The sequence below is a fragment of the Mirounga angustirostris genome, unplaced genomic scaffold, assembly GCF_029215605.1.
Source record: "Mirounga angustirostris isolate CCGP_5_RB_7025 unplaced genomic scaffold, mMirAng1.0.hap1 SCAF_15, whole genome shotgun sequence".
Taxonomy (NCBI): domain Eukaryota; kingdom Metazoa; phylum Chordata; class Mammalia; order Carnivora; family Phocidae; genus Mirounga; species Mirounga angustirostris.
In genome coordinates, this window is record NW_026991723.1 from 4,644,660 (window position 1) to 4,716,748 (window position 72,089).

The window sequence follows — 72,089 nt, forward strand, 5'->3', positions numbered from 1 at the left end:
CTGTCCAGAGCCCCACATTTCCTCAGTTGGCACCTAGCTGTAGCTAGGGAGGGGAGCAGTCACTTGGCTTTTCCCACCCCTGTGGGCACCCGTGCCGAGTGAAAATGGTCCCCAAATGGCTTCCGCGCGGCCTGCCCCAGCCAGGTCACGGACAGGGCCCTCCAGAACCTTCTCACTGGTTCTCAGAGAAATGTGTGCCCTGCCTCAGATTTGAGAGGAGTTTTCGCTCAGCATTCCGCCTCAGTTTTATACAATTTTGTTATTCCTAGCATGTATTTTTTTTGTGGTGTATATAACTGGATGTTGGTCACTGTGTAGTTTTAATAGGAAGACTTTAGTTTTGTTTTTTTGTTGAAAATGCTGATGTTCCCAAGGGCTGAAGTTAAATGCTGTGTGTTGTTTCCACCATCTTTCCAGGAGCTTCTGTCGTTTTTAAAACATAGCAATGAACATCTAGATGTTGAAATGCTGACACAGAAAATATTATGAAAAGAGCTGAAAAGTTGCTATCATGACTTGCTAATGACAACAACAGCTCAGGCTTCTGTGCTTAGTGGCCCAGGCTCAACCAGTAGGAACCCAGAGAATTCCAGACACTGTACACTGACGAAAGGCACTAAGACATTTAACTAGTATTTTCTAAACACAGACACCAAGAATACCACCCTACAAATGCAGAAAAGTTAAAATCAAGAGACTGTTCTGTTGAATATATTACACATGCAAATAGACTGATTATCAGGAATGCAGGTTTATTTCATTAAAAAATAAAGCAGAAAGATTCACCCCAAAGAGAGTACCTTGCAGCAGCAGTCACAAGGCACGGATGTATGAAGTGCCTCAAGCAAAACAGAAACTGAACATTAAAAAAATACGTTATTTAAAAAGACGCTGAAGACCATTTGTTAATAGGAACATAGACTATAAAAATGGCATTCTTATACATTTTTTAAACAATTTTATTCCTTTACCTTTACTAAGACAGGAAACAATGGTGTAATGTTTACGCACTACCTTGTGGCACCCAGCACAAACATTTACACCACCGAACCTGGTTTGCTAAAGGAAAAAAAGATAGCTAAAGTACAGCTTAAAAACTTTATTTTTAGTGCGTTCACATTTTTAGATATTTGAAATCCACAGCTAAAAGGAAAAGTAATTTTCCTTAGCTTAGAAAAAGACTGTAGTTATATATCCTTAGGCAAACCACTCCACAAAAAAGGAATACATTCAAGATATTCTAAAATATCAAGGACATGATTTCTAGTCTAGGAACATCACAGTAACCCTCTTCCTAAAACAGATCACAAGTCAACACATAATAAATGTGAAGGTCAATTATATTAAAATAAAGTAGTATTTGATTTAAATTATTGATCACTTGGGAAATACAATGAGTACTCATTCTCCGGTTAGGTATGTTAAGATTAGCTATCAGAAATGGTGTAACATCAATATTTAGTGTGTATAAAAATTTTAGGATTCAAATATATTACAATGAAAAGTTTATCATAATCGCACAAAAAGTGTTTCCTTATATACTAGCCACCACTGAGCTGCACAGGACGAAGGCTGAAAAAGATGCGGTTGAATTAGACCCTTGACAACAGGTTTTGTGTCCTAGACGGTGAGGTGTTCCTCCAAGCTCTAATGCTGCAGAGACGTTATTCTAGGAAACGTTAAGGATTGCCTGCACGCTCTTTACTATCGGAGGGAGAGAAGATGAACCGGAGCTCCATTTTTAAACAACAAAAAAAGAATGTAAAATACTAGTATAATAAAACATTTAAACAGTACTAAATAGCACAATTTAAATACCAGTTATATGCTGTCATTAGTTTTCTTCTTAAAAAAATCAGTTCCTGGGCTTTCAGATGTGTTTTCTTTTTGAAAATAACCAGCATCCTCCCCGTGGCCGGGCGCCACGTCCACGCCCACGTCCACGCCCGGGGCCACCCCTCCAGGTACCCGCAGGACTCTCCCAGGTCACAAGGCGGCGACGCAGAGGCCTGTGCGTGTGCTGCGGGGCGGCTGCCCGCCTGGCCCTAGGACCCGGCCCAGAGCAGCACAGCCTGGGCCGCCTCCTCGATTGTGTGCGCGGCTCTCTCCAGTTCTTCGTCTGTTTGCTCCACTGTGACCACAACCCTAATGCTGAGAAATAACGACACAGAAAATCGTCAAAGGAGAGTCTAGGGCACCTGTTTTGTCAGTCAAGTTCTACTGGCACACGGCCCCACTCATTAGTGGGCCTACTGTCTACAGCCACTTCCTCACTGCTCAGCCGAGTCAAGTGTGCCCACGGACTGGCCAGTTACAGAAGTCTGCCACTCCTGGCCCGACTGCTGGTGCATCTAGTCAGGGAAGCTCGTGGTGGGGCTCTGCCTGGGGGTGCCGGGAATCCCGCCCTTTACATCATCTACTGCTCTGAGCACCACCAGGCCCGAAGCTGGAATTCAGTACATCTCAAATCAAGGAGAGTCTGCGTGCCCGTGCTCACTTACAGTTCAGTAAGTCATGCAGAAGTTCTGTAATAGTTGAGGCAAGGCAGACATTTTTAAGTTTTCAGGAAACCGAAGACCAAAACTATCAGTTTGACAGGGCACTTCTGCCTCTTCTCCCCCACTTACTTCCCTCTGCAAACATCTGTATCATCCACTGGACACCTGCACTGAGCTGTGCTGTGCTGGGCAGGGAGCCCCGAGGGTACAAAGCAAGTGTGGCCCCTGTTCTGAAACACAGGCTCACGGCTTTGCCTGGGTGCAATCAGACATGAGAGGGCAGGATCTTCAGGGCACCTCCGAGCTGCTGCCAATGGTCTTCCAGAATCCCAGTCTGGCCCTCCGTGTCTGCACAGTGCTCGGGACTCCAGAGTCTTCCCGGACCCCCCGGGCTTTCCCCATTCTCCAGGGCCCTCTCACTTGTCCCTCTCAAGCTAGTGCTCTGGCCCCCCAGACCCACTTGAGGGTCTCCATACCACCGCACACCCTGCTAGAAGGTGGTACCGACAAGTCTGTCTGACATACTTGATCTTTTGGGTTTGGCTTGAGCATCACCTACTCTTAGAAGCCTGAGTCCCTTCCAGGTCAGAATGAATCATGCCCTCCTCCTCTGACCTCACCGACCTTGTGCTATGACCCTGAGCCCTTCGTGCTCTGGGTGTCTACCTCCTTCGACTATACTTGAAGTGCCAATGAATGAGCACCAATTTTAAATCAAGAGTCCAAGTGCTCTCCCATGTACGGCTTCTTGAACCTCTCTAGATCTTCCCCACTGTTGCTTTGTTTTTCCCTGGGTGGTTTATATGTGTTTGCCAGGTGAAGTACCACACAGCGCTCCAGCCAGCAGTGGGGTCAACACCACCGTCTGGATGTGCCCCCCCACAGGACGGCCCTCACGGCGGACGTGGCTGGCACAGCGCATGCAGCTTAGGGTCGTGGTAGACCTCTGCGGAGCAGAACTTCGGCTGTCCCAGCTCAGACCTGGGGTCTCACACACTTCTTTGAGTTAACTGGGAGGGTACAGTGAGTCCTGGGGGGTTGCTTTACAGTTAAAAATTAAAAAATGGCCAGTGTAAGAACAGAAAACAGATGATGTACTATAGTATACATTCTTCCTTATCCTGTGATAGTCTTTCAAACATTTTCAGAACAGAATACAGTTTATAGAGTTCTGAAAGTAGGAAAAACAAGTCAGGTCACAGTTTAACGTCCACCAACCTTGGAGGAGGGAGGCACTTCTCTTCCTTCTCCAGGTAGCGTGCCTGGGTTAATGCAATGCTTCTGTCCATGCACTGTATGAAGAAGAGGGACACGTTTGCAAGCTGGGCTGCGGACACTGTGCTCATTACAACAGGAAGGTACTCTGAAATGCTATCCTTAACCACAGCATTCATTCATTTTTCCAGTTACAACTGTGAGAAGGCAAAACAGCAATACCGGGACCCCGTCCTGAGCAGCCCCAAGCGACATGACTGCCCTGCGGTGGCGCCCTCCACTCTGGACCGCCCAGGGCACCGCCGTGAGCCATGTGGCTGTCCAGCACTGTGCGACAGGGCTAGTGCCACCGAGACTCAACTTTTAATTTTACTCAATTTAAATAGCCACAGGAAGCTAGGAATTTCCATTTTAAACAAAGCAGAAGAAGGACATGGGGAAATCGTCCCAGCAAAGCCCCCGGAATGAACCAAAAGTTGGACTTAATAGTAACACCAGGTGAATGGTTTCAGAGACAAACTGGTCACACTTCAAATATGAGCCATTCCTCTGATTTCCGTGGGCTCCCTTCGAGCAGGTGCTACCAGGCCAGAAGTCTGGTGTCACCCATTTTTTGCATAGCTTTCTCATACCTTAACCACTTGGCAATTTTTTTTAAAAGTTCAAACACGCTCTATCAAAATAAAGAGAGTATGAAAATCAGATTGAAGTCACGGTTGATCAGGGTTTCTTCTGGGTGATGAAAATGTTCTGGAATGAGGTGGTGTACAGCCTTGTGAGTGTACTCCAAACCACTCAGCTGTATTATTTTAAAAGGGTGAATTTTCTGGTCTGTGCATTATATTTAAAAATGCATCAGTCAGAGCCAGGGGACTGATAAAGGAAGGAGCAAGCACCCCCAGGGCTGGGCAGTGAGGGTGTCTGCCCGAAGAGGGGCCCCGCTGTGCGCTGCTGCATGCCCGACGGAAACCACCAGCAGGCAACACGGCAGCCTCCCACTCACGCTCCATCTGCAGTATACTCGGAGGAGGTAACTCCTGAACACATCTGGACTGGCTCTGTTCCTAGCCCTGGTTAGCTAAGGAACATTATAAACCATCGCTCAGTTTGTAAAAACAGTGTCTTGTCAAGCAACTCAACGAGCACTTGGCAAGAGCTCTGCGTTGTGCAAAGCTCATGTGACGGTCTGCACCACAGCTGTCTCCTCTCTCTCCAGTACTGACCGGGCAGTGCAGCAGAGCTCGAGACGAGGACGCAAACACACTGCAGGACTGCTCTTCTGTGCACAAAGGCGGTTTCCAGACTGTATTTCGTCCCTCCCCCGAGGCCCTGCTCCCTGATTCATGAGGGATCTCATGAGGAGGTCTTGGAGAGGCCCAGCCTCGGGCTGGGGCCTCAGACGGAGTCTGGCATCCGTGAGTTGTGCAGACTCTCGCCTTCTCTTCCGTTCTGAGGACAAGACGCACAAGTGTGGCCCGCGTATCCCATGCTTCTCTCGCCTGCCCTCGGCAGTGTCTCTGGCACAAGCAGAAGGAAGACCCCACTGCTGTTCTCTCTAAAGAACCGAGGGGGCTCTCACGTGGAACGGGCGTGGAGCCGGTCCAGAGCGCCATCCCGAGGGGGGCCGGCGGGGGCTGGGGTGACGGGGCTTGCGGCTCCGAGAGGATGGCCTGCAGCCGTCGGTGTCAGGCACCCCGCTGGGCAACCCGCTTAGCGCACGAGCTCAGCGGTCACACGAAGCCAGTGTGACAGCTCTTACTGCCGCGTCCGTTTAGCTTGCATCTAACTTATAAACTGGTTTGGTGCCACATAACCCCGAGGATGCTGGACTTTGTTTACGTCCGCACAGACTCACGGGACCTCAGAGTACAAGTGCCGAGGTGGTAAAAGGTGCCTCTGGGATGTTTCTTCCCTTGAGAGGGAGTCTGTCTTTCTCACGCTTGCAGAGCTGTACCCAGGGGACACCTGTGGCACCTCTGCACTCAGAAGGCGACAGTCACTGCAGCCTGACTGCTCATAATCCCACACATTTCCTTACTTAGGAATCTCAGATTCTGCGTTTGGTTTTGTTTTATGAGATGACCGACTCCAGAAGGCCACAAACCGCACGAAGCTCTCCACGATCCACCCTTCACACTGTGGGACGCAGGACAGCTAAAGCAAGCTGGGACGCAGAGGGTGGCGTCACCCTTGGTCTCCACAGAGCAGTGATGTGACCAGGGAGAGAGGCCTGGCCCCCTGGCCACAGCAGGGCAAAGGCTCACGGCAGAGGACAGCCATCACCCTGACGCCCGGTGGCAGGGCCTCGGAGCAGAGGCCCCTGGAAGGAACCATCAGGACGAGCAGCACAGGGAGGCAGAACAAAGCCTGCTTCCATTCTCAAATGCATGCTAGCTGCACTGAAGAGTCAGGTAAAGGCAGGGCCACCCCAGCACGCTCGCTCAAGGGGCTGCACGGCCACTTCCGTTCCTCTGTGAGGAGGAGGGGTTGCTGCATGGAGGCAAGGGAGCGGGGCCGGGCTCCAGGAAACCAGCTCTACTGAGCACAGAAGGGCAAGCAGTCTTCCCCGGAGAGGCATTTCTCAGTTAATAACTAAGTTACAATTACTAGTAAAATCACTTTCAGGAGATAAAGATATTTAAGTCAACCTCCAAATCAGGCCTGGTAAAGGAGTGGTCTTTCTTCCTTTCTGGTTACAAGAGTATTTTGACCTGTCTCTGAGCTATGTTGGGGTTTCAGTCCAGACAGCTGTCCAGTGCTCTGTGGGACTGTGACCCATAACGCCACCCCACCTACATGTATGAAAGCCTGGCTTTGGACACTAAGCGAATGGGTTTTCTGGAAAGCTAATCATTTAGACATTTAAACACTGCGTGGGGTCAAGGCGGAAGAACTACATACTTACATGATTTACAATCTCCTGAAGTAGTTTAACGTCTTCTTCTCGAGACCCAGTGCTGTCTGTTAGCTGCAGGTGAAATGCTGGGGAAAGGGACTCCCCCACCACTTTTAACCCAGAGATGCTGAAAGCAAACACACACGCAAGCGTAAGTCCCTTCCAGGTGCAAAGATATCCCACATCTAAGTAATCGTACAAAGTCGGCCTTAATGACTGGAACAGAAGCTCGTGGCTTTTCCAGGGAAGCATCACGTGGTGGCTCCAGTCCCGACAGACACAGCTGAACTCCACGCTCGGGCAGGGCTCGCTAGTCCAGGATGCGCCTACAAGGCCGCTCTGTGGGTGTGGCCGCAAGGCAGGTCCGCGTCCTAACGGACACCTCTGGCTCACACCTGCAGGCCGCTCCCTCCTCTCTGCCCGCACTTCCCCTCCTCATCTGCCCCTCTCCCTGTGCTCTGCAGCTGGCCAGTAAGCCAGATCCCAGCCTGAGGACCGCCTCCTGGGGCCTCCCTCCCAAACCACTCTTCGAGGGAAGTAGTAGTTTCCTACTACTGTTTCCTTCATGACTACTTACTATTGATAATGTTCCCTTGTTTATTATCTCAGTCTTTAGCTGTATCTTGTCTTTCATAAATTATAGGGATGAATTCTGATATTAAAAACATTGCATTTTGACCACCAGAAGTGTGTTTAGATTGTATAGTTCCCTTCTTATTTGCATGTTTTCTGTTAAGTTTTACTTGAATCATGACTATTTTCATCTTTCTTAGGATTTAACAGCACAGACATCTGCAGCTTCTCAGGGAGGGAGAGAGATTTCTTTAGGGGTAAAATCCTGTATTTTCAAATGATTATTACAGATGTCAAGAGAACTGCAGGTCAGGTTCACTTAAAGTTCATTTTTATCCAATACTAATAATAGTTCGATTTTTGACTCATCTCCTAGGCTATAAATGGTGATACATGACCATCTGAAATTGAGCGAAACATTTTTAAATTTTTTAAAATTAAAAAAAAAAGCTTTTATTTATTTGAGAGAGAGAAAGAGTGCACACACGAACAGGGGGAGTGGCGGGCAGAGGGAGAAGCAGACTCCCCGCTGAGCAGGGAGTCCAACATGGGGCTCAACCCCAGGACCCTGGGATCATGACCTGAGCTGAAGGCAGACGCTTAACCAACTGAGCCACCCAGGCACCCCTGAGCTAAACATTTCAGACTGCCCCTGTTTAGCTAGCTTCACTTGGAAAGATTTGCTTTTCCCTTAGAATGAAATTAGCACATAAAGCACTTTGTAGCACATTTGATTCCTTAAGCACATTTAGGACTCACCAAGCTTTACTGAATGACTACTGTGTGTCAAGCATCATGTGAGGTGCCAGAAGCCAATTGCACCTGCCTTTCAAACCACCAGTGAGCACTGTAATTTATGTCTCCTTTCCTTAAATGTAATGTATCCTACTAGGACCTCTCAATAAACCAGGCTGCAGAACAGCACAGGAAAAAATAATGCAATCAAATAGGGTTTTACTCCAGAATACAATAAGTTAACACCAGAAAAATTATAGCAATGTAATTCAGCATAAGACTAATCTATGATTTTTAAAACGCCTCCAAATCTAGGAATAATTTGATAAATACCACCTACAGAAAACTTACAGTATGCTATTTCATACTTAATGAAGAAATGTTTTTATACTGTGAATGACAGATACACCACTACTGTGACAAAAGATGTCAAGAGCATGTTAGTGACCTACACCAATGCAATAAGAGAGGAAAAATTACTAAGATGTTTAAGAATCTGGAAGGAAGAAAAAACCATTATTCAGATAATAGGACTTTTATACAAATCATCATAAACAGAATGAAACAAACCACTAGAAGGAGTTTGGAAGGACTGCTGGATATGAGATCATGAGGACAAAGTGCAAACTCCAGAGAAGACTAGCTACTAGGAGAAGTGGCAACTGGCTAGCAGCTGGAGGAGAAGGTGGGGTCTTCGAGGGAAAGAAGCAGTTGAGACAAGAGGGTGGAGTGTACTCAATGCTAATCAAATGACTCCAGAGAGGGTGACAAAAGAGAGGAGACAGCCAAAGGCGCTGGGCCCTTGAGGGGGAAGAGCTATGATGGCAGGAGGCATATATTCAGCTGTAACCTGAGGGAAGACTGGTTCAGACGCCTGTGTGTGTACAGATTTGTGAGGGAGGATGTGGGAGTCCGAGTCACAGCAATGAAGCCAGGCTGTTTGTTAACAGTGGGTGGAGTGCAGACAGGGGGCTGGGGACCCAGGAGGGGAAAAAGGTGGGAAAGAGTGGGTGAGGTGGAGGGCTGGGCTTACAAGATGAACACCATAATACCACTAGACAGAATGAAGGGCACCTGAGGTTGGTGTTCCTAAATTTACAGTGACTCCAACATGCTGTACTGTGTTGGCATATTAATATTTTATAAACCAAAGTAACTGGGACCAACACAAATAACGTCTCCTAACCATAAATCATGCAAGAAGAACTTCTGTTACTATCATGTAGACACACCCAGAACTTTAATTATCTGGAACAGCTGTGATCTGCTCATTTATTCACTGTCCTTGTCCTTTACAGAAGCTTCGAGTTTCCACATCTGTCGATAGGTAGGACTTTCATGATTGAAAAGACATATTTCCACCTTAAGCAAGGCAAAAGGAAATGCCTCGGGCAACGTGAGATCGTTTTCTGTAAGACCAGGAATCTGCCTGAAGCTGTCACCAACCGAATTTTTTCTCCATTCCAGAGGAATCTTATAGAGCTACTCTTGTGTAGTTAAGACAAACACAAGTAGAAACTCGAAAGGTTCATTTCAATTTCGCCTGTTTTTCTTAATTTAAAATAAAACTTAGTAATTTTCTGAAGAGTATGGCCAGTATGAACCCACTGTCACCTAATTCCATAACATATAATGATATATCATTTTATCTGTACAGATGTGGAGAGATTCTCCCATGTTTACCCGAAGTTATTTCTGGTGGTTGCATGTTTGGTGGTTATTTTCATCTTTGTACTGTATGTACTGCTATATTTTTAGTGAGCTTGTATTCTTTTTAGAAAAACAGTCATGATTCTTCAACCACAAAATGGATGTTCTGGCTTCAAGCCCACAGACAAATCTGACTGAATGGGGTTTCTCCTTTCTTAGTTGTAATTTAGTCAAACTGATCCAAGCCTATTAAATATACTCAAAACCAAAGAGGTGACATTCAAAATTTTTCACTAGTTGTTTAAATGTGGTACAGATAAACTTTAAGTTGGTTGAAAATATGTAAAACTTACCCTTGTAAAGCTTTATGAATTCGTTCGCACTTTTCCTTCAACACTAAAAAAATACCTGTATGAAAAGAAATGCACTTGATAGTATATCTGGAAGATCTGCTATTACTAATCTAAAAATATTTTTAAAAGATTTTTAAAGTTCAAGTTCATCAATTTAAATGTTGTAAATACTCCTACAGACTATTAGCACACAGACAGGAACACTTCCAAAGGCCTAAGCCCTGGTCTTCGGCACACATGTCCTGGCAGCTCCTCACCCACCTTCAGCAGAATCTGGGGTGAGGTTTTCCACAACAAAACAATGGCTCTTGCTCTCATCAGGTTCTACAAATAATCTGGCTAATAAAAGGGTATAAATATATTACTTATTTCTGGACCCTTAACAATTTGGTAAAAGACACTGTAGTATGTTTACTACCTTTCCCTTGATATTTTCACTTTATTCATGGAAAATTAAAAAAACTAAAACATCTAATAAGCAAGAGGCAGGAGTGCCAGGTCTTCTCACAAGCAAGCATACGAATGTGCACCCAGAAACATTCACATTTCCTGATTCTCTGAATTAAAACCGTTAAGAATTTAGAAATTTTAAAAACTCTAAATTTAGACATACCAAGTAAGGCTTGCTTTTCATTTCTGTTTTAGGCTTTGTGAGGAGTGCTATAACAGCCAAAAGGCACATTTGAAATTTAGTCAAATTGGCCCATAAAGGAAGCTTTAACGGTTGGTAACCGGGTTTGGCTTTAGTACCAACTCATCAGTCAAAGGCTGAAGGAAAAAAACCGGGTAAGCTACAAATTATATGTACCGAGAATTAGCAGCACACTTCAGCTAACTCCTCCAATGACAACTAGCCCAGAGCTGACTCCTCCTCCCGGCACTGCCGCCCATCCTGGGAGCCAGCCCCACTTTGGCTCTGGCTTGTCTCCTGGGAGGACAGAAGCTCTCCACTGAATTCCTGAGGCAGGACGATGTCTTCACTGTCATTCTCCCTATAAACGCCAGGTAATGTCACTCAGAGGCACAGCTCTGTGTGGTCAACACTTTCCCTCCAGCTAATTACGCCAAAAGAACGCCAGCAGCCTGGCTGACGTCACCGCGATGCCTGGTGTCCTGGGTTCAGAAGATTATACCTGGATTCTCCTCCATGATGTTGAGAGCCTCAATGGCAGCGGCAGCCAACAGCGGGGGTAACGAAGCTGAAAAGCAGTACCCCTGGCCGGAAAGTCTCTAAGAAGAAATGAACAAGTTAAAGATACAAATACGCTTCTTTTTTTTTGGCGTAAAAACCTAAAGGCACCAGATCTGCAACACCTCCAAACAGTGTGTACAAATGGTAAGGTGGTAATATCCGCAAGTGTATACAAGTCATACTTGTAACACAAATAAGGCTTTTTAATTTTTTTTTTAAATTTTTATTTTTTTTAAAGATTTTATTTATTTGACAGAGAGACACAGCAAGAGAGGGAACACAAGCAGAGGGAGCGGGAGAGGGAGAAGCAGGCTCCCCGCGGAGCAGGGAGCCCGATGCGGGACTCGATCCCAGGACCCCGGGATCATGACCCGAGCTGAAGGCAGACGCTTAATGACTGAGCCACCCAGGCGCCCCTAAGGCTTTTTTAAAAGGGAGATAATTTCAATTGTAAATATTCTGAGTGATTCTACTAACAAATCGACTATTTTTTTTTTTAAAGATTTTATTTATTTATTTGAGAGAGAGAGAATGAGAGAGAGAGCACATGAGAGGGAGGAGGGTCAGAGGGAGAAGCAGACTCCCTGCCGAGCAGGGAGCCCGATGCGGGACTCGATCCTGGGACTCCAGGATCATGACCTGAGCCGAAGGCAGTCGCTCAACCAACTGAGCCACCCAGGCACCCAACAAATCGACTTTTAAATAAAAATTGTGGTAAACTAGGTCAGAATGAAATTCTGTGATTGGAAGTTACATGCTGAGTAACTGCTTAGCATGACCAGTGGAACAACTGGTTTCAGTTTCTGCTTTTGTTTTTCAAAATGAACCCACCTGATGGTCAATCACAAAAGATCGGCCACAGCAGAAACCTCCAATAGAAGCGAGGGAATTCTCCATGTTGGCACTAATAAGATCAATGTCATCAATCTGCAAAAAAGTGGGACAGTAGTAGTTATTCCTCAATTTAAAAGAAAAAATAAAAACCCATGTCAAGCCTGCAGACAAAATTTCAGTCCTGATCACGTCAACATCTCCATTCAAACACACTACGTACATGCCAAGTGAAGGTAAACCATACAAAATTTATTGCTACAAGGACAGATGTGTCGAAGTGCACCTCTGAAAGGGTCTCACTTTACACTTTTTGGCCATTTCATCATGCACACACAATTTACTCACAGCGGTAGGAGAGAGAGAAATTAAAAGAAAATGAAATCCGGGGCGCCTGGGTGGCTCAGTCATTAAGCGTCTGCCTTCGGCTCAGGTCATGATCCCAGGGTCCTGGGATCGAGCCCCATGTCGGGCTCCCTGCTCAGCGAAGAGCCTGCTTCTCCCTCCCCCTCTGCCTGCCTCTCTGCCTACTTGTTCTCTCTATCTCTCTGTCAAATAAATAAATAAAATCTTTAAAAAAAAAAAAATGAAATCCAAAACTGCTTCATACCAAAAATATTCAGAGGTACAAAATAAGATCATTTCCTTGCTTAAACAGTGTCCAGCTGGCCTTCCCCCAGAAGGTACTTGAGAGAAATACAAACAAATCTATCAGAGTTTTGAGCATTTCATCCCTACATTCAATTTACCTTTCAACTTTTCAAAAATAAAATCAATTACTGTGTACCCGTGGGCTTCTGAGTCCCGCCCATCTTCTCAACTCAGTGCTCCGCTGACCCTCACCTTGTGCACCAGCACTGGCTCCGGCTCCGGCTCCGGCTCCAGCACCAAGTGCATGCTGGGCACACAGCAGCCATTCAAAATCACTCACTGATGGCCGCGATGACAACTGGTCCAAGCACAGCTGGGGGTTTCTAAACGGTCCACAGACCCAACAAGGAAATCTGTGTACTCTTTTTTAAAAAAACCTTTCATTATGAAAAATCTCAGTCATATACAAAAGTAGAGAGAATAGAGTGAACAATTCTCATCACCAGATTCAGTAATTATCTGTTCACAGACAACCCATTACCTTGTATAGCTCCCTGCTGCCCTCATTATTTCTTTGGAGCAAATCCCAGACTTCATATGGTTTCATCTATAAGTATTTCAGTGTGCATTTCTAAAGGATATGGACACTTTCAAAAACATAATCACAAAACTATTATCACACCTAAAAAATGAAAAATTTCTTAATATCACCAAATATTCAGTGTTCAAATACCTGTCTGACAAAGCTCGTTTTCTGTAGTATTTGCTGGAATCAGGATCCAAATAAGGTCCATATATTCTGCACTTTTCCTTAGTGCATTTAATCACCAAATGTCAGTCTGTCTTTGAGGAGTATATGTCAGTCTAACTTCGTGTGGTATTTGTTCTGCTCTCCATTTTTCTCTAGACCGTATTGGTAGTGGGATACAGATAATCTAAGGTGATTTTCATGCTCTTTAGTTCAACTTTTTAACATAGGTTGCAAAACTTTTATGCATAGGATTTGCAGAAAAGTTCCCTTCAGCTCAACAGGTGACACAGTGGTGGGTGAAGACAGGTCCTGTGGACAGGCTGACGTTGTTCCTCCCTGACAGCCTCCAGGGGCACAAACCATTAAGACTGGGGGCAGTTGGGGCTCATTTCCCATCAGCAAGAGAACACATGACCAACTCATTCCAGTTGTCGGGAACCTTGAGGCTTTGCATAATCTGTGCCAGCATTGTTTCTGACTCTCTACAGAAGTCATGACTGTCTAATACCCCATACACAGAAATAACAGAGGACTCTGAACTATGAATACTAGAAAGAACAACATTCACTGCCACCATAATATTTTCTAAAGGACTACTTTAGGGACTTCTTACTGTTTTTAAGAAAAACACATTTCTAGAGAAGAGATATTGAAAGCCAAGATCAAATGCTACCAAGTAAACAGACCACAATTCTGTTGAGTAGCCACTGTGAGTTTACAGGTTCTGAGGGAAGATAGGCCTGGTCTGGCTGACCTGATCCTCTAGAGGCTCAGCGAAGTGACACACCCCAAAGCTGCATGACCCTGCACACTGATGAGGAACGCCGTCTTGTGCCCATGAAACGTGTCCGGCAGGATGGGACTGCATGTTTTCTATACAAGGAAATGTCCCAGAGTAGGAGAACTTACACTGATTCCAAAATGTTCAGTGACTCCTCGACCATGCTCCCCCAGAACTCCGAACGAAAGGCTTTCCTCCAGAAAGATTCTTGCTTTGTATTTGTATTTTAACTTAACCTAAGTGGTAAACAAAACACAACTTTAAAATACTGATGATTAGCACACTAGAGAATATATTGGGAAGAACAAACCTAAACCTAAAATAAAAAGGAAAAAAAAAAAAGCATGTACAGTTGATCCTCAATACTGGTGGATTTGTATTTGTGCATCTGCCCACCTGCTAAAGTTTCTTTGTAATCAACACACAAGGCATAGTGTAGAGGGGCAAAATCCTTGCATATTCCCAGCTGAGTCTGACTACTGCTTCAGCTCATACTGTAAACAAGTGTCCTTCTTCAGGATTTCTTTATTACCATGTTTTTTGCATTTTGTGCTCTCTGCTGGCGATTTTGTTTAGGAGGGCCCCAAGCACAGCGTTGAAGTGCCGTCTAGCATTCTTAAGTGCCAGACAGCTACGATGTGTCTTACAGAGGAAACAGTTGTGTTAGATCAGCTGCATTTCAGGCATGAGTTACAGTGCTGATGGCCCTGAGCTCAGTGTGAATGAATCAACAATATGTGTTAAACCGGAGCACCTGGGTGGCTCAGTCAGTTAAGCGTCTGCCTTCGGCTCAGGTCATGATCCCAGGGTCCTGGGATGAAGCCCCATGTTGGGCTCCCTGTTCAGCGGGGAGCCTGCTTCTCCCTTTGCCCCTCCCCCTGCTTGTGCTCTCCCTCTCACAAATAAATAAAATCTTTAAAAAAATAATAATAGAAACAAAAAAACTCCCCAATATGTGTTAAATAAAATGTCTTTGAACAAAAAACACATAAAACAAGGTTAGGTACTGAGCGAATGATGAAAATGCTCTGACCAGAGGCTTGCAGAGAACAAACCACATTTGCCCTAAGAGCCATAGTTCAGTATTTACAGCCTGTATATAGAACATAACTATGTACATGCACTTTCTAGAACATAACAGGTGGCCCTTGAACAACACAGGTTTGAACTGCACAGGTCTGCTGAGACGTGGATTTTTTTCAATAAATACAGTCCAGCACTGTAAATGTATTTTTTCTTCCTTATGATTTTCTTAACATCTTCTTTTCTCTAGCTTACTTTAAGGATGTATAAAACGTATGACCTACAAAACGTGTTAATCAGCTGTTTATGTTATGGATAGGGTTTCTAGTCAACAGGAGACTATTAGTAGTTAAGTTTTTGGGGAATCAAGAGTCATGTGGACTTTCAACTGCGTGGGGGTCAGTGCCCCTAACCCCTGCATTGTTCAATGGTCAACGGTACCATGATGACGAAAAGAGGCTGTACTTTAGATGCTCTAAATTTAACTCAATAATATAGACAGCACAATGTCAATTTTTAAAGATGGAAATATTAAGGTATGAATGATGACATGTAATCTATCTGTTAAATACTGGTTTGATTATACATAAAATTCCTGAGGAAATGTATATCATTCTTCCCTCAGTGGCACTGTGTTTTAATTTGAATTCATGGCATTTTTTTTTAATTCAGAAAAAGCTTTCATTAATATACTTTTCAATCTGTTTTTCTCTTTGCTTTTGGTCTTATAAGAAAGTCTTTTCCCAGCAAAGGTTTAGATGTATATTTATCTTAGGTTCTTCTAATTATTTCATGTTACTTTTTTGTTTACACAGTGGGAAACTGAACATATGCAAGCCTGTATACAGCTTCCCCCCTCAATGTTTAATTGATTTATCCCTAAATGGTATGAACGTGATCAGTATCACAAGTCAATTAAAGTACAGTGATTATCAACCACTAAATTTAGATGGATTTTTATTAATAATGAATAAGCTAATTTGGGGAGAATTCTATCTTTTCAACACTGTTTGCCATCCATTCATATGTATGAAACATTATAGGAATGAGATATTTTTTAAAAATCATGTTTTAGAAAATTTTCAATAATATTATGACAGCACTGGTACACAGATAGACAATTAGTGAAACAAAACAGAAATCCCAAAGTCAAACCCTAATTTGTATCTGTAATCTTTACAAACTCAATGCTACTATATACTTGACCTGTTCCTTACACTTCATATTTTGTTTCATGGTTTGGCTCTATTATCTGTCCACCGGTACTGCTTTACTATCAGAGTCTTAAATATGCAATTCTGGTATCTTTTGGCCCACTATCACCCCCACGTGCTTCTATCAGTCTTTGACATGAAAATAAGAAGAGGAAAACAAATACATCTCTTTCAGTGATATTTAAGATGTATTTAGATTTCCTCAAGAAACAGTGAAAAACTTTAAAAACAAGATATGAAATCCTTATTCTGAATCTTCATTCAATTGATGAACTCACAGATTCAAGTTTTAGTGGCTGAATGCAAGGGTGGTTCAACATAGGAAAATCAACTATATTAATAGGATGAAGGAAAACACATGATCAACTCATCAACTGATACAGAAAAAGCATTTGACAAAATCCAAACCTTGCATGGTATAAACACTCAACATATTAGGATGGGGGGGGGAACCTCCTCAACCTGATGAAGGGCATTTAGGGAAAACACACAGCTAATATCATACTCAATGATGGCAGCCTGAAAAGCTTCTCCCTCTTGCCACTCCTAGTCAACACCGTACAGGAGGTTCTAGCCAGAACAATCAGGAAAGAAAAAGAAATAAAAGACATCCAAATTGGAAAGGAAGAAGTGAAACTATCTCTATTCATAAATTACAGGAGTTTATATATAGAATATTCCGTGATACAAGATTAAAACACAAAATCAGGGGTGCCTGCCTGGCTCAGTTGGTGGAGCATGCAACTGTTGATCTTGGGGGTTGTGAGTCTGAGCCCCCATGTTGGGTGTAGAGGTTACATTAAAAATAAAATCTTAAAAAAATAATAAAAAATAAGAAGAAACCCCTCAAAATCAGTTGTATTTCTTCTATAAACTAGCAGTTAACAACCCCTAAAACAAGTCCATTTATAACATCATCAAAAAGAATGAAATACTTAAGAATGAATTTAACCAAAGAGATGTCAGACCTGTACAGTGAAAACCACAAAACACTGCTGAAAGAAATTAAAGAAGATCTAAATAAATGGAAATACTTCTGTGTTCATGGATTCAGACTTAATATCATTAAGATGGAAATACCTCCTAAAGCAATCTACAGATTCAATACAATCCTGATTCAATACAATCCCTATCCAAATTTCAATGGCTTTTTTTTTTTTTTACAGAAATAGAAAAGCTGATCCTAACCTTCAAATGGGATCTCCAGGGGCCCCAATTAAGCAAAAACAATCTTAAAAAAGCACAAAGTTGGAGAACTCACATGTCTTGATTTTAAAATTTACTATAAAGCTACAGTAATTGAGATGGTACGATACTGGCATAAGGCTAGACATACAGAGACATGGAACAGATTCGAGTCCTGAAATACAGCCCATCTCTCTATGGTCAATGGACTAGGACCATTCAGTAGAAAATAACAGTTTCTTCAACAAATGGTACGGGGACAACCTGAAACCACATGCAAAAGAATGAAACTGGACACATCCCTCATAGCACATACAAAAATTAAGTCAAATGGATCAGAGGGGGCACCTGGGTGGCTCAGTCGGTTAGGCGTCTGCCTTCAGCTCAGGTCATGATCTCAGGGTCCTGGGATCGAGCCCAGCATCAGGCTCTCTGCTCAGCGGGGAGTCTGCTTCTGCCTCTCACTCTCCCTCTGTGTTCTCTCTCTCTCTCAAATAAATAAATAAAATCTTAAAACAAACAAAAACCCCAAATGGATCAGATATCTAAAACAAAGCTAAAACTATAAAACTCTTAGAAGAAAACATAGTGGTATATCTTCATGACTCTGGATTCGACAACAAATTTCTTAGATATGACACCAAAAGCACAAGCAACAACAAAAAACTAGATAAATTAGACTTCATCAAAATTAAAATCTTCAGTGCATCAAAGGACACTAATCAAAGAAATGACAAAACAACCTACAGAATTGGAGAAAATATTTGCAAATCATGAATCTAGTGAGGGTCTAGAATCCAAAACATGTAAAGAACTTAACAAGAAAAACAACCCAATTTAAAAATGGGCAAAAGACTTCTAAAGACATTTCTTCAAAGATATACAAATAGCCAACAAATACAGGAAAAGAGGCTCAACATCACTAGTCTTTGGGGAAATGCAAATAAAAACCACATGCTTCACACCTACCAGGGTGGCAGAAATTGAAAAAAACAACTGAGTGCTGGTGAGGCGGTGGAGAAACTGGAACCCTCCCCGCTGCTGGTGGGGATGTAAAATGGTGCAGCCACTTGGGAAAAGAGTCTGGCAGTTCCCCAGTAAGTTAAACACAGAATTACCGTTCGATCCAGCAACTGTACGGCCAGGAATATACACAGAACTGAAAACAGGGATTCAAACAAAGACTTGTACACAAATGTTCATGGCAACTTACAACAAGCAGAAAGCGGAAACAATCCAAATCTCCATCAACAGATCAACAATGCAACACGTCCACACGAGGGACTATGGCTTGGCATTAAAAGGGAATGAAGGACTGATACATGCTACAAACTGGACGAACTACGAAAACATGGGAAGCAGAGGAAGCCAGATACAAAAGGTCACAGATGATACGATGCCATTTATCAGGAATATCCAGAATGGGTAAATCCATAGAGACAGAAAGCAGATGGGTGGTTGCTAGGGGCTATAGGCAGGGGAAAATGGGGAGTGACTGCTTAGTGGGCAGGGGTCTTATTGGGAGAAAACCAGATAGTTGATGGTTGTGTGACAGGGTGCCTTTGCCAAATGCCAGAACCGTACTCTCTAAAATGGCTAATTTTATCTTATGTGAACTTCACCTCCATGAAAAAGAAATCTCAACAGTCATGGTTTCTAAAAACAGTACATTGCTTTTCCTGTTAAAAAGCTGTTTTGGGGCACCTGGGTGGCTCAGTTGGTTAAGCATCTGCCTTTGGCTCAGGTCATAATCTCATGGTCCTCACATCGAGCCCCCCTTTCGGGCTCCTTGCTTCTCCCTTTCCCTCTGCCCCTCCCCATCACTTGTGCTTTCTTTTGTTCTCAAATAAAATAAAAATCTTTAAGCAAAAAAACTGTACACTTAAAGTAAATGTATTTTATTTGTATGTCAATTACACCTCAATATAGTTGGTTTTAAAAAGCTGGGCCTTGATTATTCTTTAAAGACCAGGGTCGGCATGTAATTTTAATTTACTTCCCTGATACAGTCACAATGTACTTACGGTACCTGTTGTGCAAAGTAATGCAGACGTTAGACATTAGAAGTGCACACAAAACAGACACTTCTCCAGAGAAGACATACAAATGGCTAACAGACGCATGAAAAAATGTTCATCATCATTAGCCATCAGGGAAATTCAAATCAAAACACATTGAGATACCACCTTACACCAGTTAGAATGGCAAAAATTGAAAGGCAAGAAACAACAAATGTTGGGGAGGTTGTGCAGAAAGGGGAACCCTCTTACACTGTTGGTGGGAATGCAAGTTGGTACAGCCACTCTGGAAAACAGGATGGAGGTTCCTCAAAAAGTTAAAAATAGAGCTACCCTACGACCCAGCAATTGCACTACTGGGTATTTACCCCAAAGATACAGATGTAGCGAAAAGAAAGGCCACATGCACCCCAATGTTCACAGCAGCGATGTCCACAATAGCCAAACTGTGGAAGGAACTGAGATATCCTTTCACAGATGAATGGATAAAGAAGATGTGGTCCATATATACAATGGAATATTACTCAGCCATCAGAAAGGATGAATACCCAACTTTTACATCAACATGGATGGGACTGGAGGAGATTATGCTAAGTGAAATAAGTCAAGCAGAGAAAGTCAATTATCATATGGTTTCACTTATTTGTGGAACATAAGGAATAGCATGGAGGACATTAGGAGAAGGAAGGGAAAAATGAAGGGGGGTAAATCAGAGGGGGAGATGAACCATGAGAGACTATGGACTCTGGGAAACAAACTGAGGGTTTTAGAGGGGAGAGGGGTGGGGGATGGGTTAGCCCAGTGATGAGTGTTAAGGAGGGCACGTACTGCATGGAGCACTGGGTATTATACACAAACAATGAATCATGGAACACATCAAAAACTAATGATCTACTGTGTGGAGACTAACATAATAAAAAAAAAGAAAAAAAGAAAAAAATAGAAGTGCTCACAAACAAATAGCATAGCTGCCCCATGGTCCAAGTCCTGAAACACTGAGTAAACGTGGTTGCTTACCAGTTCTGGAAGAGGACAAATAGTTCCAGTGTTCATATACAGCCCTTCCACTACAATGAAACGTCGTGTGACCCGAGCCTTGCGAGGATTCTTGTAAAAGGAAAAAAAAAAAAAAAAAAAGACATTTTAAATTTCAGTTAACTCCAAAATGCAAAATCTGTTAGATGCTCCCTAGCACTCCACTTGATAAGATCTATTCATCTGAGTAAGTAAACAAAAAGACAGTCTGGGTGAGTTTCAAGTTCATGGTTTCATACCCTGTTATTTTGAGACAAAGAACAGTGCTTTCTTCTCTGATGTTTTTCTCATTCACACAATCAACGAGGTGACCACACACGCACGCACACAACTTAAGCACTCTGAGAATACTGAAACAAACAAAGCCCTCCAAACCCAGAATGACTGAGAAGGAGCCCAAGGGAAATTTCTGGGGAGATAGGCACATTTTAGGTCACAACAGGGCCATGATTATCCGGATTATTCACTGGTCAAAATGTATGGCTAGGATTTGTTCACTTCAATGTCTACAAAGTTTACCTAAAAGAAAACTGCAATGATGATGGGAATCATCACAGAGATGGGGCAGGGAGTTTAGCCAAGGCTCAGATGACACAAGAATGGCACAATGTTGATAACAAAGCCGGGAAAAGGGCACGGGGGCTTCTTAATACTACTGTACTTCCTTTGAAAGTGCCTGAAATTTTCTATGATAAAAAGTTAAACAGACAAACCCTGCTCTCCATCTACCAAACAGCAGATAAAATCTCCTTCCTAACTACTGGGTCAAGTACAACTCAACCATGACCTCATCCAGGCATGTCTGAGGTGGTGGCGGAAGGCCTACTTCAAACAATACATAACCTTCCTGTACCCCACTGATGGCAAGTCACTAATAATAAACCACTCACACTGGTAAATTTGTAGATGCTTCAGGTGTGCAAGGCTGAAAAAATACTGAGATTCTTAGGTAAAGCTGGCACCATCTTCCTACTCAAAAGTTTCTTGCCTCTTAAGCTTCTAATCAGGACATTTTAGAACCACAGCTGTAATGCTCAGAAAAGTGTCTGTTGAAGTATGCAGAAGTACACACCACTGTGTTTGCTTGGCCATCTTCACTCTGTTCTTAACTCAAACCTGAATGCCATGGGTTTGCTGGGGGTCATGTGAGGAGAGGTGAGCCTCTCCCTACCTTTCCAAAATGAAGTATTTTTATTATGACTTAAAAATATTCAGTGTAGGAATCTTGGGAAATGGGAAAGTACATAAAATTTTTAACAGATTAGCTAGTTACACTACCCGCTGTCTTTCTTGTAAATACGTATCTTTATAAATGACTTTGTTCAAATCAGGATTTTACTGCAACAGTGTTACGACCAGAGTTAAAAAAAAATTATTTTAATGAATAATTACTGAAAACACGATTTCAATGGAGATATACTATTCTACCGGTGGATATACCATATATTAACTATTCCCCCAACGCTGGATGTAGGCTGTTTCCCTCCTTTTGCTTTTTTACGTCACATTGTGACTATCTTTTAATCTTTAACACCACTTGGGACTCTCTTCTAAAGACAGCACCCCAGATACACTACCAGGGTACAGACATGTAAGAATTCTGCAGCCCATTTACCCCCAGTTGGCACTCTCCCCAAAGTTACAGGAGGGCCTGTTTCAGTACACAGATCAGTGCTGGCACTGGTTATTAATGGTGAAAAATGTTCCCTCATCGGACAGGCGAAACCTCCTTGCCTAACTTCACCAATTCTTAGTGAGGCCCGAGTATTTTTCATTTGCTCACATTTATTTGTATTTCTTCCAAGAACTGTTGTTTTTACCTACTGTCCTTTTTTGTTTTTTAAAAGATTTTATTTATTGGACAGAAAGAGAGAGAGCACAAGCAGGGGGAGCAGGAGAGGGAGAGGGAGAAGCAGGCTCCCCACTAAGCAGGGAGCCTGATGCAGGCTCGATCGCAGGACTTTGGGATCATGACCTGAGCTGAAGGCAGATGCTTAACCGACTAAGCCACCAGGCACCGCTCTATTGTCCTTTTTTAAAAGAAGAATTAATATGGAACAAGAGAACCTTATATGAAAGAGAATGAAAAAACATCTATGAACTACCTGAAAAATGGACACCAAAAAATTTGTTCCAAATTGGATGAAACCACAGTATTTTAATTCACTTTCAAATAAAAGATAAACGTCTAAGTAGAAAATATTCAAAAGCTGGGCATTTAGTATTTATCTGAAAATAAAAACTGAAAAAAAAAATTATTTCCCAAAACCAAAGTGTAATAAGGTTATTTAGAAAGCCTACCCGTGCCAGAAAAATGTGCTATAAATTAATTAGTAAAAAGGTAAAAACTTTAAAAAGGAAATAAATTTCAAGAGAATTTTATTTCTCATTGTTCATAAAAAAAGTTCCACAGATTATAAATCTTGTAAAACACACACACACACACACACACACACACACACACCCCATCTTCCAAATCAGTACAAACTCCCTTGGGAAAATAAACTCTACAGAAGACTGGTTCATTGGTCACATTCTCAAGTCTGCCTTCTCCAACCTGGTAGCATTCTATTACGGACATCTTTTTACAATTTGTCGAAAGAAATTCATCAGTGGAATGGTCTCAATTTTAAGATTTTCCCAACAGACTTTTCTAAATTATATAACTATGAAACACTGGCCTACAGCACATGCAGCATCAAAGAATGAAAATCTGGGGCGCCTGGGTGGCTCAGTCGTTAAGCGTCTGCCTTCAGCTCAGGTCATGATCCCGGGGTCCTGGGATCGAGTCCCGCATTGGGCTCCCTGCTCCGCGGGAAGCCTGCTTCTCCCTCTCCCACTCCCCCTGCTTGTGTTCCCTCTCTCTCTCTCTCTCTATTAAATAAATAAATAAAATCGTTAAAAAAAAAACCCCAAAACAGTGAGAATCCATGCATATTCATCATAGGAAAGTGTGTATTCATGAAGCACTGCTCTTGGGCTGTCACCTAAAACACATGACAGAATCTTAAAGGAATGATGCATATATCTGGAAAAATGAAAATTAAAACAAAATTAAGGAACACGATGAGCATTTTTCATCAGTTACTCCAGTAATGAATGAGTTGCACTGGGAAAAGTCCTCTGGAAAGTGGTGTTTGTGACAAAGGATGTGGTGCCCAGGTTGAGAACTGCCTTCTCCATCCGGGTCGTCAGGGGAAGTACGTGACAACTACAAGCCCAGTGCTGCTCTGGGCACCTTTCCTCTGCCGCACTCTCTCCTGAGAACACCGAGAAGCTGGATCCCCGCCCCCACTCTCCGCCCCTCAGGGATGCAGGTGCAGGTGCTCGGGAAGGAAATCAGGCTGGGGTCACTGCTGCCCACAGGCAGCAGCTGCTCAGAGGGACAGAGGCCCTTCGTTCATAAACTCATACATTAAGATCTGCTAGCACTGTTTCTTCCAGTTAATTGATACATGATTTATTCTGATAAAAATAAACTTTTCTTGAACCCACACCGTACATCCTGTCACCACACTAATGCGTTCTGGTGTTATTTCTGTAGAGTTGAGAGTCCACCCCCAGCCCCCAACACGCACACTGTTTTTCTCTTTTAGAAAGCTGCCTGCATTACCTTCCCCCAAAGCTGCCGCATGTAATTATGGCAACGCTGAGGCCATTGCCGGCAGACTTGGCTCTCCGACGCGGAGTGCATTTAATAAGCAGGAATGCCCTCACTTCATATCCAAATGTGATCCGCAGGCAAGTTTTCATGACAAATTACCATTTCATATATAATTCAGCTGGTTAGCAAGTACAAAAGAACTGTATAATTCTCTTCAAAAGACTCATACCTTTTGATCTTCCATCTCTTGTTCTTTTAGTAGACGCTCCAGGTCAGCCATGTCATTGTGCTTAAACAACTTGATGTCACTCCGCGACGCCTGCAGCCCTTTCTGAATGGCAAAGCAAGCAGCTCTATCTCTGCAAGGAAGAGAGACCAACCAAACTGGGGTTTTAAAAGGCCTTGTCAACATTCTCAGAAAAGGACTGCTTGCTTTTTGTAAGCTGCTGAACATCCGCTTGTTAACACAGTAAATCAAGAAAACAAATTTGACGGCTTACACACCACTGGTTGTGCTTCCCTCTGCGTGTGCTTTTCACAGAACTACCATGTTGATTCCTCTCCAAGGAGCACACCCCTCCCGCTTTCACCCTCTCTGAAGTCAGCATGCATGTCCATTCACCCGCAGCAATTTTCTCTGAGAAACACACACAGCACCCATGATCTCACCCTTGGTGGCATCTCGGATTTGACCAGCACAGACTCTGCCATTACTTTGCCATGAGGAGTAATACTGCCTGTTGACTCTGGTTCTTGCAGATGAAACTGCAGTAAGATCTTCTAAACTTAGTTAGAGAGGGAATATGCTTTTGAAATTAAGTTGTATTATTTAAAAGTATATGCAAGACTTCTTCCGCAAAGATGGAATAGTCCTATTTTCCTTGTTTTTCTAAGTACAACCCCAAACCCTGGATGTTACATATAAAACGAACATAAGAAGACTGAAAAGTGGAGAGAAGTGACAGGCTGGCTAAGGACCTAAGAAATGACATCTCATGGACTTCCCCGACTTGGAGCTGACGACTCTGGCCAACTCGAAGTGCCAAGGGGCACGGGCAAAAAAGCTCAGAGAAGCCTGGGAAGGGGGCGGCCCAGCAAGTAGAAATGACTCGACTGCAGCCAAACCACAGAAAAGCCTGGGCCCGTCCCCTCCACACCAGCGATGGTTGAGGGGTGCCGGGATTCTGACCCTCGCGAAGCTGAGAGGCACTCCCACAATGCCGCGGTGGCATCAGAGCAGGGAGCTGGACTTTGATCCCTGAGACGGTAACCAGTGGCCCTCACGGTGGTGTCAGTGAAGACCACGTGGAGAGCCCCTACCTCCGCTCCCCTGCAGTGAGGTGCACCCTCCTTTTCTTGGCTCAGGCTGTATCAGAGGAGGCTCAGGGGAGAGTGGGGCTCTTACTGAGGCCAGCGGAAATGAAAACAGCCCCAGGCTGGTGTCAGTGCAGGCAGAAGGGGGACCCTGGCCGTGTACCTCTACCTGGCAGCAATGAGGCAGTAGTGCCCCTGCCCCTAATGGAAGAGTGACAGAGAAAGCCAACTAAGACGTAAGAAGATATCAAACAGAATGAAAGAAAATAATCAACAAATGCCAATATTGAGTTGACAGATGTCAGGGTTACCTGATAATGACTTTAGAGCAGTCGTGACAGAAATATTTCAGTGAGCACTTATGAACATGCTTGGAACAAGGGAAAAAAACAGAAAGCCTCAGCAAAGAAATAGGAGACAAAGAATCTCATGGAGAAACTAGAACTGAAAAACACAAAGACCCAAAGAAAAAGTATAGTGGGTGGGCTCAGCAGCAGGCTGGGAGGGACGGAGGAAAGACTCAGAGAAGTGACAGATGCAACAACAGAAACCAGGCAGTGTAAACCAGCAAGAAACAAACAACGAAGAAAGCACAGAGCCTCAGGGACCTGTGCAGCCACAACAAAGAGCCATGCCAGCCTCAGTGGAGTCTGGAAGGACAGAAGGATGGCAGAGCTGAAAAGGTACTCAAAGAAGTAAAAGCTGAAAATGCCTCAAATTTGTAAGAAGCTGAAACCTATAAAGAAGCTGAGTGATATTGATACAGGTAAACCCAAATAAATAAATGCCAAGATTATAGTAAAGCTTCTGAGAACTGACAACAAAAAAATCTTGAAAGCAGCCCCCCTAAAATGACACCTTACATAGAAGAGAAAAAGAATTTCTCATCAGAAACCATGGAGACCAGAAAAAAGTGTCACAATATACTCCAAATACTTGGAAGAAGAGAACTCTCAACGAAGAATTCTATAACAAGCAAAAAGATCCTTTAGGAGTAGAGGGGAAACCAAGGCATTCTCAGCTAAAGGAAAACCAAGAGAAGATGGCCCCAGCAGACCAGGGGAAAAGGAATGGCTAAAGGAAGCTCTCTATGTAGAAAAAAATAAGTAAAGAAAACAAAAGAAAGAATCTCAGAGTATCAGAAAGGAAGAAAAAACAAAGTAAAATGTATGAACAAAAACAGCAGGCTTTTCTTACCTTCCCAAGTTTTCTAAATTATTTTGGATGATTTAAGTAAAAATTGTAACACTGTCTGATGGGGTTTTCAATATATGTGCAGGAAGTACTTAAAACAATTATAAACAAAGAGAGCAGAGAAATGTAAAGGAAGGTAAAGGTTTCTCTGCCTGAATTGGTAAAATGATGAAAACGGCAGAATGTGACAACTTACGTTTATACACAATGTCATATTTAGAGCAATGACTAAAAACAAACAAAGCTATGCAATGAGAAACACTCAAAAACACCATGGATAAGTAAAAATGGCATTCCAAAACATGTTCACTTAACCCCCAGAAAGGGAGGAAAAAGAAAACAGAAAAACAAAAAAGATAACAAACAAAAAATAAAATGCCCTCACATATCCAATAACTACTCTAAATGTAAATGGCCAAAATACACAGCTTAAAGACAAAGACTGGCAGAATGGATCAAACATAACCCAACAATAACCTGCCTAATAAGAAAATATACAATAAGATATATAATAATGTAGTAGTAGATGTATATGTAATATATACAATAAATATAGCATGCAAACATTCATCAAGACAAAGCAGAAATGACTATATTAATATCTAATAAAGTAGACTTTGGAACAAAGAAAACTACCAGAGACAGAGAAGAACAGTATACAGTGATAACCAGGATCAATTAACCAAGAAAATATGCACCAAACAACAGCACTACAAAAGGTGAGAAGCAAAAATTAAGATAAGTGAAAGGAAAAAATAGATAAATCACAACTACAGTAACTGTAGAACTACTAGACAGAAAATCAGCAAGGGTATATTAGACCTCAACACACCATCAACTAAGAAGATCTAATTGTCATTTATAAAACAGTCCACTGAGCAATGGCAGAATACTCTTTTTTAAGTGACGAGGGGACATACTCCAACACAGACCACATCATGAGCCATGACACAAACTAGAACAAATTTAAAATCTCCCAACACTTGGAAATTAAACACACTTCCAAATAATTTATGGGTCAAAGAGAGTCTAAAGGAAAATAAAATACACCGAACTAAATGAAAATAAAAATAAACAGATCAAGGTGTAGGGGACAAGGCCACCGTAGTGCATAAGTAATGCACAGCACTAACACATTAGAAAAGAGGAAAAGTCTCAAATCAACAATCAAAATTCCCAACTAAAGAATCTAAAAAAAGAAGAGCAAAAAGAAACCAAAAAAGAGCAGAAGGCAGGAAATAACACCAGAAAATGATAGGACTGAAAACAAAAATACAATGGAGAACAATCAATGAAACAAACAGCCAATTCTTTAAAAAGATAAATAGAATTGACCACCTGTGGCAAAACTGACTTCTAGAAAGAGAGTAGACAGATTCCCACACAGGAATGAAACCTGTTATCACTTCAGGCTCTGCAGACATTAGAAGAATAAAGATATATTACAAAGATCATGACATATAGAAGTTTGACAACTGAGAAGTGAACCAATTCCTTGAAAAACACAAGCCATCTTAACTCATCAATATGACATTGATAATTTGACCAGCCTTGTAAGTACTAAGGAAATTGAATTCATAATTAAAATACTTCCAAAAAATAAATCTCCAGGCCCAGTTGGCTTTACTGGAGAATGCTACCAAACATTCAAGGAATTAACAATAATTGTATACAATTTCTCCAGAAAATACAAGAGGGAATCCCAGCAGATTTTATGGAGTAGTTTCCTGATGCCAAAACCAAACAAAGTCCAAAAAATGTAAACATCACTAGCCATCAGGGAAATAGAAATTAAAATCACAATAAAATCTTTCTACACACCTATCAGAATGGTTAAAATTAAAAAAAATGACAACACCAAATGCTTCTGAGGATGTCAAGAAACTACATCACTTACATACTATTTATGGGAATGTAAAATGGTACAGCCACTCTGAAAAACAGTTTGGCCATTTCTTAAAGAACTTTGCGATGCCATATGACCCAGCAACTGTACTCCTTGACATACACATCCCACAGAAATGAAAACTTAGGTTTAGAGAAAACCTGTACATAAATGTTCACAGCAGCTTTATTTGTTATAGCCCCAAACTGGAAACAACTCAGATGTCCTTCACAGGTGAGTGGTTCAACCAACTGTGGTGCTTCCATACCATGAAATACGACTCGGCAATCCAAAGCAATGAATACAACATGGATGGATCGCCAGAGAATTAATGCTGAGTGAAAAAAGTGAATCCCCAAATATTACTTACTATATGACTACATTTGCATTAATAATCTTGAAAGGACAACATTACAAAAAGGGAGACTAGCTAGTGGTTGCCAGGGGATACGGAATGGGTAGGGTGGGGGGGACCACACGTGTGGCAACTGAGGGATCCTTGCGGTGATGGAAACGTTCTGTATCTTGACTTTATCCATGTCAAAATCCCAGCTATGAAGTAACCACTGGGGGAGACTGGGCAAAGGGCACACAGAATCTCTGTATTATTTGTCATAAACAGGGACAGATGTAGCATATGAGCAACCACTGTGCTTTATCACTATTTACTAAAAGGAAGAAATTAAGCCCTAGGCATACTGTCTAGGCCTAATGAATTTATCAAATAATTTACTAAACACCATCATTACCTCTAGTGTTTCTATCTCTGAATGAATTCTGGGCAGAATATTTAAAACTATGTGTAAGAGAATAACTAGGCTGCCTAACTGAGTAGCAACTGAACCTCTCCGATGCGGTGAACGGCATGTGGGAGTGAGTGTGGCCCAGGCTCCCCGGCAGTTAAAATGGGGACGACAATACTGTATTCGTGATTTGACAAAGGAAGCATACAAGTTCAGCAAAGGCCGTGTGTTGGTGCCGCTTGGCTGCTGCGGGGCTGTGGGGCAGGACGGGCAGCACCCCCGCCCCCGAGCCCAGGCAGAGGCGGCGCTGCGGTGTGTGCTTGAGCTTGCTGCATCGGCAGGAGCCTGCCAGTGAGAGGCAGGAGGCCGGTGCAGGGGCCACGGGAAGCTGGGCTCTGAAGCCCTGTCACTCGGACCCCTCTTCTAAGCACCAATCTCTGTTCATTTATTTACTGAGCTGGTGTTTACTGAGCACAGGTGAATGGCAAATGCTCTCCTAGGCAGTAAACTAGGATAAACTGATGAAAGTGCAATAAAAGAAGAGCACAGTGAGTGTGAGGCAAGATGAGCAGGGAACAGAGGGGCGCTGTGTGTGTGTGTGCACATGCGCGTACGGAAGGCCTGAGAAGCAGAGGGACCTGGACAGGCAGCGTGAGCACCATGAGATCATGGATTCACAAGAATACCAAACTCCTCTGGCCGTGAGATTTTCTCCACACGCAGCAGGGCCTCAGCTTGGTCTGAGAGGTTGGGGAAGGCTTCCCTGCAGAGGCGATATGTGTGCAGAGTGAGCAGAATGAGCAGGCATCAAGTAGGAGAGGAGGAGACTATTCTAGGCACAGGGACTGGCATGTGCAAAGGTCCTAAAACGAGAGGAAACTGGCATACAGGGCCGATGAGGCTACAGCACGAGCACCTGAATGAAAAGGGTACAAAATGAGTCTGAAAAGGTAGTCTAGAACGCAGAAGATTGTAATATGGGCTTGGATCTTTATTTTAGGAATGATGGAAGCTCTTCAGCATGACATAATCAGATTAGCACTTTTTAAAAAGATTGTTCTAAAAAAGGAAAAGAGGAAACAAAAGTAAATCTGAGACCTAAAAGTCAAAGTCACTTAATGGTCCACTCGAAAGATGACAGAGGCTTGGGCTAGAGGGCGGTGTGTGCGGTGGGTGCAGCCAGCTGCCCAGCCGTGCCAGCCCCACCCCACGCTCCGCTCTTCCTCTCCACAAAAGTGGCCAACGCCACACAGCCTCTACGCGTGGGCACGAGTGTGCGGATTTGCTCGTGGCTTCTATGATTCTAGCAAGCCATGAAGCGAGGTCAGCAGAGACCAGGACTCGGGGTGGGGGGGGGAGCAATGAGGGACTCTGCCAGGCAGTTTGCGTGACCACGTAGGCAGTGACCGTGGACTCTCAAGGAAGGAACTGCAGAGGGAAGGGAGATAACTGGCCTCACCCAGGGTAGGTTTGGCTTTCCCAACATCAATAAATAAAACCAGTTAAAAAAAAAATACTCAGGCATCTTTCTAGCGAGGTCTCATCAATGCTGCATAATAACATAACTTCATGGAAGTTACGATGTATTTCTTTAAACAGAAAGTCAGTATTACCTAAGGTAGATAACCTCTAACAAAGGAAATCTCCAGGAAGATCACCATTACGTCCAAAGGAATCGTGACCAGAAACACAGGTGAAGTTACTCACACGAACACAATGTCCCCTCTCTTAGAGTAAGCAGGGATCGCGCTGGCAATGGTGGCAAAGCCGTACGAGTAGATAATGGCTTCTTCTGTCTTCATAAACTTTGCGAGGCGGTCCTCCAAATCCAAGTGCACATCTATAATAAGACGTAAATGGTTAAAACATCTTCTCATTCTTTTTCTTTAAATAAAGAATAAAGAAAATAACGTAAGCAGTTGAGTTAGTATTACTGTCACTCTATGGCCAAAATAAAATTGTTCTGAGTTATAAATTATATGAGATCTGTTTAGATGATTCTCGGCCAAAATGATTTCTCAAACCTGTGAATGGAATCGGCTACTCCTCTGTCCATTCTGGGTTTTGCTTCCACGTCACTCTAGCATGCCAACACAAGGCCCAGTGACTTTACCTGCTTTAACTTCCCTCAACCCACCACCCCGAGGCGTCACCAATGTGTGACACATTAATTTATTAAAGCCTTTTTGCATTCTAGCAGAAGGTACCACACCAGACATGAAGACAATGGTTAGCCAACTCTTAAGAGGAAAACGACGAGTAAAAGAACCCCACATACTCTGCATCAAGCCGGTGCTCCCTTCTCTGATAGCTGTACCAGCACACCCCTGGGCACCTGCTCACTCGGCAGCACTGACTTTTCTGTCTGAATTTCTTTTTAGGTGTACTGGGGACTTCAAATGTACAGTACAAGGAGAAATGCAGTATTTTACAGAAGCCCCTTGGGAAGAATGCTGATGTGACAGCGGGAATAGATCGTGCCCGTTAACCTGGTACCTCTCCTTCTCCTATCGTGGTTCCTTACTGCTGCTCACCTTCCCAGGCTCAGCCACGAGGCTGCGCGCCCTGGCAGGGAGGGCCCAGCGATGTCTAGAATAAACAGTGCACAGACCACCTTTGAACCTGAAAACTTCAAAGTGGTCCTAAAATGAGGCATTACCCAGGAGAGAAGAGGACTTTTACTTAATTAATTTATTTATTTTTAAAGGTTTTATTTATTTATTTGACAGAGAGAGACACAGTGAGAGCAGGATCACAAGCAGGGGGAGAGGGAGAGGGAGAAGCAGGCTTCCCGCCGAGCAGGGAGCCCGATGCGGGGCTCGATCCCAGGACCCTGGGATCATGACCTGAGCCGAAGGCAGACGCTTAACCACTGAGCCACCCAGGCGCCCCGAGAAGAGGACTTTTCAAACTTCCTTTAGCTCTTTTCACTATAGCAGGACCTAAATCAGATTTCTGCCACATGCCCTGTCCAGGGTCAGGGAAGCATATTCATAAAGTGGGCTTTAGTTTATTTTCTGGGTATTGCTGCTCAATTCTCCGATTCCTCACTATAGGTCTCCTGCCATCAAACTGGGGCTCAGCTTCGTTTGCCACCTCTCACTCGGTGGTTAGTTCCCACCCGCTCCCTCAGTTCACAACCAAGTGCTCTCAGTCTTCGGTCAGAAATCACGGTGCACGTGTTGTACTTCTGAGTGTAGAAGGGGCCAGCAGACCGCGGGCTCGACTTGGCCTCGTCCCTCCGGGCGTGGAGTTCCGGAGTTCCATGCTAGCTGCTACCTGCCTCTCTCAGCTGTGTCGCTTTGTCCGGTGGCACAAACCTGGTCTTTCTCCCTGACCCTGTGCTTATCAGACTACCTGTCTTTACGTGACAGTCACTGCATGTTTGCTTAATAAATGACTAACTGAGACCATTACTGGACTTCCCTCATCTAACTACTTCCTACAATATATTTTTAACAAGTCCGTTCTTCTATTATTACTTGATCGGAATGGGATAAAGAGTTCATTTTCACAATCCTCCAAGACGCGTATACATAAAAGACCAAACATGCTTCTTCCTATTTATAGTTAAAATGTACACCAACATAATCGATTACAAAAAGCACAGGAAGTGCCATTTGATTTCCATTCCTGAAAGGTCACAGTCATTGTACAGAATGACATCAACATTAAATAAGGATGGGATTTTATAGTAACAAAGTTAAGATGACTACATCCCATTTGATCAAAATGGTATCAAAGGGGTGCTTAGGTCTTCAAGCATCAGACCTGTGACATCACCAGCACAGAGGACATGACCCTGACCCTGACCGCCCGCCCTCTGCCACATGCTGGAGGTTTCGGGGAAAACCGCCACACGCTGGAGAACTGGGCACCTCCCACGCTGAGCAAGGAGCGCCTGCCCCTTCCTTAGAGCGCTACAGGCAAGTCCCCATCACCCCCACTTCTGATCGGAATAAGGGCAGGTCCCCCTTCTACAAATGACAATGTGGCCTCTAAATCGGGACTATCTACCCCAAATCTCCATGATTTAGCTAACAGACGGACAATCCGAGCCCCAGAACTGCTCTCATCCAGTATCTCCATTTCAAAAACAAAATACGTGCTATGGACACAAACTATTTTTGCTAACTACGAAAAAGATTTTAAATCATTCTGTAGACTCCACTTTAAAGGGCTCATTTTTTTCACTGATGAGCGATGAGAAAGTAAAACAACCTTGGCTTAATTTCAGGGCTTTAGCGTTAGTTACCCAGGTGATGAAAATGGCATGCTTGAAACATTCTCATTGTTGTACATACTCATAACTGTTTTTACATCACTGCCATGAAGTGGTTAAGAAGAATCTACAGTAAGTCAAATGACTTTCTGATTGTTGCCTTTCCCAAAAGTTTAACAAAGACTGGCTTTTTTTCTCCTCGTACCTGAAGACACTGGGTTTTAGCTGAAGGCAGCCTTGCAAAGCAGGTTTTGTGACAGGTAGATATGGAGAGCTGCGTAACTTCTCCTGATGTGTGACAGCTACTCTGGGCAGTGAAAAAACTCTCAGCCCAAGCTGGAAGGGGAGGCAGCCAACAGGAAGAGTGCCAGGCCCCGTTCCCCTGCTTCTGATGTCTGTCTTCTGTACAGACGACCTGTTCCACCGACTGGCGCCACAGATTCGCACGGAGTGCAAGTGAAGCACCACATCCTATGATTCACTGCTAGGAACAAACTAGGGGAGAGGTCACGGAGGGAGGTTTCCCTCCCAGCCATCGCTGCCCTTTCTTGCACCTGTTCTCTAACCAGAACCTAAAAGAAGGGATTCAAGGCCGGTACAGGATGTCTGGCACCCAGGGTGGGGCCTGGCCACGGCAGTCGTCGCAGGGGGTTCCAGATCTGGCCTCCCGCCTCACCAGGTGTGGACCAGGGCAGGCCTGAAACTCCTCCGTGCCTCTCAGGTCCTTCCTCTGTCAAACTGGTAACAGTCAGACCATTCTCAAAGGATTGTTACCAGAACCACACAAGTCAATGCCTATGAAACACTCAGAGTAACATCTGGCATGGAAAAACCAATACACCGTTTAAGTGTTTGTATAATTAAATCAGTATTTGTAGAATAAAAGGTTTTCTTTTAAAAGGAAAAAAGCAATTACATTATTTTCTAATTAAGTTGTCTAAATCCCAGATATTTAAGAACTTTATATTACAGTAACTTGTTCATTCAGCTTCCCATTTATATATCTCCTCTTTTATTCTGCTAAGAGGTATTCTGGCTTTCTTGGTTGTCTTCCAAAGGAAAGACTATAGAAGAGTCAACTTTAGAACAGTTTAAAAACAACCAACTACATTTTTATTAAGGCTTCTATATTTTGTGTTATATACTGTTTTCTTTTTAATCCCTTGAGACTCGGACAACTTTTCTTAAAAGTACCAATAATATCACTTATGCACTCATTAGAACATAAATACAGGGCTGAATGTTTTCCAAAATGTTTTTAAGTGCAGCATCTTATGTGATTCTTGCCAAAATGCTATAATCTGTGCAAACAAGGACTGTTCCCTTCCTACACTGCAAAAACAGTCCCATGACCGGTAAGTAGTGGCAGATCTAGGACCTTTATGACCAAACGTTCTTCCTAGTAAGATATGCAGTCATGATTCAGTTGACTGCTCTAAAAGAAAGAAAGAATATATTTTGAAAAATAAACAACTGAACAATTTACTTTTTACTAATGGCTCTTGAACACAATTAAATGCCACTATCCCTCACCATGAAATCCTGCCACTGACTAAATTCTGATTTAGTTTAAGAACAAGAAGTCAAGTAGGCATTGTACATGCAAAGTGCATCCTGGGAAACCAGTGATAAACCTCAAGCAAAAGAGATCTGAATGTATTCAAAGAAAACAAAGAAGTTGGATTAGAGAAAGCATCAAAGTGCATAGAGGAAAGTACGCTCTCTAACCTGACAAATCCTCTCGCTCCATTCTCAAACACACATTCTAACAATAAAATGAGAAGGTGGAAAAACTCCTAACCATATAGTCCTTACAAGATTATCAGAAGAACTTGTGGATTTCTACTTACCAAAGGCAGGAGAACATTCAGCCTAAGAAACTAGACAAATTTTAACTCAACCATTGTTTGACTTCTTCTGTATTAATCATCTTATGTCATTTAATATGTTACTATGAAATAATAAAAAAGAACATTTTAATAAAGAAATTTACTTTTACTAGTGATTTACATTCATTTTTGAAAAGTTGGGAAAAGAGCTAAATAAGGAAGTATTTTCATCTTTGAAAATAGATGCCTGAATGTTACTCCCAGAAAAAAAAAAGATGAAATTAAAAATAACCTTTTGGGGGGGGCCCTTGGATGGCTCAGTTGGTTGAGCATCTGACTTTTGATTTCGGCTCATGTCATGAACTCAAGGTCATGAGACTGAGTCCCACGTCAGGCTCTGCACTCAGTGGGGAGTCTGCTTAAGACCCCTGAAAATCCAAATCCAATTTAAATTTCAAACAAACTCACTCCAACAGCAAGGTACAGAATACATGTGGGCTATGCTACCATTTTTTTAAAAATAGATGGAAAATGTATGTATGGAAGCGTTTTCATTTGCTGAAGAAAGTCTCTGAAGAATTAATAAGGAACTACTGATAGCAGCTGTCTTTTTTGGGGGGGGGGGTGCGATAATGGTGGAGGAGGAGACGACTTTCATTCTCTATAACCTTCCAAAGCTTATATCACAGGCTGAATTATTCAGTCAAGAATATTAACTTAAAAACCATTAACTAAAGGCCTCACATCTGGAAGCACACAACAACCTATTATTGCATATTATATTCCAGGGGATCCAAACAGAAAGCTGACTGGGTTATTTTACCAGCTCTGGGAAAACTGGTTTTGAAGAGTTGAAACTTTTCTTTTCATGACTTGATTTAGCAATAAATCTGCTATCTGTTTTCTCAAATTAACTCCCAAGCAGGAGCCAAGGCCACACATGAAAATAAAATCCCCTAGAAAGAAAAGCTTTTAAGAGAGTTATTTTTTTTAACCCCAGCAAGCAAACCATAGAGTCTTGATCGGATTACAACAAACAACCCATAAAAAAATGTCTTTCCTAGCTTTCTAATACTATGTATCTAGGATATAATTCCTTACCAATAAAAACCAAGCAAACAACCCATGTTTGCACTAGACTGGGGCAAAGAGGAAGACTGATCGGTGCTCTGTAAGTCTTCGATCCTGCCATTAAGACTGGCAGTCAGGACACTTGGCTTCCAGTTATAAGGCTGAAATTAATGAGCTGTGTGACCGTGAGGAAGTCACATAGCCTCTCTGAACTTTCTATGCTGCTTCTGAAGGGCTGGGATGCTGGAACGCAAGATATTTCAGATCCTTTCCAGCTTAAAAGGCTTGGACACCTACTCTGTGGTCGGTTTCCAATACGAATAATTTAACTAGTAAGCTAGTTAAGGAATAAAGAAAGGTGCTCCCTTACATAAAAACACCTCAACTGTTTAAGCGAAACACACACACACAAAGGCCTAGAAATGGAAACTCGAACAGAAGGCAGAAGAGACTTCCCTGGACTCTATTTCCCCACGTGCTGACATGTGTAAGCCAGAAAGTTATTTCCAGGGATACATTCATTTGAGCAATTATTTGACGACTTTTTCTCTGAGGGCTCTTCGTTAGGGACTTTGCAGTGTCTGAAAGCACACTCATCCCAGTATGTAGCTGGAAATCAATGGCCCTTCCGCTTCATTCCAGAAAGAACAGAGCTACTTTATGAATCCTTGGCCCACCCCCCACCCCCATCTGTTCTTGTCTTCCTTCCTGCAGGAGGTGGCTGCCCAGCTGAGGCCATCTCCCAGTCTACTCAGTGAGGCTTGACCCAGGTTCTGGGCTCCCCAACAGAACGTGGGCAGTGACGTGCAACGCCCCCTGCCTGCCTCAAGGGGCACTACGGCCATGCACGCCTGCTCCCCCCAACACTTGCCACCTGGCTGCACCCTCGCGGACAAGGACAGTGCCCTCGGCACTAGAGGAAGGGGACGGGGAGGAACCAGGGTCCTGCAGAACTATGAAGAGTGGAGCCACCTGCAACAGGACCCTTCCCCTTCCAACAGTCATGCACGACAGAAACAAACCAGGTCTCCTCCTACTACTCTCCTTGGGGAGCCTACCAACAGCAGCTCAGGCTCCGCCCTACTGACATGGTGCCCCCGAGGCAGCAAGGCCTTTCCTCCATGAGCGACATCCAGTCCCGGACTGGTGCACCTCACACAAAAAGCACTCACCCACTCCACATCACAATTAATCAAGGTTATCTTTTCCAAGGAGTTTTGAAATCAAATTGAATCAATCCTTAAAAGCAGTTAAGTAGCTGCACCTGGGTGGCTCAGTCGTTAAGCGTCTGCCTTCAGCTCAGGTCATGATCCCAGGGTCCTGGGATCGAGCCCCGCATCAGGCTCCCTGCTCCGCGGGAAGCCTGCTTCTCCCTCTGCCACTCCGCCTGCTTGTGTTCCCTCTCTCCCTGTCTCTCTCTGTGTCAAATAAATAAATAAAATCTTAAAAAAAAAAAAAAAAGCAGTTAGGCAGTTTGAAAAAGATGGCAGAAACATACCAAATGTGCCATAAAATCCTCTAGGTCCACAAGTCCCCACGCCATACTTCTTTAGAGATGCCAAAGCTGCTGCCTTTGTGGAAGAAAATTCAGGTCTTTAATAATTTATCTTTCAGGGTTCAAAACTGACATTTCCTATTCTTTAACACCCCCCCCCCCACTACTTTCCTTCCTTAGAACCGTGGCAATTCTAACAGGATATAAAGAGCAGACACATGTAAAGATTTAGGGACAGAACTTCAAACATGGAAAAGTTATATTAGTTTAATTATCCAAATGTGGTTAACTCAAGGCCTTCATGATTTTTGGTATTTCTGGGCATAAGTCTTTCCTCAGAACGGTTCACTGGCTTACAACCTCCCAGGAGACAGAGCAATTTCCTAGGCACACCTCTGACTATTACCTGGGGCTGGCTCACACGGGTCTCTGGATGTCACTGCTGCTAAGAGACACCAGACATCCTGATTGCCCACCCTTTGTCGAAACCCTGGTCACAGTCTGCCAAGAAAGAGTAATGGCAAATGGCCAGCAGACAGAGCCCTTTCCGATGTTCTGCATTTGTCTTTTATCTCATGCCCAGTTTCATAAGTAATCGTGCTGTCTTCGGTAGGTGTTACTTACCTTGACCCGAGAGTTATCCAACAATCCCAGAAAATTAAATGAGGCAAAGTTGACACATTTTTTTCCATTCACCACAATGTTGTGGCTGGGAGGGCTGGGGAAAGAGAGGAGAGTGGTATATTTGAGCGACACAGAAGTGATGTCACTCTACCCTAGTTGCACACCAGTCACTAGCTCTCTCTTCTAACTAACTGACTGATTATTTTAAAGATTTATTTATTTCTAGAGAGAGAGTGTGAGTGCACACACGGGAACAGGGGGAGGGGCAGAGGGAGAGAGAGAATCTCAAGCAGACTTGGAACTGAGTGCGGAGCCCGCCATGGGGCTCGATCTCATGACCCTGAAGCCATGACCTGAGCCTTAATCAAAAGAGTCAGCCGCTTAACCGAGAGTCACCCAGGGGCCCCTCTTATTTTTAAAATGTAAAATTAGAAAGTGGTATATTACAAATCAGTCACTAATTCTATTCTTATTAGGCTAACTTGCAGTACTCAAAAAAAAAAAGTGAGCTAAAATTCCAACACAGATAAATGGCAAATCTTTTATTTGGTTTTAAAACTCATTAAGAAAGAAGTAGCTGCAGTAGTTAAAGAGTCTGCCTTCGGCTCAGGTCATGATGCCAGGGTCCTGGGATCGAGCCCCGCAACGGGCTTCCTGCTCCACGGGAAGCCTGCTTCTCTCTGTCCCACTCCCCCTGCTTGTGTTCTCTCTCTCGCTGTGTCTCTGCCAAATAAATAAATAAATAAATAAATAAATAAATAAATAAATAAAATTTTAAAAAAAGAAAGAAGTAGCTAAATGAAGTGAATAACCTTGGGGGGGAAAATCTGGAATAAGACAAACAGGAAGGAAATATATTTTTTTTTTCTTTTTTTTTTTTTTTAAAGATTTTATTTATTTATTTGAGAGAGACAGAATGAGAGACAGAGAGCAGGAGAGGGAGAGGGTCAGAGGGAGAAGCAGACTCCCTGCCGAGCAGGGAGCCCGATATGGGACTCGATCCCGGGACTCCAGGATCATGACCTGAGCCGAAGGCAGTCGCTTAACCAACTGAGCCACCCAGGCGCCCAAACAGGAAGGAAATATAAAAACATCAAGATCAAAAGCAAGAATGGGCAGAGCAAGTTATGGCTTTACAGTTAAGGAGTTTACAAATACATGTTAACTACAGAGAGACACCACAGCAGGCAGTGGGATGTCTCCCAGGTCTTGTTAGTGCTGGAATACTACGTGAAGAGGGATCCCTCCCCTACCCCCAGGGAGAAACAAAGGAACAAGGTGGCCAACAGCACGGGAGCCCAGGCCTCAGCTGGGCTGGGAGGAGACGGGCTCTTTAGATGACCAAGTGCTCTGCTGACAATACTCCTAGAGGTCAGACTGCAAAACCACGGGGCCAAACCGCAGGTCACGAGCTAGTGGGGCCAACTGGTCACAACCGGCCTCTTCTGGCTGAAGGAAGCCGTGAGAGAGTGGCTCAGAGACCGGCAGAGCGCCCGGCACAGGGCAAGGGCAAGGGCAAGGGCAAGAGCTGTGGCACGAAGCTGCTTCCTGCGTCCCCTGCGCTGCTGTGCCCACGGGCCGCTCTGGAAGACGCATTGAGGCCAGAGAAGGCTGGGCAACCCTGCCCTCGGGACCGGTTCACAGAACTGGTTTTCGAGCAGAGAAACAGAAGATGCTGGGAAACCCAGGAAGGAAGAGAATGACCACCAGAAGCAGGTGGACCTGTAGAGAAGGCAGGCGCACTGCCGGAAAAACACATGGGCTGCAGTGAGGCAGGCAGACCCCACCTGCACTACGGCTCCTCCTGGCTTCAGGAGCTCGGGGAACCTCCCTGGCTCTGTGAGTCTCTGCTTCTTCATCTACGCAGTCAGGACAGAACCCATCTCTCAGGGTAAATTGCTATAAAAGTGCGTGGTCCATTAAGAGGTGCTCTCTAAATATTCCTTCCTTCTTCCCTATGGCCTCAAGGGCTTCTTCTTCCCCCAAACACCTGCTCTGATTCTGAATCCACCATGTCAGTTTCCTACCTCTCGGGCCTTCTTAAGTGTCCCGATCCTCCTGGTATGGAGGTGCTGGTGCTCACCAAGAGATGAAAAAACAAAGCCGTGGAGACAAGTCTGTACTAAAGGTTGCTGCTGGAAAAGTCAAGGCCATTCTACAAAAGCTAATAGGCAGAGAAATCAAACCATCAAGAAAAAGTACGCCCAAAGCCCCTGACCACAGCTAATAAGCTGTCAAGAGGCATCATGACGTAGGAGTACAGGGATCTTGCTTCTGTCGGCACTTGGAGCAGGGAAGGAAGGCAGTTCCTAGCAGAAACGGAAGGTTCACACGCGAGCTCTGTGCAGGCTCGCAGGTATGTCACACCCAGCACTTACACACGTGGGAGGCCGGAGCACAGGACCCTTCAGAGTCTCTCGCAGAAGCAAAGAAAGCCAACCTACAAAGACAACTCCATAATCAAGGCATCAGAGGACTAGAAGGACGGAAAATAAAACCCTTTCCAATCGAAAGCCACCACCTCACTATTAGTGAGAGTCAGTAATTATAAAGTGAACTTAAAAATAAGGAGGACAGTGTTTTTAACAGGAGACTAGGATTACAGAACCACATTTTTTTTTTTTTTTCAGAACCACATTAACAATGGTTTGGGTACCAGTGTGAGAACAGGCACTTAGAGCAATGAAAGACTCTAGATCTCAGGAGAACCATGTGTATACAAATGCCTGGAAAATGATAGCAGGTGCCCCACAAACTACCAAATCACACACATTTCTTTTTCTATGGAAAAAAATAAAGTTGGATAAATAGGTACAAAGGTGAATTCTAGACATATTAAAAACCTAGAAGATATTTTGAAAGAGATAACAAAAGAAAATGTGGAAAAATGTCCTTGTGACACCTTGGAGTATAGAAATGATTTCTTTTCTTTCTTCTTCTTTTTTTTTTAAGACTTTATTTATTTATTTGAGAGAGAGAGAGAATGAGAGAGCACATGAGAGGGGGGAGGGTCAGAGGAAGAAGCAGGCTCCCCGCCGAGCAGGGAGCCCGAAGCGGGACTCGATCCCGGGACTCCAGGATCATGACCTGAGCTGAAGGCAGTCGCCTGACCAACTGAGCCACCCAGGCGCCCTAGAAATGATTTCTAAACAAGTCCCTCCACACACAAAGAGCGAGACCAAAATGGATGAATAGGAGTCAAAATTAAGAATTTTGGTTGGGGCGCCCAGTGGCTCAGTTGATTAAGCATCCGACTCTTGATCTCAGCTCAGGTCTTGATCTCAGAGTTGTGAGTTCAAGCCCTGTGTTGGGCTCCACACTGGGTGTGGAGCCTACTTAAAAAAAAAAAAAAAAGAATTTTGGTTCTGTGATGACACCACAGACAAAGCTAACAGATGGGTGATATTTACTGTACTTCACTGAATCTAAGATGCCATCACTGTTTTTTAGCTACAAGTAAGGAAGGAAAACAGTGCCAATGAAAACATAATGATATTTTCTTGTGATCTAACACTTTTTGAGTTTACACTTAATTAGAAGTTCTATTAGGTATGCTTAGACACAGATTTCTGTCACACTACGTCTGCACGTCTAAAAGGGAAAACGTAACATAAATCAGTCAACACATCCCTAACCTCTTGACCTGAGTCTCGACCGTTTTCTCCCTGCTGCTAAGGCATGGATTTCACAGGTGTTCCTACAATATTCTCCTCCCTGCTGTCAGGAGTACCCCATGTCGTGTAGGAGGATGCTCCCCCATCATCTCTGAGGTTACCTGACAGGTTAGTGTCCCCCATGCCTCAAATTTTGATGCTGGAATTTTCCCACTGGACTAAAATCCTATTTCCCCCGATAGACTCACATTTCTAAAAGTAAGCTATAATTATCCATAGGCAGCAGCACTTTGACAAAGGCTGTTCAAAGCCTCAGTCACTGCAGCCTCTGTTCACTGGCTCGGAGGAGTCTGGCCCTCTCTCCTGCCACCCACCGATTTACCTGACAGCAGTGTTCATAACTCTACTGAAGTGCTGGCAGTAAGCACAGCAATGACCAATTCATGGAGAAACAGGCAAGGACACCCCCCGCTGACAATGGTTCTCAGCAACCCTAAGATTCATCCCCATTTCAGAGATCTTAAAATAGGAAAAACAAGAATGTGTGTCTTAAAATTAACGTACAGAGTATTGTATTGAAAACAGACCCAGATGAAAGTCTACATGGTATGTGGGATTCTTGCTAATCAAAAAACACGCTAAGAATCCAGTAAAAAAAAGAGGTAAAAGATGTGAAGAAGCATTCACAGAGGGGAAAACCCCAGCAGCTAGTAAGCAGATGAAATGATACTCAAAGGCTCGGATAATCAGAAAAATACAAAATAAAACAATGTTGCCAAGCAGGGCTATGGGGAAACTGGTCCCCATATCCTAACTCAGGGGATGGGTGGATCACCATGTAGAGAAGCCCCACAGGGAAATCAGACAGGCGTGTGTCAGAACCCCACGCCTGGCTCCAGAGAGACTCAAGCAGCTGTACAAGGGGCCAGCAATCACCATATTTTGTATTGCAGTGGGGCGGGGGGACAGCTTAGGTATCCATCATGAGGAAAGCAGCTAAGTACACAATGGAATCCTACATAGCAGTCAGAAGGAATGAACAAGAAGTACATCCAGTCCTCCCACTTCTTGTTTGCCCTGCTTTGAGATTTCTTCATTATCACTTAACACCAGCTAACATTCTACTTATTTCACTCTTGGCTTGTCTTGTCGCAGAAGAACTAAGACTTTGATTTACTGTATGTGCTCAGCACATTCCTAGAACACAATGGGCACGCAAACGTATGTTCAAAAAAATGAGTGTGAATTAAAAAATCACAATGAAGTCTGGAGCACAAACTTAAAAAAATACATTCATAAACCATTAAGATGTGATTTCAAAGGTATTGTGACAATTAACACTGGGAAACCTCACTGAAGCAGACTCGGGGTGCTGGAGGGGAGGCTGCAGGGGAGGCTAGTAGGGGGAGCAGCTTGGCTCAGAGTCAGGCACAAGGAAGAACTGGGGATTACAGGCCCCTCACAGGGAAGAAATCTTCAATTACAGGCCCCAACTGGGAGAGATGGACACTGCATCGCCTACAAGAGATCCACCACCCCTGCAACTCAGCCTGTGACAAACCCTCACTGCCCTGAAATCTTGCTTCTCTCCAATAAACTTTCATTAAAACAACGCCTCTCAACAGCTTCCTCCTTCTCCAGAAAATAACATTCTTCTCCCTTCTTTGTTGGACTTGCCTATGGTTTAGCCATAACTTGCTGGTCCCAAATTGCAATTTTTATTCCCAAATAAACCCATTTTTGTTGGTAAAACAACTATTTTTAAGGTTAACAATACATGCATAATAAAATAATAAAACATACCATCTTAATAATTTAGAAATATATGACATCAAATGATGAATGAAAGCTTGGTGGAAGTATTTCAGTGGGGGGGCTGAGTGGGGGAGTGGGGGGAGGATGAAAGGAGGCAACGGATAAAGCACCCAAGAGCAGAGTGCTGCGTTGTGTGGGCGCTAACCGGAGTAGGACGGAGGACAGGGTCAGCACCTGTGTCCATAAGAAAGGCCCCACGTGGGGAAACCAAGACGGAGCCTCAGCTGAGTCAGAAGACAAGCCTCTGGCAAAGCTGAGTGAGCGAGGGGACGCAAACGCACACTGCCCACGGGGGAAACGCGACCCCGCAGATGTGCCGTCATACATGTCTGTACCTAAAGGGGGGTATGTTTTACATCTGCAGACCAACAAAGTCCTAGAAACTGCTTCAGGCCAATACATTCAAAAACAGTAAGAAGAAATGAACAATTACTAAACGACAGTAACTAAAACTTACTCAAGAAGGACACCCGAACAGCTTGAAGAACTCACTGAAGACATGAAGTTCAGGACGAAAAATCGAGGCTCGAAAGAACCGACAACACAACAAATGCAGACTTGTTAGAAGGCGGAGGAGGTTCAGGAAAGTGTCCTCCAGACTGAGAAAGCACTTCAACACGGAAAACCGAAGCCAGCCACTCCATCGTGTTCACGGAGCTTTGTTCGGGGTAACGTACTGACGGGGTGATGAGGCAGTAGGGCAGTGCGCAGCCTCCTCGGCCCCCACCCTCAGCCCCCACCCTGGGCCCCCACTCTCGGCCCAGTCCAGGTGAGCCTAACCCCGGGCTTTTACGGAGCGCAGGGTATGGGGGTGAGGTCACAGGGTAGTTATCTAAAGTGGGGCCTTCTGCACGCCAGTGATCTTGACCAGTTACCTAAAGTGCCTTCTTTAGGGAAGATCAGAACAAGCCTTGCCTCCTTCTGGTCAGGGCACACATTAACCTCCACGGGGCTGGATCATGGAGCCATGAGGGAGGTCACTGCACAGGCAGGACGAAGACAGAGGGCCAGAGGCAGAGTCAGTGTTGCCAGCATGCCTATGATATGGTGGCTAAGAAAAGGGTAAGACCAATTATATGGGATACCCGAACTGGACCAGGCACAGTAAGGGAAAAGAAACAAAACTCACACTTCAACATAAAGGTTAAGAATCCCAAACATTAGCAAAACAAACCAGCAATGTATAAAAACTAACCAAACAGGGGCGCTTGGGTGGCTCAGTCGTTAAGCGTCTGCCTTCGGCTCAGGTCACGATCCCAGGGTCCTGGGATCAAGCCCCACACTGGGCTCACTGCTCGCCGGGAAGACTGCTTCTCCCTCTCCCACTCCCTCTGCTTATGTTCCTGCTCTCACTCTCTCTCTGTCAAATAAAATCTTTAAAAAAAAAACCAAACAACTAACCAAACAGCCTTATTCCAAGAATGTAAGAACTATTTATTAATAGGAAAACCTACCAGTGGCTTCTGGTAAACAAAACAGAATGAAGGAAAAACCCATCAACCTCTGGTCCCTTCTAATGGGACATAAAATGCCTCCAAGGTGTAAATATCTGATGCTACTAAGACCAGGATGCAAGGAGAGATGACAGTTAACAAATGGACAAGTTGTATTTGAGAAGTCAGAGACCAGAGAGAAAGCTGCACGGGAGCCGGCAGTGAGCAGCTCAGCCACAACTCCTGGAAAATGACCCCACGCTAGGGGAACGGCTCCCTCTGAGCTTGGGGACAGCCTGGAACCCTTCTTGTAGGCAGCAGCAATTCACTCAGATCCCCTTCCTGCTCTGCAGAAAGACAGGAGACTTACTCTCTGGAAAAGCCTGAATATAAACTCAAGTCCTAAGGATAGCTGAGGGATGGGGCCATGCTGAAAACAGGAATCAAATATAAATCCAGCTCCTGAAAAATGGGACACTGAGCCCTGATCCTGGAAAACAAAGGAGTAAATCTTCGTAATCTTGGATTAGGGAAGGATTTTAAGATCTAATACAAAAGCACAAGCAACAAAAGAACAAAACGGATAAACTGGACTTCATTAAAATTAGAAACATTTGTGCTTCAAAGTACACTGTCAGAGAAGTGACAAACCCACAAAATGGGGGAAAATATTTGCATGTCATATATCTGATAAGGGACTGGTATCCAAATATACAAAGAACTCTTATAACTCAATGATAAAAAGGCAAATAACCCAATTAAAAAATGGGCAAATGATTTAAGTAGGTTCATCTCCAGAAAAGACATATAAATGGCCCATTAGTGCATGAAAAGATGCTCAACATCATTAATCATAGGGAAATGCAAATCCCAACCACAGGGGGATTATCACTTCTCATCTAGACAGTAAGTGTTGGCCAAGACAGGGAGAAATTATAACTCTCATGCATTGCTGGTGGGAATGGAAAATGATTCACCCACTTTGTAAAACAGACTGGTGGTTCCTCCAAATAAGTTTCCACAAACCTCAACAATTCCATTCTCAGGTGTATACTCACGAGAAATAAAAACATATGTCCAGAGAAAAAATGTGTACACAGAGGCACCTGGGTGGCTTAGTCAGTTAAGCATCTGCCTGTGGCTCAGGTTTTGATCCCAGGGTCCTGGGATGGAGCCCAGCGTCGGGCTTCCTGCTCAGTGTGGAGTCTGCTTCTGCCCCTACCTCTGCTTGTGTATGCGCTCTCTATCTCAAATAAATAAAATCTTAAAAAAAAGGGTAAAATTAAAAAAAATGTGTACACAAATACCCATGGGAGTTGATGTACATACATAATTTTTCTCCTTTCATATACTCCCAAGTGAAAACAACCCTCAACGTCCATCAACTAATGAATGTACAAATAAAATGTGATATATTCAGAGTGAAATATCTTATTATTCAGCCACAAAACTGACATATGCTACTATGACATGGACAAACCTTGGAGATATGATGCTAAATGAAAGAAATCAGACACAAAAGGCCACATATTGCATGATTCCTTTTATATAAAAGTCCAGAACAGCCAAATGCATGGAAAGTAGATTAGTAGGTGTCAGGGGAAAGTAGCTGGGGAAAGGGGGAAGTGGGGAGTGAATGAGGGTGAGTGTGGGATTTCTTTTCGGGGTGATAAAAACATTCTGAAATTAGATGGTGGCAACGGTTGCACAACTCTATGAATATACTGAAACCCACTCAACTACGGTGAATTAAAAGAGCGAATTTCGGAGTACCCAGGTGGCTCAGTCTGTTAAGCATCTGCCTTCGGCTCGGGTCATGATCCCAGGGTCCTGGGATCGAGCCCCGCATCGGGCTCCCTGCTCAGCGGGAGGCCTGCTTCTCCCTCCCCCTCTGCTGCTGTTCCCCCTGCTTGTGCTCTCTCTCTGTCATATAAATAAATAAAAATCTTAAAAAAAAAAAAAAAAGCGAATTTCATGGTCTGTGGATTGTATGTCAATAAGGCTGTTATTGAAAGAAAAAAATCTATCCAAGGTTAAGTAAATTCAGTTACTCATGTTAACTCGGTACTGAATGAACAGCACTTTTGCATTCACTGAAAAGTAAATTTATCAACAACAGCAAAACAGGCTTCAAGATTTTTTGGTGGTTTTTGCAGACTGTTTACAAAATGCTGTTAATTACTACGAAAATATTCTATATAGTGAAAACAATATAGATGCTAAGGATCACCAGACACTGAGGTGTCTAAAAGATCAATAAGAACCGATAAGACAATCACTCTAGTGTAAAAAAGTAAAATAAAAAACAATTTTAAGATGTGTAAGGTTTCAGGGCGCCTAGGTGGCTCAGTACGTGAAGCATCTGCCTTCGGCTCAGGTCACGATCCCAGGGTCCTGGGATCGAGTCCCACATTGGGCTCCCTGCTCGGTGGGGAGTTTGCTTCTCCTGCTCCCCCTGCTTGTGCTCTCTCTCTCTAATAAATGAATAAAATCTTAAAAAAAAAAAATAGATGTGTAAGTTTTCAAAAAAATGTACCCTTCATAGCCCTTCCTCAGGAGGCTATGTGGACTCTAATGTGAGGGAGGAAGCCGGGAAAGAGCTGGCCAAGGCAGGAGAGGGACAAAGGGAATTCCTGAGCCTAGAGTGATGGGAGGGCCCGGGCCACCCGGGGAGGCAGCTTGAGAAGCAAGCACCAGTCAGGCCAAGGCAGGACAAAGGTTTCAGGAAGACAGGAAATGAACCCCACACATGGGAACATTCTGAATGGAGACTGACGCTCTTGGAGGCAGATGACAGGATGAATTAGGTTGACTTGGAGAGCCAAGCAAGCAAGCAAGCAGGAAACAAGGAAAACTAAAGCATACAAGGGAGAAAATGTAATTACAATTGTCTACATACTGAAAAAAAAAGGTGATGCTAAGCTTAACTCATGAATGATACTAATGTGGTCACAAAAGTGTCAACACTAAATAATCCAGGGCCACCTGGTGTAATAACAAATCTGTGCTGGGGAGAAGGGAGGAACAGGGGCCTGCGTGTGGCTTGCAGGGGATGTCCTGTCAAGGGGGCCCAGGGAGCCCCACCACAGCTGAGGGCCGCAGCAGGCTGCTGCCTTTCCCAGGTCAGGGGCCGCCTTTCTCGACCACATGAAGTCAGTGGAGGGACGACTACAGCCTGGAAGTGTGGGTGTGTTTTCAGAGAGCCAGTCCTTACCTCCTGCAATGAATGGGTAAAATTAAAACTGGAAAAGAAAGGACATCACCACGAAATAACAGCATAAGCACATTCCTTAGAAAAATACAGGTAAATCCCAGAAACAGAAAGTGATTACTTGGAGAGTGGGAATCTGGGGTGAGGAAGGGTGGCATGATGGGCTGCAGTCTTGCTCATAAAAACTTACAACTATGCATCATTTAAAAAACCTATCAGTATAATTTAACATAGTAACTGACTAGAGCAGAGAGATCATACCACCATCTCAACAGATACAGGAAAACATGGGATAGCATTTAACATTCTGATTTTAAAAAAACTAATGAAAAAGCTCCCTTAGCAAACTGAGAAGAGAGAGGAAGGCCCATAACTTGGTACAGGTCATCTCTCAGAAGCCACCAGGACATGGAGGCTCCTGTCACCACTCCTATCCAACTGCATGGGAGGTGTCCTAGCCAGCGCAGTAACACAGAAACAGGAGAAACGAACACGCTCTGGTTCCCAGAGACAAATCCATTAAAAGACACACAACATCCATGTCCTGGTTGTTAAGCAGGCGTTACCATGGGCGGAAACTGATGAGGGGTAAGTGGGATCTCCCTGTAGTACTTCTTACAATCACATGTGAATCTACTCTTATTTCAATGTAAAAAGTAGACGGGAAAAAAAAAAGATAAGCAGTCTTTATGAAGAAAAATACAGAACTTTACTGTAAGACACAAAAGACCAAAGTGATACACCAGGCACATAGTGATAAGATTCAGTATCAGCAAGATTCCAATGAATCCAAATCAGTGCACTGCTAGTCACAAACCCAAACTTGTTTTTCGGTCAAACTTGATCAGTTAAACTGAAACTGACACTGAAGAATAGAGCTGCAAGTAGCCCGAGCAATTCTGAAGGACAAGGAGGTGAAGGGCTCACTCTAGTCAAGGCTTGTTCTTAAGCTGTGCTATTTATATGACGTTCTGGCAGAGGGAGAGACAAATACGCCGACAGAGGAGAAATACGGCCAGAAACAGACCCGTTAGAAGGGCACGTAGTATATAAAAAAAGGGAAATTTCTGTTCAGTAGGTATACAACGGACAATTCAATTAAGAATGCTGGGATAGCTGACCACCATACAGAAACAGGCACATTTGACCTCTCGGAGTAGGGAAGGACTTCGTAACCACAGCATTAATGATGAGTAAGTCTGAGTTCGGAACCCATAAAAATTTTGTATGACCACAGAAACCCATGGAGTGAAGAATGCAAGCTTCCCTTACATCAGACCAGAAATGGAAGGATACATTCAGGAGAATATGCCGCATCATATTTTTAGACAAAATACTGAATAATTTCATGGTGTCAGGGATATGTGTTAAAAGTATAAATATAGGGGCACCTGGGGGGCTCAGCCAGTTAAGTGTCCGACTCCTGATTTTGGCTCAAGTCACGATCACCAGGTCTTGAGTTCAAGCCCCGCATCAGGCTCTGTGCTGAGCGTGAAGCCTGTTTAGGATTCTGTCTCCCTCTTCCTCTGCCCCTGCCTGTTCTTGGGCACACTCTCTCTCTCTCTCTCCCTAAGATAAATAAATAAATAAATAAATTTACAAAAAAACCCCCCAAACAAACGTATAAATGTAAGTGAAAGAAAGCCAGCCACCAACTTCATGATAATGGTTGTCCTTTGTGGCAGATAAGAGTTAAGTGGTAGATGGGAAGGCATTTCTTTAGCTATATCTGGAATGTTTTCTTTTTTTTTAAGGTAGATTTGAAATAAAGATAGCAAAATGTTAATGCCTATTTATTCTGGATGGTGGGTATACATGGGTCAGATAGTTCCTGTAAAATTAAAATATTTCTTAATTTAAGAAAGCATATATGGTGAAGCAAAGACTAGCAACAGAAGAAGTAAACACAAAGACAGATCAGACCTTGGAAGCAGGGAGTGAGGCAGCACAAGGAAGGTCAAGTTTCAGAATTCGAACTGTGAAAGTCAAGCGCTGCTGTCTATACCTAATCATTAAGCAGAAGTGTGAGCACACTATTAATATCTGGCTACGAAGGGAGCCCACTATGAATCTAAAATCAGTAACAATCAAGCTGAGAAAGAGCAGGAGTGCGGCTTTTCATTTCAAGTGTGTCTCACTATTTGAAGTATTATCAGGAGCATGTATTATTCCGCAAAAAAAGATTTTTCTTTTCTTTTCTTTTTTTTTTTTAAAGATTTTATTTATTTATTTGAGAGAGAGAGAGAATGAGAGACAGAGAGCATGAGAGGGAAGAGGGCAGAGGGAGAAGCAGACCCCCTGCTGAGCAGGGAGCCTGATGTGGGACTCGATCCTGGGACTCCAGGATCATGACCTGAGCCGAAGGCAGTCGCTTAACCAACTGAGCCACCCAGGCGCCCGATTTTTCTTTTTTTTGAACGGAAAAAAGGGACAAACTGCAATGTCCAAATTGGAGACTATAAAAAATATCCATACACCCTTAATAGAGAGTCATATATTGGGCACTAAAGCAGAGAGTTTCTGATCTTCAGAGATTTCTGAATATTTTATTTCTGTTATAAAAGAAATACTACACAAACCTCTGTATGGTTTGGCAAGTATACCTATAGGAAGCCGACAGAGGAGAAATACAGCCAGAAACAGACCCGTTAGAAGGGCACGTAGTATATAAAAAAAGGTTTGCTTCGAGAAGCAAACCACTTTACCCTGAAACAATGTTGTAGTTGAGAGCAGGATGGTCTTTTGAGATGGGAGGAACAAGAGGTTCTGGCTGCCACTCTTCAATCAATTCTTCCTTTTCCTACGGGAGAGAAGGAAACACAATACAGCAGGGTGCTGGTCACTGGACAGCGACTGTTTGGTTCCCACACTTCCGTTACAAAGCAACCAGTAAACTGCTCATCTGTTTCTGCCAGTGACTGCGTGGCAGCCCGCGAGGCCGGGGTATGTCACCCACACTGTCCACCTGTGACCATGGGCCAGAAGTCAGAAGCAACTCAAGATCCCCTCATATTCAAGAGACTGCAGATCCGTAAAACAGAAGGGCACTGCATCTATGCTGCCAGAAGTTAAGCTTTAAAAACACAGTTTTTTTTCTTCCACAGCTTTGAGGGTAAGATGTCTGTGATTACTAAATCTTGCTAAGTTCAGCTTTCAGAGGATTACTCTAAAGTTATGTCTGGTCATTCTTTTAAAAAATGTATATATTGGGGCACCTGGGTGGCTCAGTCGTTAAGCATCTGCCTTCGGCTCAGGTCATGATCCCAGGGTCCTGGGATCGAGTCCCACATTGGGCTCCCTGCTCAGCGGGAAGCCTGCTTCTCCCCCTCCCACTCCCCCTGCTTGTGTTCCTGCTCTCGCTGTCTCTGTCAAATAAATAAATAAAATCTTTAAAAAAAAAAAATGTATTTATGTGTGGACTGCCAGCTTTATAAACAAAAACTCAAAAAATACCAGGAATGATCAACCGCTTAAAAAGCTGAGCTAGAAACCAGCCACCTGATCATTCACAAGGAGTTCTGAAATGCCAAGGGAAAAAACAGAGACAGGACCTTTGCCCTGGATGGCCCAATCTTACTGCAGTGCTATCCAGAGTGTTCCATGGCACACTAATCCCACAAGGTAGTCAGGACAAAACAGTGGGGGAAGGAAGGATCTATGGTCAAGGTGAGGTCATCTCTCCAAACAGGTTCAAATATCCACTGGCCTAGTAAAGGTTAAATGAAATCATATAAAAAGACATCCCCTACTCTGCTTTAGCCAGGTTTCCAAATTATATTTGCCCTAAGAACCATGTGCTTCATGTCCTTTGGGGACACTGCCTGACCGTCTTATTAATATGAACGATCAGGACGGCGGCAGCCAGCCGGTGCAATGCGGGAAGTGATCGCCACACTGCTGCATTAATTCTACCCCAACTCCACGCTGTACTCAGTGATGCCCTGTGAACCAAAGTTGTACAGATTTTCATGGAAAAACCTTTCTCACAGTCACTGGTTTCTCTAAGCATCCTGGCCCAGCGCTACAGAGGCTGGACAGGGAACGGATCCGAGTGACAGAAACCATGGTGCGGTCAGAACCGCTCTTCACTCTTGCACTGGGGCACCATTCCTAGGTGCTCCCACCGGAGTGAGAAGGATAAGCTTCTTTTCCACAAGCCCCCTCATCCTTCAGGCAAACAGGACTCCATGTGGGCAGTGCCACGGGTCCCCTAGACACTTCTGCTTCCTAAGGTTTGCCTGGCTTGGGCTGGGTCCCTTCCTACAGAGAACGTATCAAAATTCAGTTTGGGGTGGGGAGGTGGGAGGATTCTTTCCAACTCCGAATTTCCTTTATGAAGAACACAGGGAAAACTTTCGTTTGGGTTTCAGAAACAGTGGTGCTCTTCCTGAGCAGCTCACGTCACCCTGTGCGCTGACAATCGAAACCCTGTTGCTGCCCATGCTTCCCTCCTACCGTCTGTCCCTAGGACTGCTGCTTCCCTCACAAAGTGCAGCGCTCTGTGGCAAGGTGCTCCTCTGGGTATCTGCTTTACCCCTGGCTTCCCCGTATTTTGCTTCCCTGGTATTTCCCTTCCCTTGATTTTTTTACATTACAGAAAATATTTTAACATATATAGGTGAGCCACCACAAATACTTTTTGGAAATATGTAGCAACTGTAATCATACACTGAATAATGACAGAGATTTAATTTCTTACCTTGACTGTAAGGTCAGATCGTTCTTGCAATTTGTAAGTTTTAGAGAACAGAAGTCTGATTATCCAGAGAATGAGAATTCCTTCCAAAATAAGATGGTAAGCAGGAGCCTAAGAATGAGTCAAAAACCAAAAACGAAATGAAATAAACACTTCCAAAATCTGCACATAAAATGTAATGCATTCATATATATTGCCTCCCATGACCTTTAACCTATTACTCATTAAGATTTATTTTCAAAACTCCTTTCATTTCTACTCAGTCCTTTCCCCATTTCTAATAGTCGGCAATTTCTCTTTCACATGAAAAATCTCTAAGAGCACAGCTTTAAAACCTCTATAGGAAAGAAATTTAATTCTTAAAATAAAATCGGACGCAGAATCCCAACATGTGAAACAATACCAACCATCAGATCCTTCAGATAATGTATGTTTCTACTGGTGGGAAAGGGCAGTAACCAACATTTCACAGCTTTGCTAGCCTTCTACCACCCCAGTGTACCATGGATAAGTTAGGAGAGTTATCTGAACTTCAGTTTCCACAATTCTTAGAGTTTTGCACATCTTACTATATTTTCTGTATCCCTGATAAGCCTCTTTAAATCCTTCTTGGAACATGGCTGAGAAAAAAGACTTTATAATGCCTAAAGGAATGGCAGGTTTTTTTTCTACAGCAGTTCCCCAAAAGTATGCAGTGTGTTCCAAGTCAATAGGCAAAAAGGCACCTTACTGAAATCATCCATGCCAGGTCTTCTTCTCAACTGTACATTTCCAAGATAAAGGCTGGGCTGACTGTTCTGTTTTGCACAACTAGACACACTAAGTGCATGTGGAAGGTTCCAGATAGTGACTAAACCCCAGTCAGTTACACAGTGGTCTACTCCAATAGGCTGTCACTGGAAAGTCATTTAAAGAGGTATTTAGAAATGTAAATGCAAATTATTTGCAAACATTAGACAAAAAGAAAGTGAAGGTGATTCACCATAGTTTAAAAAAAAAGAACTCCAGAATGTGGAGACAGGAAAACGGCAGACAAATTCATAGGTAAACTTCTAAGTCACTATACAATTATCTTTCTAACTACATACATATGTTACATACACATACTATTATTTCTCTTTTGGGTATAAGACTCCTCAAATTCTATACACTAACTGTAACTAACAAGACTAGGAACAAGAATGGAAATTTCTCTTTAAGATAATTTTTAAATATACTGAACCCCCTTGAAAATAATCCATTTAAGAATAAAGACTCTAGCCTAAATATTCTTTTGGTTTTCTTGGGACACCTGGGTGGCTCAGCTGGTTGTGCATCTGACTTTGGCTCAGGGTCATGATCCCAGGGTCCTGGGATCCAGTCCTGCGTCTAGCTCCTTGCTCAGTGGGGAGCCTGCTTGTCCCTCTGTCTGCTGCTCCCCCTGCTTGAGCTCACTCTCTCTCTCTGACAAATAAATAAAATCTTGAAGAAAAAAAAATATTATTTTGGTTTTCTCAATAATTGTTTTCTAGTAGGTAAGCATCTGCCCAAGTCACTAAGCATCTCCGCTCCACAATGAAATCATCCTGAGAAAAATTGAGATACTAATTGTTTAGTGAATTAATCAAAATCACAAATGCAGCTTCTTTTCCTGGAAATGTTTCATCCAAGACAACGCCTCACTCTTGATCAGTTATGCAGTCCTCAAAAAGGAAGCAATAACGTAACATAATAAAATTAAATTGGAAAAAAAAAAAAAGGAAGCAACAACATAGAACAGAAAATTGTTCACTTTTTAAAAAAACTTCAATGTCAGTGGCTCTTATCTTAGTAACTATAATTAGGCTAATATTGGCCATCAGTTACAGCACATCTGTTATGTCAACTGTTTTTCAGGAAGTCCTGATAGGTCTTGCAGTGGAAGACACCACCCCTGCCAGTAAGCAGCTATGTTCAGTTTTTGGAAAATTATCAAAAGAAAACTGAGATTCCCTTTAAATGAATACGAGCTCTATAAGCACAGGAATTTCTGCCTGTTTGTTCACTGCGCTATCCCCAGTGTCTAGATCTGTGCTGTCCCAATACCACAGCCACCAGTTACCATGTAACTGTGTACATACATATCTAATTTAAATTAAATGAAAAATTTAGCCCCTCACTTGCACTAGCCACATGTGGTTGGTTAGTGGCTACCAAACTGAATAGCTCAGACACACAACATGCAGAAAGTTCTACTGGACAGGGTAGCGAAGCTCTGTAGACACATTTCAAGTGAATGAACATTCTCTAAGACTGAAGTTCTGCTATCGTACCATCGAACATACCTGAAATAGCCTTTCAAAACTCGTAACTATTCTGCCTTTAAAAATCTCTAAGAAGTGTTGCATCTTTACAAGACAGAAAACGGGACGCATGTGGGAGAATGACAAACTATTTCATATTCCCAATTCCTCTATCGTTCGGCTTTCGTAATCCCTCGCCGCGACAAAAACAAACACCAACATACAACAATTCCGTCCCCTAGTACCTGTTCCACAGTCCCAAGGACCTGAACTCCCTAGGACCTTCCCAGACTCAGATCTTCCACTCTCTTTTCACCACCCCGTTTTACCATCAGTCCCAACTCCGGTTTTTCAAGACCAGCCTCGCTCCTGCGCCCCCTCCCACCTGTTTCTTTCCTGAGCCCCAAAGGAGACCCTCGGTTCCCGCTCCCGCCCGTGCCTCCCCGCGAGCCCCTCCAGCCGGAGAAGCCGAGGGTCGGGACGCGACCCAGCCAACCCCGCCCAGGACTCAGGCCACACATCCACCAGACCCGCCCCACCCCGGAAGGGCCTGGTGTGGTCGTGGGCCGCTCGAGCAGTCAAGCTCACCTCGTAAAGCGCCTGGACCATCTCCACCAGTACCCACTGCTCCGCGACGGTCGCCATACTCAGCCACTGGCGCTCCCTTCCCGGAAGCAGGTCGCAGGTACGTCAGACAGCGCGCGGCGCAGCCCAGTGACGTCGTAGCGCCTGGGGCGGGGCTGGCGAGCGCTGGGCACCGCCTCCTGGCGCTTGCGCGCTGGAGGAAGGCGGGAGGCCGGGGCCCCAGAGACCGTGGGTGTAGACCTTGGGGTCTCATCTGGCGGCCGGGGGCGGGTGGGGTGGGGTGGGAACAAGTGTTCCTCTGCCGCCGTGCTGTGCCAGGGCCCGTGCCAGGCCCTCGGGAAGGAGGGGTTAATAATAAGTGGCCCCTGCCCTGGGCCGGTAGTGTTCTGTAATCACAGACGTGCTCTTTACTACGAAATGACGGAAGTAACTCAGGAATGTGTTATCCTAAAAAATACAGAAACAGAAATAAAAGTAGCCGCCTCTTCTATAGCACCTGCGATGTGTTCTGCATAGACCAACGCTTGGCGGGAATTAAGTCATACAGCAGTTTGGTGTGGAATCTTCTGGAACGTTTGTAGGCTCATGCAAACGTGGTGTGCGCACACTTCCTCGGACCGGACGTCTTAAATCCAACAGGGACCCTAGGGCCAATATTGATCGACAACTTGATTTCTTCTTGTAGTGTTTTCCCCATTTGTCCATAAATCTTGTGTTTTTAATCTTAATGAAGACCGTGTCTTGGGCGCCTGGGTGGCTCAGTCGGTTAAGCGTCTGCCTTCGGCTCAAGTCATGATCCCAGGGTCCTGGGATCGAGTCCCACATCAGGCTCCTTGCTCAGCGGGAAGCCTGCTTCTCCCTCTGCCTGCCTCTCTCCCTGCTTGTGCTCTGTCTCTCTCTGACAAATAAATAAATAAAATCTTAAAAAAAAAAAATGAAGACCGTGTCTTGGAATAATGTGTTATATATACATATTTCTTGTTCCATTTTCCTTAAATGTTTCCCGATGGTGAACACTTAGGTTGTACTCCGTTTCTTCCTGTGTTACCAACAATGCTGCGGCAAACGTTCATGTGCATGTGTCTTCTTTCTCAAAGCGGGATTTTAGTCACAGAGTAGGCACAGCATTAACTTCGGTAAATACCGCCAGAGTGTCCTCCAGGATGGCTCAACTGCTTTAAAATGTTTGGAAGTGTGGCCACGCTCTAGCTCATTGACGGATATAATCAATCTTCCTAAAGCTTCTGCCATTTTAATAGAGATTAAGTAACGCCTCACTGAGTTTTCTTTTTTATGCCTCTGGTTATTCGTCAGGTTGGGCAACTTTTATTGGCATTTGTAGCACTTCTGTGAATCACCAATTCATATTCTTTGCCCATTTTTCTTTTGGTGATTTTTTATCTTCTTATGGATTTACAGGAGCTCTTTCCACATTCTGAGTATCTTACAACTTTCCTCTTTTATAGGTGACATTTTTGCCCAGTTTCTTTCTAGCTGTTTCTGTTGTCTTCTGTCACACCTACAATTTAGATTTTATGTAATGTGTCAGACTGTTCACTGATTGCCTCTGGATTCAGGTCTTGCTTAGAAAGGGCATCTCTTCCAGACCTCTGCCATCTTCCCAGGCTTGCACCAGTTTGTTGTTGTTTACAGCTGGTTCTTTAATTACATTGGAAACTATATTTTTATAGGATGAGACGTATGGGCCATGACAAATGATCACAAACTGGGTGGCTTGAAACAGAAATTTATTATCTAACAGTTCTGGAGGCCAGAAGTCCGAAATCAAGGTGTTGGGAGGGCTGCATTCCCTCCAAAGGCTCTGGGGAAGAATCCTTCCTTGTCTCGTCCAGCTTCTGTGTCTCTTCTTCAGCTGTGGCTGCATAACCACAGTCTCTGCCTCTGTCCTTGCATGGCCTTCCCTTCTCTGTCTGCCCTCCATGTGCCTTTTAACAGACATTTGTCATTGGATTAAGGGCCCACCATAATAATCCAGGATGATCTCATCTCAAGGGCCTTAACTTAGTTACATCTACAAAGAAACTTTTTCTAAATAAGGCCATATTCACAGGTCCCAGGGTTTAGGTTGTAGACATGTAGACAGGAAAGAAATAAAGGAGTCATCTGTCCCACCACTCAACCCACTACAGTCCAACTTCTGGCCACCCAGTTCACATCTGTCCCACATGCAAAATACATTCACCCCCATCCAACCAAAATCTTAACCCACATTTACACATCAGTAGCTCAAAAAGTCCCAAATCTCATCATCGAAGTCATCAGAATCAGATAAGGGATGTGGGTGAGTCCCGGTATCGTCCATCAGGGGACAAAGCTCTTCTCCGTCTATTGACCTGTGAAACTAGAAGATCACATACAAAATGCAATGGTGTGACAGGTACAGGATAGACATTCCCATTCCAAAAGGGAGAAAATGGAAGGAATAAAGGGGTCATCTGTCCCAAACACGTTAAGAAGGCAGGAGAACAGGTTTCATTTGGTGTCAAGGTCCGAGAATTAGCCTCTATGGCTTGGAGCTGCATTGTCTGTGCCCACGGCTCCACAGGCCCCTGTTCCCACACCTCCAGCTTCTACCTCTATGTTCGTGCCTCTGCCCCCACAATCATTCTTCCTTTTTCTTGAAAGGCAGCATATTCTTATAACTGAGTAGCTCTATCAGCCCATTTTCTGGCTATAGAATTCTGGAAATCTCACAGCCCTCTTCTACTTTGTCTTGTCTCTGTCCCTCAGGCCAACCTGGCAGTGTCCCGCTGATAGAACATTCTCAAAAACTCTGTGGGTCTCCCATGTCTGTCATGAGGTTTCATGCCATCAGACAAGAGGGTCCCCCACACATCCTTCCTGCAAACGCCATCTCTGTTCCTGGCTCTGCTGAGATAGTTGAGTGGATCCATCAGTCCCCTGCTCATGTCTTCAAGAGAAGGTTGTCCAGCCACATCCTGCCCCCCCCCTCTGATGCACTCCCTCAACAGTGAAGCTACTCATTTTTCATCCTTTGCAATATGGATAAGCCAGGATTCTCCCAAATCATTAAGCGCTGGTTTTGTTTTTGCTCAACAGTGCCTTCTTCAACTTACCTCTATCCTCTCCCATTTTTTAAGAATCAGCAAGAAGGGACCAGTCCACACCTTCAACACTTTACTTAGAAATCTCAGCTAATTATTTAAGTTCATCACCTACAGGTTCTGCTTTCCCCATGACTGCAGGACATGATTCAGCCAAGTTCTTTGCCAGCACACCGCAAGGATCACCTTCCCTCCAGTCCCCATTAACATGTTCCTCATTTCCTTCTGAGCCCTCAACAGATATGCCCGTCACATCCATATTTACTAACACACTGTTCATGATGAGCTACGCATTCTCTGAGAGGGCAGAAAACTTCTCTCCTGTGCTCTTCATTTCCTTCTGAGCCCTCACTAGGTTGCCTTTAAAGTCCATATTTTTACTAATAGTCTCTTCAGGAAGTCCAGGCTTTATCTCTCACGCAGCTCAAAATTCTTCTAACTTCTATCCAATCACCCAGTTCCAAAGCCACATCAACAGTGTGAGGCATTTTGTACGGCAGCACCTTGGCTTCCCAGGACCAAAATCTGTAGGAGTTTCCTAGGGTGGCGGTAACAAATTATCATAAACTGTGTTGCTTAAAACAAGAGAGATTTATTCTCTTAGAGTTCTGGAAGTCAGAAGTTCAAAATCCAGGTGTCTGCAGGGCTGCATTCCCTCTGAAGGCTCTAGGGGAGACTCTTCCCTTGCTCCATCTAGTTCTGGGGGCTCTGTGTGTCCCTTGGCTTGTGGCCGCATTGCTCCCATCTCTGCCTCCACCTTCACGGGGCCTTCTCTTTCTCTATGTGTCTCTCCTCTGTGTTTCTTATAAGGACACTTGTCATCAGATTTAGGGCCCATGCAGATAGTTCAGGATGATCTCATCTTGGGATCCTTAATTACACAACAACCTCCTTCTCTTCCTGATTCGACCACTCAACCAATATTGTGTAATGTTATATCATTATTGTATAATATTATATAGAATGTTGTATATCATATAACCAATATTATATAACTCTATATATAATATAGGACGTACCCATGTACATACTATCACATGAGTGCCTAACATTCAGCTTTTGATTGTGGAGGCATCCATTTCAAAAGACATCCATCCTGAATAAACATTCTTCCAGATGCATCACACAGCTGCCAGCCAAACAGCCAGAGAAGGAATTAGGCTGTCCCCACTGGTTAGGGTTAGGGTTTCTCGCTCAGAAAGCCCTGGGTAACCTAGACACCTGACCACTTGAGTGGCCCCGCTTCCCCCTTCCCACACCCTAATTCCCTAATATTTGCAAACTATATATCTGATGAGAGCTTAATATCCAGAGTACATGAAGAACTGCAACTCAGTAACAAAAACCCAAACAATCCAAGTAAAAAATGGGCAAAGAATTCAAATAGACATTTTTTCCAAAGCAAATATACAAATAATCACTAAGCACATGATTGGGTGATTATCGCCACTGAATCATACACTTAAAAGTGATTAAAATCGATTTTGTTATGTACGTGTTTTACTACGTAAAAAAAAAAAAAACAAACCTACTTTTTCTTTATATGTATATATTTATCTTTTATATAAAGTAACTTTTTTTTTCAAAATTTCCAACTTTCATCCTTTTATGCTTCATCGTGGTAAAATTTCTGACGTCAGTATTCCAGTCCACTAATTTTATCTTGTGCCTATGCAGCCTGTCAGCTCAGGGGTTTCAGCTTGAGTTTCAGTGATCATTTCTAGGAATGTTAATTCGAAATACCTCAGCAGGTATTTCCTGAGCACCCCCTCTAGCACTGGAGTCACAGGACCACAGACAGGTGACATCCCGACCTTCCTGGAGTGCACACTGTCACGGGAAGACAGACCATAAACGTACACAACTAAAGATGCGGTTTAAAGTCATGAAATGCTATGGAGAAAAGGAAAGTATGGACGGAGATAAAGAATTAGAGAGAGTATGGGGCGCCTGGGTGGCTCAGTCGGTTAAGTGTCTGCCTTCGGCTCAGGTCATGGTCCCAGGGTCCTGGGATGGAGCCCCACATCGGGCTCCCTGCTCCGCGGAAAGCCTGCTTCTCCCTCTCCCACTCCCCCTGCTTCTGTTCCCTCTCTCGCTGTCTCTCTCTCTGTCAAATAAATAAATAAAATCTTTAAAAAAATAAAAAAAATAATAAAAAAAAGAATTAGAGAGAGTGGACAGGGCATGCCTCTCTGAAGACATATCATTTGGACAGAACTCAATAAATTGAGGGAAGGAGACCCATGAGTGTTCTGCGAGGGAGTGATGCAGGCAGAGGGAAATGATGGGGAAATGCTCGGGGGGTTCACGAAGCCCCGGAGTATGGCTGATGTGGGGTGAGTGCGGCTCCTGCTCGGGCGCCGGAGGCAAGGGTGGCCGACGTGGGAAATCCTCATGCCTGACACGCCGTTTGAAGGTGGAGCTGATAGGATTCGCTACTGTGGGTGGGAGAGCAAGGGGATCAGGGACGACCCAAGATCTTCCGCCTGAACCACACTGTGTGAATGGTGTCACCGTTTCTAAGATGGGGAAGATGGAAGGAGAGCAAGTCTGGGAGTAGGCATCGGACCTGCAGGTGGAGACGTGCCAGGGGCAGGTGGGTGTTCGAGTCTGCAGCTAGACAAGGGGTCGGGAATAGAAGTGTACAGCTGAGCGTCTAGTGGCTGAAGCCCCAGGGAATGAGTGTAGACACAGGAGAGAGGAGGTGAGGGCCTCTGCCTTGGAGCGTCTCTGATCTACTGAGGTAGGCTTTCTCAAGAAGCCCCTGGGTGATATGCAGCTCCCAAACAAGGGAGCAGACAAGAAAGAAGCCAGCATGAGATAGCTCATTCAGAAAAGAAAGGGAGGAGATCCCGGATGGCAGCCAGGGGGCAGGCCTCCCTACCGTGTGGCCAGGTCATGCTGGATGAGGGGGAATGGACCTGGGTGGGTCGCCACCCAGCAAATTAAGAAAAAGAGGCAATTACGCCCAGAAGAAAAATGTTACAGAAATAAATCTTTGTTTGGTTTAGCCAACCTTGTGCTTTTATTTGAGTCCTTAAGCTGTAATGTATGTACTACTTGGGGAAAATCAAAATTAAACCAAAGTGTATCTTTATAATTCTTTACCTTTATAATTCTTTACCTAACATCGTTAGTGCTATGTGTGGGTCCCTGTCATTAGTGATCTATGTGTAGGAAGTAATGTGGAGAGATTTCTGTTTAGATCTATAATTGAAAAGATTTGTTGGTATAATAAAATTAACTGAAAATCCCTTAATTCTCCCATAACCCAACAGCATGTCAGACATGTAGTTTTGTATACACTCCTTTTTTTTTTAAAGCTTTTATTTATTTATTTGAGAGAGAGTGAAAGTGAGAGAGATCACAGGGGCAGAGGGAGACACACACTCGCTGCTGAGCAGGTAGCCCGATGCGGGGCTCGATCCCAGGACCCTGGGATCATGACCTGAGCCGAAGGCAGACGCTTAACCAACTGAGCCACACAGGTGCCCCTGTATATGCACTCTTGAATCCATTCCTGCAACTCTTTCTTAGTTTCTTAAGGGCTTTCAACTCATTACTGTTGTATCATGGTATGTAAGTCGAGTCATCCAGATGGCTAAGTTTATAGAGCCCTTGTAATCCATCCCTGTGTTCATTTCTCCCTTTTTGTCCCAGGTCCCCACTTCCACTCCCATCCCTTGTCCTTCTGGACACCTGCTCTCACATCTTTAAGTATACTTGTAGCCTTGCAGAATTTATGCAGTGACATTCTCCACTCAAATCATTTGTGAAAAATGTAAAAAGTGAGATTCAGGTTATCCCTGGAGAGCTCTAGTTCTGTGGACCAACAAAGCCACTGGAGATTGGTTCTTCTGAGATCTTTGCTCCACTGCCCAGAGTATTAACTTCTTCTTTTTTTTTTTTTAATTATTTATTTATTTATTTATTTATTTGACAGAGAGAGACACAGCGAAAGAGGGAACACAAGCAGGGGGAGAGGGAGAGGGAGAAGCAGACTCCCAGCTGAGCAGGGAGCCTGATGCGGGGCTCGATCCCAGGACCCTGGGATCATGACCTGAGCTGAAGGCAGACGCTTAACGACTGAGCCACCCAGGTGCCCCAGTATTAACTTCTTTTTAAGACCAATAGCAAGATCATTTGAAGACCAGTACTCTACTCCTTACTGGCCATAAGTTCTCAGTCGATGGTAATCAGTTCTGAATGATCCCATGTTCAGGTCCAGGTGAAGCGAGAGATGGGTTTCCTGACATTTCTTCTTAAGAGCAAGGAACTAACTTTCTCGGGGACCCTGAGAGCTCGGCCCAAGCCTCCCTGGCCCACAGTGGCTTGGGTCTGCCCATTCCTGACTCAGTCAGTGTAGAGGAGAGATGCGATGACTCACGGCTACACAACAGAGGGACAGAATGGATATTGGGAGCTAATCACAATCCTCTAAAGCCAGCTTGCTGGTCTCTCCATTTTATCTGTATCTGGTTTTTCCTCCAATCCATTCAATACAACAATCATCGGACTATGCCACCCATCACTTAAAATGCGTTGATGGTTGGTAGCTCATCTTCAAAGATGGCCATTGCACTGAATTACACCTCTTGGTAGTCACCTTGAATTTGGCTTTGCTCTGTGATTTGCTTTTGACCAATGATGCTGTGTGACTTCTGAAAGTGACTCATAAAAAACTGTTTATGCCTGGGCCTCTAGGAATGCTCTTTTTTGGAATACTCACTCTAGGAAACCAGCCATGATACTGTGAGATACTGAAGCCACATAAGAAGCCAAGTGTGGGCACGATGGTTGACAGCCGCAGCTCAGATCCCAGCCAGCAGCCATGTCAGTGAGCCGCCTTAGGCATCTAGCCCAGCTGAGCCTTCAGGGGACTGCAGCCCCAGCTTCCCTATGACTGCAACATCCTGCAAGACCCCAGCTGGGCAGTCAACCCACAGAACCATGAGAGATAACAGCACACGGGTGTTTATGTCATTCAGCTCTGGGGTGGGTTGTGACTTCACAGCGCATCACTGAGATGAATACCTTCCCGTGTAAATCAGTTTAAGCTGCATTCAGTTGTGAGTAAGAGGGTACCTGGCCGGCAATGACTTCCACGAAGGCACTCAATGAACCCGCAATCCCAGGAAGCCTGCGGGAGGCAGTTCCAGGATTTGATCAGTGGCTCAGCCATGTCAAAGACCCAGACTCTTTATAGTTTCCATTGCGCCATCCTCAGCAAGGTGGCTTTGTTTCGTTAGGATCATCACCATCTCCAGATGACCACAGTGCCACGCAATCACAAGCAGTCAGGACGGGACAGTCAGGGCAAAAGTCCTCTTCTCTCGAGCGCTGAGGTTTTATCTGGAAACCTGATTTTTCCCAGGAATTCTCCAGCATTCTTCACTTTATACTTTATCGGGGTTAGAATTGGCCAACCACTTATGATTCATCTTCTGGGTCTATGGTCTGTCCTCACTGCGATCAAGGGGTCTCTGCCCACTGCCTGCATTAACTGGGGTTCTGTTCTCTGGAAAGGGGGGTGGGACTGGATGTGCCGTAGTATCTGCCACACCATTAGATCCAGCCCAATCCTTGGCCACGCCTGTGTTTGAGCCCCATCCCCACTAGCCGTTCCCTTCTTCACCTCTGTGCATCTTGGCACGTGTACTGGGAGGTATGCTCTGTCGCTAGAATGCTCTCTTCTCCTCCCAGCCAACATCTGGGGTTTGCATGCTTCAGCTAGCAGCTCAAACACCACTTTCTCAGGGGGCTGCCCGCTGAGTTGCATGCTGTCTTCGAACTCTGCATTCCTCGGTTTCATGTCAGAAAACCGAAGTGTGGAAATGTGCATGTTTTGATGAACGTCTGCCTTCTCCACCAAACAATAAATAGCTAGTAAATAGCTGAACAATGGGATTTCCTCCCTCACCTTCTCCCACATCCCCTTACACTGCTGCTACGTCAAAACTGAAGGCATTTTTAAAAAGCTATTTTGGATCCTAAATCCTAAAAAACTTCAACAGGGTGATCTTAAATTGCCCATATGGTAAGTTCCATTTTGCTTAAACAGGAGTTTATTTTATGCTTGGTGAACTTCCTAAGTTTCAGTTCAGGATACTACAAACAAGCAATTTATAAGGATACAGAATCCTATTAATCTTTCGAGTTTTGGGTAACTATGTTACCCATTAAGAAAAAGGCCAGATTGACATGATAATGGGAGTCCCCTTAAAGAAGGACGTGGATAGTTCTAGAAATTAATGCATTTTATTAATAACCCCACCCTGCAGTGTTCAGTGTTCATACTTCATTATAAAGAAGGGGACACGGGGCTCTAAGTTATGGCTTGCGCTTATGGATGTCCCTCCTACACGCACTGGCTGTGTGACCTTGGGCGAGTTGCTTGACATCTCTGTGCTCCAGTTTCCCGAGGTGTTAAAGGGGGATGCGCCGTTGTGAGAATTAGGCCAGCTGGTGCACGCAGAGCACTGACAAGAGTGGCCGGGCCCTGGCAGGCGCTGCCCCACCGCGGCTGGTACTCCAGTGTCTATCACAGCCACTGGCTCTCGGCACAGAGTCGCCAAGGGCGTGGGCTTCAGACCTCTGTAGTCTCATCTGTGTAATGGGGGCATTAGCATCTCCCTCGGGAAATGGGGTTACATGAAATCAAGGGCGGCTGTAAGCACTCAGCATACGGCACTGTCCTCGCCTGACACCCGGGCCACCGGCAGCCCAGAGGACCTGAGATGGCAGGGCGCCAAGGGCGTTTGAGTTCAAGTTCAGTCATTTTTCTGATGAAACTCCTCAGCACCAGGAGAGGGATAAAGGGACTTGTTGAACGTCTCCCAGCTAGTTGGGAGAACCGGATAACCCGGGTTGTGAAAGAAGAGACTCTGGGTTTTATGAGGAGATATTTTGTTTCATCCTGTTTACCTTGTGCTCTGGTGCAACAGGCCTTTCTTCTAGGACTAGCAGGTCCTTCCCAGGTCCTGCTGTGACCCAGTGAGGCAGAAGAAGCAGGGAGAAATTAGTCCCATGAGCCAGAACCCCTAGCCCGTAACTGGCCTCTGGGTGCCCTGTCTTGGACGATGAGTTTTCTCTGGTCCTCTGAGGAGGAGGTGTGGATGGACAGGGCAGCTCTGGGGGCCCCGGGGCAGAGACCACCGTGGCTCTGAGGCCCCCGTGCGGCCCCAGGGCCAGAAGTCCCGGATCCCTTTCTTTTATATTTAATTTTTTATTGTTATGTTAATCACCATACACTACATCATTAGTTTTTGATGTAGTGTTCCATGATTCATTGTTTGTGCATAACACCCAGTGCTCCAGGGAGAACGTGCCCTCTTTAATACCCATCACCAGGCTAACCCTTCCCCCCACCCCCCTCCCCTCTAGAACTCTCAGTTTGTTTTTCAGAGTCCATCGTCTCTCATGGTTCGTCTCCCCCTCCGATTTCCCCCGCTTCATTCTTCCCCTCCCGCTACCTTCTTCTTCTTCTTTTTTTTTCTTAACATATATTGCATTATTTGTTTCAGAGGTACAGATCTGAGATTCAACAGTCTTGCAGAATTCACAGCGCTTACCAGAGCACATACCCTCCCCAAAGTCTATCACCCAGCCACCCCATCCCTCCCACCCCCCACCACTCCCCATCAACCAACCTCAGTTTGTTTCCTGAGATTAAGAATTCCTCATATCAGTGAGGTCATATGATACATGTCTTTCTCTGATTGACTTATTTCGCTCAGCATAACACCCACCAGTTCCATCCACGTCGTTGCAAATGGCAAGATCTCATTCCTTTTGATGGTTGCATAATATTCCATTGTATATATATACCACCTCTTCTTTATCCATTCATCTGTCGAGGACATCTTGGCTCTTTCCACAGTTTGAAGTCCCGGATCCTTAACAAATCTCTCTGTTCCCTATACTGGGCAGAATATAAATGTTCCTTCAAATGACTGCACTGGTTTTTAGTTGAGAGTCTTCTTTTAATCAGTGACCTTTGATATTGCTATTGTGCGCCTACGGTGAGTTATCTACGAAAGGCTCCAGGGCCGTATCAGATAAGTATCTGGTATGCGGAGAATACTCCGAGCGCTTACCGGCTCTTGAAGGCTCACGGAGCCACATGGAGTCCAAGTGAGCCCTGCGTGGCCGGGGAGTGTGCTGGTGGTAGCACTGGGGGCAGCGCTGGGCCAAAGGGGGGGCTCACCGAGGCGGCAGGCCTGGATTTTCCTCCTCCCCGTGAAGTGCTGCCCAGGGTGGCCGCTGCTGAATCGGGCCAGCCACGGGCCTGGCACCCACCCCAATTTCCCTCCACCTCCTGTGGAGAGAATTGTACCTGCTTCTCCAGGGTGGACCCTGCTCTGTTCTTCCAATGGGAAGAAAATGTAATCAAGATAGAATTTCCAAAACAAAACAAGACAGAATCTGACTTCCTAAGAAAGTTAAATATGAGACGAGTTGACCTGGGGTCAGAGGAGTCAAACCGAACAATGAACTGGAACTGCTAAAAAGAGTAAACACAAGCGGTTATGTTTGTGTGTCGCTGGCGGGGCTGTGTCCTTGCGCTGGGCTGTGGGGGCGAGCTGTTCTAGAGGGGAGCCCCGGGAACGCTTCGGGCACACAGACAGAACGGTGAGCTGAACATCGCCATGGGCCTTGGACCTAGAGCAGGGGCAGTGCTGTTTAGATGGGGTCCCTCCTGACCCTCCAAGATGTGTGCATCGTGTCAGGGAGAACAGGGGGTGTGGAGCGGCTAACGTGGACGGGGTCCAGCCCCACATCCCCCCTTCCTGCTGTGTGAACTCGGGCTAGTTGCCAAACCCCCGTGCCTGGTTTGGCAGGGATGATGTCAGCAGTCTCCTCCTCGTGTGACCAGGGGGATAAAGGAGCTGACACACACTAGGTGTTCAGAACTGTGCCCCGCATGAGGCCAATGCTCACTGGATATTTTACTGTGCTCGTGACCGGAAAAAAACTGGTGTTTTAAAATGAAAAATTTCAAAAAAAATAAAAAAAATAAAATAAATAAATAAAATGAAAAATTTCTACCAAAAACCTTACATTTTCCCTTTTATTTTGCTTTGTGTTCTATGTTATTTTCAAAACCTAGTCCCACTAGTCTTCATTTCTGAGCACCCAGCGTGTTTTAGATTCAGTGCTGGGAGCTTTCAGGGAGCTGCTTCTTGCAGCAACTCAGAACCACCTCAGTGATCACGGTGGAGGGTCTGTGGAAGGTCCTGCAGGGCTTCAGAAGAGGAGAGTAGAATTGTGAGCTTGCGCTGCTGGGAGAACCTCCTGGAAGAGGTGTGAGCTGGGCCGCTAGGGAGGCGGCGGAGGAAGCAAGAGGGGAGAGCAGGTCCGGAGTGAGGCTCTCAGGGGAGGGAACAGCGTGGGCACGGGCAGGACGGCAGGGACGAGGGACGGGCACTGTCCTCCTGGCACACGCGGCCACCTTCCCTGGTGACAGGGAAGGAGAGAAGGCAGAGCTGCTCCCATCCCGCCAGGTGGTCACTGGTTGCCCACGTGGCACCAGGCCCGCGCCGCTGGCCGAGATGGGTGCCGGGCATGTTTCACTCAGGAAGGAGCTTTTGCCATCCATCTCAAAACGACTCACGACCCAGGAGTGCGCCTGTCGTGAGCAGCGCGGGATGTTGTGTGGAAGTGCTGAGTCACTAGATCGCACCCCTGAAACTAACGTCACACTGTGTTAGCTAACTGGAATGCGAACTGGCCTGATCTGTCCGGGGTGCTCGGGGAGGAGCCCACAGAAGTGGTGGTGGAGCCAGGGAAATGCTGCGGGCAGCCCGAGGGGGCTCTGAGCTCCTCCAAGTCCCTATCACTACCCCTCCCCGCGCCCCACATTTTTTTCATTTGGAAAGTCAGTCTGTTCTCCATCTGGTGCAAAGCGCCTCACAAAGGCAAGGCCCAGCCCCTCCCAGATGGAGGCTTGAAGTCAATCCTTCATCCCAAATCTGGACTGAGTTAGGTTCAATTAGCTTTTTAATGTGAAACTCGACTGTGTTTTTTTCCTGCAACCTCAAGCTCTCAAACAGAGTTAATTTTTTTTAATGGCACAGACTGAGGGAAATTAATAACCACTCTTTCTTCATTCCGAACATGTGTGTGTTCAGGCGTGTGGCAACACAATCTTGAACCCAGAGTGCCTCTTGTTTGAGTGGGAAAGGGTGAAGGAGCCAAGGAGGGTGGGAGTGTCCTGCGTCTTCCTGGAGATCTTGATGAGAATTAAGTGCAGGGTTTCTGGAGTCAAACATTCAGGATCCACAGGAGCAGGACAAGTTTGACAACATCACGTCCTCCTTTGCTAGATTCCTTTGAGTTGGATTTCTCAATAGCAGGTTTGCACAATAGCATTTAAGACGCCTACATAGCTACCTGTTTTAACACTGGGTTCCCTGTTTATTCCTCTGATTAAATGTGGATTTAAATCCTGGAACTGCATTTTTAGGGAGGGTAAGAGGTTTTCCCAGTCCAAACTATGGTTGTTGACGCACGAGTTCTAACACCTTTTAGAATTCCTGAGGAAGTTGAAAGGTGGTTAGGAATTTACTGACTAACCTACCTGAAATACTTCCTCTTCACTCCCTATAGGGAAAAGCAGCAATGAAATCACCACAGAAATAATTGCAGAACAATGCTGCTCATGTCTTTGTTACTCATGGTTATGTTTTCTTTAAATTAATAAGCTATTTTTGGGGAGCAGTTTTAGGTTCATGGCGAAAACTGAGAAGAATGTACAGGTATTTCCCAGAAACCCCTGTGTTCCCCCACTATAAACATCCCCACCAGAATGGTACGTTCGTCACATTTGGTGAACCTACACTGACACATCATAATCACCCAAAGTCCATAGTTTACCTATGGGTTTAGACAAATGGATGATGACCCGTTTCTAGCCCTGTGGTAGTACTATGTAGAATAGTTTCACCGCCCTAAAAATTCTCTGGGCTCTGCCTATTCATGCCCCTCTCCCCTTCTGGCAGCCACTGATCTGTTTATTGTCTCCATAGTTCTGCCTTTTCCAGAATGTCATAGAGTTAGAATCATACCGTATGTCACTTTCTCAGACTGGCTTCTTTCACTTAGTGGTACACTTGTAAGTTTCCTGCATGTCTTTTCATGGCTTGACAGCTCATTCCTTTTTAGCGCTGAATAACATTCCATTGTCTGGATGCAACATAGCTTATCTATCCATTCACCGAGGTGGTTGATTCCAAGTTTTGGTAATTATGAATAAAGCTGCTAGAAACATCCATATGTAGGTTTTGGTGTGGTCATAAATTTTCAGATCATTTGAGTAAATATCAAGGAGCATGATTCTTGGGTTGTATGGTGAGAGTATCTCTACTATATGCCCATCCAAAAACATCCATAAATATACATATCAAATACACAGTGGCTGTTATTATTTTGAACAAACTGCTATCAGAATAAGAAAAATAAAAGTTTTTGTTTTACCTTCACTTATTCCTTCCTGGATGCTCTTCCTTTCTTTATGTAGATCTGAGTTTCTGACCTATTTCATTTTCCCTCTTCCTGAAACACTTTTTTAACGTTTTTTACAAGGCAGGGCAGCTTGCAACAAATTCCCTCAATTTTCGTTTGTTTGAGAAAGTCTTTATTTCCTCCTCATTTTTATATGCATAAGTGTAGTGGGGTTTTTTTTGACATTTATCCTACTTGTTGCTTTCTGAGCTTCCTGGATCTGTGGTTTGGAGCCTGATGTTAATTTGGGGAGTATTTCAGTCATGATTGCCTCAAATTTTGCTGCTCTTCCTTTGTCTCTTTCTTCTCCTTCTGATGTTCCTATTACACGTATGTTACAACTTTGCAGTTGTCCCACAGTCCTTGGATATTCTTTTATGTTTTTTTTCCCCAGTCTTTTCTATCTTTGATTTTCAGTTTTGGAATTGCTATGGTCACATCCCCAACTCAGAGAGAGATTCTTTCCTCAGCCGTGTCCAGTCTACTAATGAGCCCATCAAAAGCATGCCGCAGTTCTGTTAAAATGTTTTTGATCTCTGGCTTTTCTTTTTAACCTTTCTTAGCATTTCCATCTCTCTGCTTACAGTGCCCATATGTTCTTGCATATTGTCTACTTTCTATTCAAGTCCTTAGTATATTAATCAGAGTTGTTTTAAATTCCCCAGTCTGATAATTCCGACAGCCCCACCATATTTGAGTCTGCTTCTGATGCCTGCTCTCTCTTCAAACCGTGTGTTTTGCCTTTTGATATGGCTTGCGATTTTTTCTAGATGGCCAAGCATGATGCACTGGACAGAAGGAACTCCCAGGAACAGCTTTTAGTAATGTGGTCATGAGGTGTGGGGGGAGGGGAGCTGTTCTCTAGCCCCGTGAGGAGGTCCCAGTCTTTTGGTGAGCCTGCGTACCGGAACAATGAACCTCACCAGCTTTTATAATTGTCCATATATTTATCTTTATCGACATCTTTATTTCTCTACGTGCCTTTGAGTTACTCTTTGACCTTTCATTGCACCTTGCAGGACTCCCTTGACCTTTTTTTTTGCAGGGCAGGTCTAGTCACAGCTCCACCAGCTGTTGTTTCTTTCAGAATGTCTTGATTTCTCCCTCACTTACAAAGAACACTTTAGATACGGGATTTCTTGGTGACAGTTTTCCTGTTCTCACGTTGAATGTATCAACCCACTGTCTTCTGGCCTTCCAAGTTTCTGATGAGAAATCTGCTTGCAGCCTTACTGGGGACCCCTTGCCCTGTGTTGACTCACTTTTTGTCTTTAGCTCTTGAAAGTTTGATTATAATGTCTCATTGTGGGTCTCTCTGAATTCATCTTACTTGGAGGTCACTGAGCTTCTTTGATGTTTATGTT

The 72,089-nt window shown here is 44.3% G+C and overlaps 1 protein-coding gene across 3 annotated transcripts; it reads right to left on the reverse strand.

The window, feature by feature from the left end:
* Positions 1 to 732: 732 nt before the first annotated feature.
* On the reverse strand, positions 733 to 56,290 carry SPTLC1 (serine palmitoyltransferase long chain base subunit 1). Of its 3 annotated transcripts, none has more exons than XM_045882144.3 (15): positions 56,141 to 56,290; positions 53,295 to 53,402; positions 51,301 to 51,395; positions 38,523 to 38,616; positions 37,902 to 37,974; positions 30,989 to 31,121; positions 24,375 to 24,504; positions 20,524 to 20,613; positions 14,195 to 14,302; positions 11,944 to 12,039; positions 11,054 to 11,150; positions 9,921 to 9,975; positions 6,619 to 6,736; positions 3,717 to 3,790; positions 733 to 2,119 (listed from the first exon to the last, which is right to left on the reverse strand). In XM_045882144.3, the coding sequence occupies exons 1-15, from the start codon at positions 56,195 to 56,197 to the stop codon at positions 1,987 to 1,989; spliced, it is 1,461 nt and encodes a 486-aa protein (XP_045738100.1). In that variant the 5' UTR covers positions 56,198 to 56,290; the 3' UTR covers positions 733 to 1,986. The 3 variants fall into 3 exon arrangements, with proteins under 3 accessions (XP_045738100.1, XP_045738099.1, XP_064436006.1); XM_045882143.3 differs by having other exon boundaries at positions 733 to 2,151; XM_064579936.1 differs by lacking the exons at positions 37,902 to 37,974; positions 38,523 to 38,616; positions 53,295 to 53,402; positions 56,141 to 56,290 and having other exon boundaries at positions 733 to 2,151.
* Between the last annotated feature and the right edge of the window lie 15,799 nt (positions 56,291 to 72,089).

Excerpts from the sequence above, each read along its gene's own strand:
- SPTLC1 (XM_045882144.3), bottom strand. The coding sequence starts at position 56,197 with ATGGCGACCGTCGCGGAGCAGTGGGTACTGGTGGAGATGGTCCAGGCG. Across the intron at positions 51,396-53,294 it reads GATCTGACCTTACAGTCAAG|GAAAAGGAAGAATTGATTGA; the intron begins GTAAGAAATTAA and ends TCTCTCCCGTAG. Across the intron at positions 3,791-6,618 it reads TTCAGGAGATTGTAAATCAT|TGCATGGACAGAAGCATTGC; the intron begins GTAAGTATGTAG and ends TTCTTCATACAG.